General features: G+C 40.9%; 1 protein-coding gene across 1 annotated transcript; it reads right to left on the reverse strand.

The window, feature by feature from the left end:
• Nucleotides 1-29,758: 29,758 nt before the first annotated feature.
• LOC310870660 (uncharacterized protein) lies at nucleotides 29,759-32,257 on the reverse strand (the record flags this gene model as incomplete). Its single annotated transcript, XM_083781929.1, has 5 exons — nucleotides 32,237-32,257; nucleotides 30,838-30,951; nucleotides 30,598-30,704; nucleotides 30,306-30,480; nucleotides 29,759-29,934 (listed from the first exon to the last, which is right to left on the reverse strand). Exons 2-5 carry the CDS (start codon nucleotides 30,938-30,940, stop codon nucleotides 29,759-29,761), a joined length of 561 nt encoding a protein of 186 aa, XP_083638055.1. The 5' UTR covers nucleotides 30,941-30,951; nucleotides 32,237-32,257.
• Between the last annotated feature and the right edge of the window lie 39,832 nt (nucleotides 32,258-72,089).

The following is a 72,089-nucleotide window of genomic DNA, read 5'->3' on the forward strand; positions in this document are numbered from 1 at the left end:
GAAAAAATTTCAAAATTTAAAAAAACATGGGTTATAGCCCATCGTTTTTTGAAATTTTGAAAAAAAAGTTATCCTCGTTTTTCATCGTTTTTGAACATGGGCTATAGCCCCTACCGTACGGCATACTATAGCTCGCCGTTTTTCATCATCTTTGAGGATTTGAAAAAATTTCTAAATTTCAAAAAACATGGGTTATAGCCCATCGTTTTTAGATTTTTTGAAAAAAATGTTATCCTCGTTTTTCATCGTTTTTGAACGTGGGCTATAGCCCCTACCGTACGGCATACTATAGCACGCCGTTTTTCATCATTTTTGAGGATTTGATCAAAATTCAAAATTTCAAAAAACATGGGTTATAGCCCATCGTTTTTTGAATTTTTGAAAAAAATGTTATCCTCGTTTTTCATCGTTTTTGAACATGGCCATAGCCCCTACCGTACGGCATACTATAGCACGCCGTTTTTCATCATTTTTGAGGATTTGAAAAAAAATTCTAAATTTCAAAAAACATGGGTTATAGCCCATCGTTTTTTGAATTTTTGAAAAAAATGTTATCCTCGTTTTTCATCGTTTTTGAACATGGCCATAGCCCCTACCGTACGGCATACTATAGCACGCCGTTTTTCATCATTTTTGAGGATTTGAAAAAAAATTCTAAATTTCAAAAAACATGGGTTATAGCCCATCGTTTTTTGAATTTTTGAAAAAAATGTTATCCTCGTTTTTCATCGTTTTTGAACATGGGCTATAGCCCCTACCGTACGGCATACTATAGCACGCCGTTTTTCATCATTTTTGAGGATTTGAAAAAAAATCAAAATTTAAAAAATCATGGGTTATAGCCCATCGTTTTTTTAAATTTTGAAAAAAATGTTATCCTCGTTTTTCATCATTGAACATGGGCTATAGCCCCTACCGTACGGCATACTATAGCACGCCGTTTTTCATCATTTTTGAGGATTTGAAAAAATTTCAAAATTTCAAAAAACATGGGTTATAGCCCATCGTTTTTTGAATTTTTGAAAAAAATGTTATCCTCGTTTTTCATCGTTTTTGAACGTGGGCTATAGCCCCTACCGTACGGCATACTATAGCACGCTGTTTTTCATCATTTTTGAGGATTTGAAAAAAATTCAAAATTTAAAAAAACATGGGTTATAGCCCATCGTTTTTTGAATTTTTGAAAAAAAAGTTATCCTCGTTTTTCATTGTTTTTGAACGTGGGCTATAGCCCCTACCGTACGGCATACTATATCACGCCGTTTTTCATCATTTTTGAGGATTTGAAAAAAAGTTTCAAAAAACATGGGTTATAGCCCATCGTTTTTTGAATTTTTGAATTTTTTTTTCAAATCCTCAAAAATGATGAAAAACGGCGTGCTATAGTATGCCGTACGGTAGGGGCTATAGCCCATGTTCAAAAACGATGAAAAACGATGATAACATTTTTTTCAAAAATTCAAAAAACGATGGGCTATAACCCATGTTTTTTTGAAATTTTGAATTTTTTTCAAATCGTCAAAAATGATGGAAAACGGCGTGCTATAGTATGCCATACGGTAGGGGCTATAGCCCATGTTCAAAAACAATGAAAAACGAGGATAACTTTTTTTTCAAAAATTCAAAAAACCATGGGCTATAACCCATGTTTTTTGAAATTTTGAATTTTTTTCAAATCCTCAAAAATGATGAAAAACGGCGTGCTATAGTATGCCGTATGGTAGGGGCTATAGCCCATGTTCAAAAATGATGAAAAACGAGGATAACATTTTTTTTCAAAATTTCAAAAAACGATGGGCTATAACCCATGTTTTTTGAAATTTTGAATTTTTTTCAAATCCTCAAAAATGATGAAAAACGGCGTGCTGTAGTATGCCGTACGGTAGAGGCTATAGCCCACGTTCAAAAACGATGAAAAACGAGGATAATTTTTTTTTCAAAAATTCAAAAAACGATGGGCTATAACCCATGTTTTTTGAAATTTTGAATTTTTTTCAAATCCTCAAAAATGATGAAAAACGGCGTGCTATAGTATGCCGTACGGTAGGGGCTATAGCCCATGTTCAAAAACGATGAAAAACGAGGATAACATTCTTTTCAAAATTTCAAAAAACGATGGGCTATAACCCATGTTTTTTGAAATTTAGAATTTTTTTCAAATCCTCAAAAATGATGAAAAACGGCGTGCTATAGTATGCCGTATGGTAGGGGCTATAGCCCATGTTCAAAAATGATGAAAAACGAGGATAACATTTTTTTTCAAAATTTCAAAAAACGATGGGCTATAACCCATGTTTTTTGAAATTTTGAATTTTTTTCAAATCCTCAAAAATGATGAAAAACGGCGTGCTGTAGTATGCCGTACGGTAGGGGCTATAGCCCACGTTCAAAAACGATGAAAAACGAGGATAACATTTTTTTCAAAAATTCAAAAAACGATGGGCTATAACCCATGTTTTTTGAAATTTTGAATTTTTTTCAAATCCTCAAAAACGATGAAAAACGAGGATAACATTTTTTTCAAAAATTCAAAAAACGATGGGCTATAACGCATGTTTTTTGAAATGTTGAAATTTTTTCAAATCCTCAAAAAGGATGAAAAACGGCGTGCTATAGTATGCCGTACGGTAGGGGCTATAGCCCACGTTCAAAAACGATGAAAAACGAGGATAACGTTTTTTTCAAAATTTCAAAAAACGATGGGCTATAACCCATGTTTTTTAAATTTAGATTTTTTTTCAAATCCTCAAAAATGATGAAAAACGGCGTGCTATAGTATGCCGTACGGTAGGGGCTATAGCCCACGTTCAAAAACGATGAAAAACGAGGATAATTTTTTTTTCAAAAATTCTAAAAACGATGGGCTATAACCCATGTTTTTTGAAATTTTGAATTTTTTTCAAATCCTCAAAAATGATGAAAAACGGCGTGCTATAGTATGCCGTACGGTAGGGGCTATAGCCCATGTTCAAAAACGATGAAAAACGAGGATAACATTTTTTTCAAAATTTCAAAAAACGATGGGCTATAACCCATGTTTTTTGAAATTTAGAATTTTTTTCAAATCCTCAAAAATGATGAAAAACGGCGAGCTATAGTATGCCGTACGGTAGGGGCTATAGCCCATGTTCAAAAACGATGAAAAACGAGGATAACATTTTTTTCAAAAATTCAAAAAACGATGGGCTATAACCCATGTTTTTTGAAATTTAGAAAAATTTTCAAATCCTCAAAAATGATGAAAAACGTCGTGCTATAGTATGCCGTACCGTAGGGGCTATAGCACATGTTCAATGATGAAAAACGAGGATATTTTTTTTTTCAAAATTTCAAAAAACGATGGGCTATAACCCATGATTTTTTTAATTTTGATTTTTTTTCAAATCCTCAAAAATGATGAAAAACGGCGTGCTATAGTATGCCGTACGGTAGGGGCTATAGCCCATGTTCAAAAACGATGAAAAACGAGGATAACATTTTTTTCAAAAATTCAAAAACGATGGGCTATAACCCATGTTTTTTGAATTTTTGAATTTTTTTTAAATCCTCAAAAATGATGAAAAACGGCGTGCTATAGTATGCCGTATGGTAGGGGCTATAGCCCATGTTCAAAAGTGATGAAAAACGAGGATAACATTTTTTTTCAAAATTTCAAAAAACGATGGGCTATAACCCATGTTTTTTGAAATTTTGAATTTTTTTCAAATCCTCAAAAATGATGAAAAACGGCGTGCTGTAGTATGCCGTACGGTAGGGGCTATAGCCCACGTTCAAAAACGATGAAAAACGAGGATAACATTTTTTTCAAAAATTCAAAAACGATGGGCTATAACCCATGTTTTTTGAATTTTTGAATTTTTTTTAAATCCTCAAAAATGATGAAAAACGGCGTGCTATAGTATGCCGTATGGTAGGGGCTATAGCCCATGTTCAAAAGTGATGAAAAACGAGGATAACATTTTTTTTCAAAATTTCAAAAAACGATGGGCTATAACCCATGTTTTTTGAAATTTTGAATTTTTTTCAAATCCTCAAAAATGATGAAAAACGGCGTGCTGTAGTATGCCGTACGGTAGGGGCTATAGCCCACGTTCAAAAACGATGAAAAACGAGGATAACATTTTTTTCAAAAATTCAAAAAACGATGGGCTATAACCCATGTTTTTTGAAATTTAGAATTTTTTTCAAATCCTCAAAAACGATGAAAAACGAGGATAACATTTTTTTCAAAAATTCAAAAAACGATGGGCTATAACGCATGTTTTTTGAAATTTTGAATTTTTTTAAAATCCTCAAAAATGATGAAAAACGGCGTGCTATAGTATGCCGTACGGTAGGGGCTATAGCCCACGTTCAAAAACGATGAAAAACGAGGATAACATTTTTTTCAAAATTTCAAAAAACGATGGGCTATAACCCATGTTTTTTGAAATTTAGATTTTTTTTCAAATCCTCAAAAATGATGAAAAACGGCGTGCTATAGTATGCCGTATGGTAGGGGCTATAGCCCATGTTCAAAAGTGATGAAAAACGAGGATAACATTTTTTTTCAAAATTTCAAAAAACGATGGGCTATAACCCATGTTTTTTGAAATTTTGAATTTTTTTCAAATCCTCAAAAATGATGAAAAACGGCGTGCTGTAGTATGCCGTACGGTAGGGGCTATAGCCCACGTTCAAAAACGATGAAAAACGAGGATAACATTTTTTTCAAAAATTCAAAAAACGATGGGCTATAACCCATGTTTTTTGAAATTTTGAATTTTTTTCAAATCCTCAAAAACGATGAAAAACGAGGATAACATTTTTTTCAAAAATTCAAAAAACGATGGGCTATAACGCATGTTTTTTGAAATTTTGAATTTTTTTCAAATCCTCAAAAATGATGAAAAACGGCGTGCTATAGTATGCCGTACGGTAGGGGCTATAGCCCACGTTCAAAAACGATGAAAAACGAGGATAACATTTTTTTCAAAATTTCAAAAAACGATGGGCTATAACCCATGTTTTTTGAAATTTAGATTTTTTTTCAAATCCTCAAAAATGATGAAAAACGGCGTGCTATAGTATGCCGTACGGTAGGGGCTATAGCCCACGTTCAAAAACGATGAAAAACGAGGATAATTTTTTTTTCAAAAATTAAAAAAACGATGGGCTATAACCCATGTTTTTTGAAATTTTGAAATTTTTTCAAATCCTCAAAAATGATGAAAAACGGCGTGCTATAGTATGCCGTACGGTAGGGGCTATAGCCCATGTTCAAAAACGATGAAAAACGAGGATAACATTTTATTCAAAATTTCAAAAAACGATGGGCTATAACCCATGTTTTTTGAAATTTTGAATTTTTTTCAAATCCTCAAAAATGATGAAAAACGGCGAGCTATAGTATGCCGTACGGTAGGGGCTATAGCCCATGTTCAAAAACGATGAAAAACGAGGATAACATTTTTTTCAAAATTTCAAAAAACGATGGGCTATAACCCATGTTTTTTGAAATTTAGAATTTTTTTCAAATCCTCAAAAATGATGAAAAACGGCGAGCTATAGTATGCCGTACGGTAGGGGCTATAGCCCATGTTCAAAAACGATGAAAAACGAGGATAACATTTTTTTCAAAAATTCAAAAAACGATGGGCTATAACCCATGATTTTTTTAAATTAGATTTTTTTTCAAATCCTCAAAAATGATGAAAAACAGCGTGCTATAGTGTGGCGTACGGTAGGGGCTATAGCCCACGTTCAAAAACGATGAAAAACGAGGATAACATTTTTTTCAAAAATTCAAAAAACGCATGTTTTTTTTTATTTTGAATTTTTTTCAAATCCTCAAAAAACGTCTAAAAATAGACGTCTAAAACACGTCTATTTTTAGACGTGTTTTAGACGTCTATTTTTAGACGTTATTATCCCATTTTTAGACGCTCGTCTAATAGCCCATACCGTACGGCATACTATAGCACGCCGTTTTTCATCATTTTTGAGGATTTGAAAAAAATGAAGAAAAAAAAAACGATGGGTTATATATATCGTTTTTTTTCTTCATTTTTTCTAACGTCTAAATAGACGTTTTTTAAACGTCTATTTTTAGACGATGGGCTACATAGCCCATCGTCGGAGCGTTTTTTTACTTCTCATTTTTCATAATTTGTGACCATGAGCTATAGCCCATATCGTACGGCATACTACACAGACCGCATACTGGTCAAGGTCATTCATAATGGTTACGGTCATTTATACTGGTCTGGTCAAGGTCATTTTTACTGGTGAAGGTCATTTATACTGGTCAAGGTCATTTATACTGGTGAAGGTAATTTACTAGTCTTATGAAGGTCATTATACTGGTCAAGGTCATTTATACTGGTGAAGGTCATTTACTAGTCTTATGAAGGTAATTTATACTGGTCAAGGTCATTTACTAGTCTTATGGTCATTGATATTGGTCAAGGTCATTTACTAGTCTTATATAATTTAAATAAACCATGTAAATACAACAAATTGAGCAGAGCACTGCAGGGACTTGAACCCCGTTCTGGTAAACCAGGAGTACCACACCAGTGCCTTAGTTTGTTTTGTTGTAATTTACAGGTCCATTATTTTCATATTGTTCTCAAATCAAAAAGTTAAAATAAATAAAAACACGTCTAAAAATAGACGTGTTTTAGACGTCTATTTTTAGACGTTTTTTATCCCATTTTTGACCATGGGCTATAGCCCATACTGTACGGCATACTATAGCACACCGTTTTTCATCATTTTTGAGGATTTGAAAAAAAACAAAAAACAAAAACAAAACATGGGCTATAATCCATCGTTTTTTTTTTCTTCATTTTTTTCAAATCCTCAAAAATGATGAAAAACGGCTTGCTATAGTATGCCGTACGGTATGGGCTATTAGACGAGCGTCTAAAAATGGGATTAAAACTTCTAAAAATAGACGTCTAAAACACGTCTAAAAATAGACGTGTTTTAGACGTCTATTTTTAGACTTTTTTTATCCCATTTTGACCATGGGCTATAGCCCATACCGTACGGCATACTATAGCACGCCGTTTTTCATCTTTTTTGAGGATTTGAAAAACATTCAAAAATTCAAAAAACGATGGGCTATAACCCATCTTTTTTTTTTCTTCATTTTTTTCAAATCCTCAAAAATGATGAAAAACGGCGTGCTATAGTATGCTGTACGGTATGGGCTATTAGACGAGCGTCTAAAAATGGGATTAAAACGTCTAAAAATAGACGTCTAAAACACGTCTAAAAATAGACCTGTTTTAGACGTCTATTTTTAGACGTTTTTAGACGTTTTTTATCCCATTTTTAGACGCACGTCTAATAGCCGGCTATTGCTCAGTGGGATGGTCAAAAATGATGACAAACGGCGTGCTACAGTATGCCGTACGATATGGGCTATTAGTCTAAAAATAGACGTGTTTTAGACGTCTATTTTTAGGCGTTTTTTAAACATCTATTTTTTGACTATGGGCTACATGCCCATCGTCTCGGAGCATTTTTTTTCTTCTAATTTTTCATCATTTCTACACAGACCGCATACTGGTCAAGGTCATTCATAATGGTTACGGTCATTTATACTGGTCTGGTCAAGGTCATCTTTACTGGTGAGTACCACACCAGTGCCTTAGTTTGTTTTGTTGTAATTTACAGGTCCATTATTTTCATAATCCTGCAAAATCATGAAAAACGTCCTGCAGTCCAAAACCATGGACTATAGTATACCTTTTTTTTTCGTGATTCATCTTTTTTTCAAATCCTCCAAAATCTTGAAAATCACCCCGTGTGAAGTGCTGCACCACGGCATACTATAGAGCGTCGCAGTCCCGCCCCCTCGAGAGACCCAGAAAATAAATCCCTGTTCATTTTCCTCAGACTTTTCAGAAAGTATTTATTTAAAGACGTTTACGCCGCGGACAAAGACAACTCTTGTTGTGACAAATCATGACAACACAATGTTTTGTGCCAAACAAAGAATTAGAACGTAGAAAAAAACGGGAGGTACAACACTTGTTTTTCTTTGTAATTATTTGTTTGGTCCAAAATAGTGTTTGTTGTCATGATTTGTCACGACTCTGCTTCGACACTTAAAAGGTCTTTAAATACTTTTTGAAATGTCTATGGGAAAAATGCATTGGGATTAATTTCCTGTGCCTGGCATAGTCATAAAAGGGGCCTTTTTTTCAAATCCTCATAATTCATGAGCTTGTAGATCAGATTTATTTTGCTAATGTTCCTCAGAATAGTGATTTATGCATTACATTAACGATATGAACGAATTAACTAACATTAAATGAAAAAAAGTTGCAATCAAAGATTTGGAACTCCTCTGTAGTAACGAGGAACCCCTATTCTAGGGGTCCGAGAACCATGTGATCAGAACCATCACTGGCCTCTCTACACTGGCTCCCGGTTAAATACAGAATAGAGTTCAAAATCCTCACCTATAAAGCTCTCAATGGTCAGGCACCACAACATCTCGAAGAACTCATCGATCCCTACAATCTTAACAGAACAGTGTTCATAGTTTACGAAAAGGTTTAGTCCTGAATATCAAAGGTTACAAAAGGAGGCAGGGCGTTTAAGTCCCGGGCACCTTCTCCCGGCATCTGTCCTCGGGGGTGACTCGCTCTGCACAGTCAAGACTAGATTAAAAACCTCTATGACAAAAGGTCACCCGACAGAGTAAAAAGGGTGAGAAGAGAACCCCTCCCCCCAACCCCTCGGCGTGGTCACCCCACCAGGGCCAGTTCATTGCACAACCAAACACTTGTATATTGTGTACACGTAATAGAGGCTAGTATTTTATAGAGAAAGGTTTTTATTATGTGAAGGGATTTGAATTGTTATGTGAAGGGAGTTTAATTGTTTTGCATATACTGTATGAAATGTCTCGTCGTAGTTTACCGTTTTGCCTCATTCTATTGTTCTATAACCCACTTATTTACTTTAATAAAGATTGTTATACATGTAAAAACCTTGTCTGTGGTCCTTCCAGGTCCGGACACGACTACAGTTTGTAGTAAATATAGTAAACCCAGTCTTTTCTCATTTTTTTTAAGACTTAATTTTCATATAGAAAATGTTTAGGCATTTTGAGCAAAGATCCCGGGAGGAGAGAGATACAATTCAGATACAAAAGTCAGAATACGAAAGTGAGGCAAGAGGAGTCACATGGGTAGGGATGGAGCTCGTTATTTTTTATTGATAACGATCAGGCTTATCGAGCTGGGTTCTTATCGAGCAATTATTTTGTGGAAAGACAGGAGACAATTCTGAACAGATCCAGTATCTTTTACTAGGGCCTTCAAATACAGTACTTTTCTAACAGATGGCAAATTACCTTTTTACCAATAAAATATTAAAGAAACTATTAACAGGTTAATATAAGTTCCGCCACTTTAAAAGCGCAATTGTGTTTACCCGGATAGTGCTGGTTGGCATTTATTGATCGCCTCTTGTCTTGATCATTTAAACATGACCGGGCCACTATACCGCTATGCTCAATAACAAGCTGACCGGGCCACTATACCGCTATGCTCAATAACAAGCTGACCGGGCCACTATACCGCTATGCTCAATAACAAGCTGACCGGGCCACTATACCGCTATGCTCAATAACAAGCTGACCGGGCCACTATACCGCTATGCTCAATAACAAGCTGACCGGGCCACTATGCTCAATAACAAAGCTCGATAAGCCCAAAGCTTATCGTATTTTCCCGGGTATCGAGCTCAATCCTTCCACACGGGTATCAACGTTATATTGCTCATGGTCAAGCGGTTCATGAGCTATGCCCGTTTAAAGTTTGAATTTTCAGTTGAGTGCTATAGCGCCACCCATTGGCCAATGGTTGTGGGCTTCACGTCCTCACCATTTGGCATTGCCCTCTAGGTTGTCCCGATCAGATGGGGTGATCCAGGCCAATCGTAAAAAAATATAAGTAGAGGGCTACCATAATTACCAAATTTCACGAAAACCCGACAGCACAGTTCAGCCAGAACTGACATTTTTGGTTGAAGAGAAAAATAAGGGACCAAGAGTCCCTTCGGGCTTAGTCCCTAAATAGACTTGTAACCCAACTGTAGGGAGTACAAACACAGTAAAGAACCTGGGGGTCATCTATGAAAAGGCAACACAATGAGCAGAAAATGAACCATGTAAATACAACAAATTGAGGGCACCGCAGGGAGTTGAACCCCGTTCTGGTAAACCAGGAGTACCACACCAGTGCCTTAGTTTTATAATTTACAGGTCCAAATCAGTCATTAGTTGTTTTTAAACGTACTCTTGCCGGCCTCCAGCGGCAAGAGAATTAAAAAGAAAGATAGCCTACACACTCAATTTGAATCATGACTATGTCTTTATACAATTGAAAACGGGAAGACTCACTCCACAAATACCTTAAGGAAAACTCCTCAGACATAAACTAAGAATATCTTATTTGGTCATGCTCATAAAGTGCTGCAAAGTGCTAAAAGTGAAAAGTGCAGCAGAAAACGTTTGGGTCATCGGCCCATCGTCAATGCCTTGCCTACTGACCGGCATGGATGAAGTTTTAGCTGCAAATGGCAGCATAAATAAATCACATCAATACACACCACATAATGTGATGTTAACTGACGCGATGAAGCTTGCACATTATATAAGACATACATCACATCAACCAACATCACATACCTACCCTACCCTAACCCTATTGTTCATTATGTGATGTGGGATGACATGATGAAGCCTTACTCACAAATGTGAAATGAGACAAGACATAAACACACATCACATACCGGGCCTGTGTTCATATGTGATGTGGGCTTACGTAATGAAGCTTTACTCACAAATTAGATCTGATATAGCACCGACAATGGTCTTATGACCTAGATGTTTGCTGCTGCACTTTTCACTTTAAGCACTTCGAGCGCTTTATGAACATGAACAAAATAGATTTTCTTGGTCTCTGCCCAAGCAGTTGGCCTTAGGTTTTCGTGGCACAAGTATTTTTCTATCTAGTTGTCCCATGTAGGAAACATGGGGCAAGACTGTACAATTTATGCCATTTGTGGACGATTGACATAAATTATACGAGGTAGCAGCATTCTTTGCGCCCCAGTATTTCTCAGCAATACTATGAACATTAGTACACAACATGAACAGCAATAAACACAATTCGTATGGCGCAATGCCAACAGACGTGAATGACGAGCTATCCGCAATTGCTGTGAAATATCACCTTTAAAAAACACATAAATGCACATCACATACCAGGCCTGTGTTCATATCTGATGTGAACTGACGTGTTGACGCTTTACTGGTAAATTACATGAAACAGCTCCAAATGAGAAACTGTACGCCAGACACGACCCAAGTCACATACACTAGTGAAGAACTAGTGTCATAGAAAGGCAAGAAAGAAATAAGAAATTACAATACAATAAAAGCAAAATGCGATTAAAAACTCTGAGACCAAAAACAAATAACTTTATTAAAGCAAAGAAGAAGAGAGAAAAGATGAAGGTTGGGTAGAAACCTTGTACGTCCAAAACTGTTACTTTTATGGACCAAAACAACTGTGATCCAATATTATTTAGTCACAAGCTCTTGCTGATACTTCACTGGTTCGATATAATAGAAAAACAGAATACTACACGTTAAATATTCAATAATGGATTATCTTTGCCTCGTGAGATTGGCCATTTGCTACTTGTGTGTGACACTGTAGCATGACCAAGTAAGGACATTAATTTACAAAAAGAAGGTTGAACTATGGAGATACAAGGTTTCTGCCCAACAGCCAAGGATAACTACGCTCACTTACCTTCAATATCAGCACTAAACAAAACACACACCAACCAAGGAAGCAAATGACACAGCGGCCATCATTTGCTTCCTCCGTTAGACCTACAGCATAGGCTGTAAACACAGTGTTAAGGGGCTACATGCTACCATAATGACACAAGACATAAATGACACACCTCCACATCACATTTGTACACATAAAACACTAGTGAAGAACTAGGGCAATAGATAGGCAAGAAGAAATAAATTACCTAAATAAAATAAAGCAAAATGCAAATAAAAACTATGACAACAAAAAATAAATAACTTTATTAAAACCAAAGAATAGAGAAGAGAAAGGAGACACAAGAGAACATACATATGTGATGTGGATGTGGACAGACTTTACCTGTAAATTATGTTAAACGATAATTAAATCACATGCCTCCACAAACATCACATAACGGTGATGTGGACTGGCATTATACACGCACACACAAATGAAGTGAAACTATACATGGCGCGAAAGACAACCTATGGTATGGTAGCATGTAGCCCACTTAAACAAGCAGCAGGAATCAGACGGTTAACTAACCTTCACTCAACAGCACCCAGCAGTGGCAACAGCATAGAGTTCACCCAGCAGTGGCAACAGCATAGAGTTCACACCTCCAGTCAGCTTCACTTTCTGAAATGGCAGGGGAAAAGAAAATTAGTTGTCGGCCTACAGGATGACATTTTGGAAGTCATAACAGTCACTGACAGGGCTGCGTCACCATTATTACACACATTCTAGGGCTATGATATGCCTTGTGCAACCATTTTTTTAATGAAGCCTAAAAGCTAAAAAGGAAACTTCGTTCAACAGCAAACACAATTGTTAATCGCAATCCTTTGTATGACAATGAATAGTCAACTTAACATGTTGTAATGGTGACACAGCCCTAGTTTCTACTACAGCCACATGTAATCCAGGTACGTACCGTGGGGGGGCTTCCGTCGCTCGGTTGAAGATAGCCGGTATTAATAGAGCCGCGTAGGTTGTATGGCACAATACGTCCCGAGCACCGTACGCCTCGTAATCTCAGGGAGCGTTCGTTGACACCGTTATTCGTTTCAGCCCAGCCGAGTAGACACTCTATTACCAATACCAGCCATCTCCTGATGACTGCAGCCAAGGTCACCGCATGACACCAAGGTCACATGATCAACCTGTAAGACACAAACATACACCAACATTACTCTTTATCCAGATTTTATACATTGTAGAGAAAACATCTTTTAAGAAATTCTTGCATTTCTCTTTTGCAACCAGTATTTATTTTTATGTTTGGGAGACAAAAAACACTTTCCTGGGGGTTTTTATGCATTTAGATATTTTAGTATTTCAAAGAGTCTATGATGTCATGGACACTGGGCTCACTTCCTTCCTGGACTACATGTTGTCTCAGTAAGACAGCCCTTCCCCTATCCAGGAGGAGCAGTGGACCAAAGCATTGTGGGAATTGTAGTTCAGGAAGTGAGCCCGGTGTCCATGACATCATGGAGTCCATGGACACTTTGAAATACTAAGATATCTAAAAACACATAAAAACCCCAGGAAAGTGTTTATCAAAAATCATTAAAATAAGATCTGGTTGCAAAAGGGGTGAAGTGGCCCTTTAAAGTTGAAATCAAGTTGCTCTGTATGGTAGAAATGGGCTTGTAGATCTGCTACTTTTGTATGTATGTACGTTTGTACATTGAGTTTTCCATCCAGCAGAGAGACATTTAGTTTAGGTTGATCTTATGAATGTGTCTGAGCCACATTTACAACTTGTGTTACCATATGTACTAAAGTAAAAGGGTATGGCATCAAAATGCACTTAGAAAATGACCAAATGTAGCTAATTACGCAGAAATGTCCCATTTCAAATGTTTGAAAGTGAAAATAGCAGATCTACAATCTCACAATGCATTGCATCACAATGCATTGTGAGATTGTAGATCAGCTACTTCCAAATGGCCAAAATGTGTTTGTAGCCCAGTGGCAAATTGCAATGTAGCCAAAAGGATATATTTTAAATAATCCAAATCTACAATATAACTAGTAAAGTGTCCAAATAATAGAATATTAAAGTACAATATATTGTCCACAGTACTTCAGTAGATGTAATTATTTACTTTCCACCTGTTGCTGTTTGTTTGTGTCTCAAAAAGTACCAACACATTCCTCATATTGTTGTCCTTTTAGAGTCACAATAAACAACCAACAGTCCTTCTAACAACACTAATGTTTAAACCATAACAGAGTTAATGTTGGCTAACAACCATGCGGTTCTCAAACAAACCTTACCTTATTGCAGCTCCAAACACTCTGCTATGCACCGTGTGCGGCTCCATTTTAAAGTATAAGCCCCGCCTACCTTATCCTAGACCGTCCGTCATTGGTCCGTCAGAGTGAATGGATTACAGCTGTGTGGATTTACAAGCTGCAGTGCACGCATGCGCGCGCACGCACGCACGCACACACACAGGACTGACAGACAGACAGACAGACAGACAGACAGACAGACAGACAGACAGACAGACAGACAGACAGACAGACAGACAGACAGAGAGAGGGAGGGAGGGAGGGAGTTGGCTGAGATCCAGGAAGGTGTTGCTGGCTGCAATGAATAAAGGTTGTGTTTTGGTTACAACTGGTATGCCTATCTATTAGTAAAGTAAATGAGGTGGTTGAATGGAGTGATAATAGTAGGCTAATGTCGGTTTTTTCATGATTTTTCTAATTCCTTTATCGTTGAAAATCATGAAAAACAACATAAGTATGTATAGGCTATATTAAAAAAATGATGAAAATCTGGTTTTCCGGCGACATACGTCGAACCAATCATCGACTTAATACTACTCATGTATAGCTTAATCGAGAAGCACATATAGCACGCCGGATTTGAAAAAAGTGAAAAAATGAAAAAAAAAGGTTGGGTTATAGCCCATCGTTTTTTGGTCTAATATACGTCTAATATTCGTCTAGGAATAGACGTCTAAAAAAACGTTCATTTTTAGACGTTTTTTATCCCATGTTTAGACGCACATCTAATAGCCGGCTATTGCTCAGTGGGTTAGGGTTAGCACGCCGTTTCTCTCTCTCTCTCTCTGGTTCATGTTCACCGAGTATACCCGGAAAAACCCAAGTTTCCAATTAGAGAGAGAATCCAATCAACACTTTCCGATCTCTGAAGCATGACTGTGCCATCTGCAACCACAGGTATAAGCTATAATAATATGGTAGATCTCTGAAGCATGACTGTGCCATCTGCAACCACAGGTATACACGCTATAATAATATGGTAGATCTCTGAAGCATGGCTGTGCCATCTGCAACCACAGGTATAAGCTATAATAATATGGTAGATCTCTGACACATGACTGTGCCATCTGCAACCAGTGTTGTTTTCGTCGACTAAAACTAAGACGAAAAATGTTCGTCGACTACCTTTTTTCACTGACTAAAACTAAATAAAAACGAATCTATGATGACTAAAACTAAGACTAAATATACTGACAATTTCAACAAATAAAAACTAGATGTTAGGAAGGGACTAGTGGACAACAGCTCCAGTATAAGTCATTTTACACTTGGTTGCATGCTGAAAATAGCAGATCTACAAGCTAGATCTGCTATTTTCAGCAAGTGTAAAATAAGTCATTATGACGGCAACAAGGCCCGCAAAAATACATTTTAGTCGACTAAATCGCCTGTAGATTTAGTCGACTAAAATTTTATGACATTTAGTCGACTAAAACTAGACTAACACTAAGACATTCCAGGTGACTAAAATGTGACTAAGACTAAGTGAAAACTATTCAGGAGACTAATGACTAAAACTAAAATAGAAATTTGCTGCCAAAAACAACACTGTCTGCAACCACAGGTATACGCTGTAATAATATGGTAGGCTATCTCTGTTGCCACTGTTGCTGCAAACGAGTGAGAGAACGCCAGAGGAGATACTAATCAATCCAGACTTTTTAGTTTTTAATTATTTAAGTATTCAATTAATCAAATAAAAATACTTCTGTGGTATATTTAATCTTATTTAATCTCATCCTAAGTGGCGAACAACATCTCTTCTCTTCTCTTCTCTTCTCTTCTCTTCTCTTCTCTTCTCTTCTCTTCTCTTCTCTTCTCTTCTCTTCTCTTCTCTTCTCTTCTCTTCTCTTCTCTTCTCTTCTCTTCTCTTCTCTTCTCTGAGATCAGATTCATACGAGGTTTCCACTGGACACACACTGGTCTGATTAACCCATTCTGACCTGAGATCAGATTCATACGAGGTTTCCGCTGGACACACACTGGTCTGATTAAATGTACCCATTCTGCATACTGTGAAAAAACATATATATATACATCAATCAATCAGTGTATACATCAGTGTATACATCATATTTAAGTGTCTGATGAAAACGTACTTTTTACACGTGAATGTAATTTCTATTTGATGTCTTGGAATTCCACCCATTCTGTCAGCTCAGTGTAATTACAGACAACAAATAGCATGCATGCAGCAGTAATGCTCTGTCCTAATTAAAATAAAATAAAAGTGTCACTTATTCCTGGGTTTGTAATCAATCAAGACTCATTGGAGGCAATTAACCCATTTTGGGGCGGGAACCCCTTTTCGTGTTAGCGTCACGTTATGCTTTAGCTATTGAAAAATAGCAGATCTACAAGCTCATATAGCGCCAAAATCGAAGAACGACTGACATAGAAACATAGCTTTTTCAGAAAACTGTCAGGATGTAGAAGACATTTTTAGAATCTGATCTCAGGTCAGAATGGGTTAAGGCTTCCGGGTCTTATGCCAAAGGACACTTCAGCATCTGGACATGGAGGAGCATGGATTCGATCCACCGACCGACTCATGCAGCGATCATTGGACGACCTGCTCTACCTCCTGAGCCACAGTCACCTCTGATTGGACGACCTGCTCTACCTCCTGAGCCACAGTCGCCATGCAGTAGATGCCAGTGGCGTGCACAGACATTTAGAGGGGCAGGAGGTGCTCAAGTGAAAAAGGGCACCTTGTGCAGCGTAGAACCGGCTGGTTGCCTTAACCCATTTTGGGGCGGGAACCCATTTTGGTGTTAGCATCATGTTATGCTTTAGCTATTGAAAAATAGCAGATCTACAAGCTCGTAGCGTGCGACTCTTGTAGGTCTGCTATTTTCTTTTAATCGAAGAACCACTGACATAGAAACATAGCTTTAGATTGTGGGGGGGCCTAAATAATATAGTAGAAGCGTTTTTATCAAGAATTGATCAATGTCACCGCATGGTCCACACACTACAAATTAAGAAAAAAAAAAATATATATATATTTTTTAAGAGCACATTGCCAAAAGGGCTCTAGCACCCCCTAGTGTCTATCTGTGCACGCCACTGCAGTAGATGCAGCTGCAGGACATGAGGGACAGCGATAGAGAGGTGTGTGCTGTGCGCGTGTGTGTGTGTGCGCGTGTGTGTGTGTGTGTGTGTGTGTGTGTGTGTGTGTGCGTGCGTGCGTTTGCACACACACACACAAGCACACAGACAAAATGGCTTGACCCAAAAGAGCCACACTGCCACTCAGGCAGATGGTTGTAATCCCTTTTCTTTTTTTTTACTAACGCTGAAATGAATCACGTCTCTAAATGCCGTGTGCGACAATGGGAGAGGAATTCCAATTACAACATGGAGCCATTTCGAAACCACCATCTGCATGTTGAACTTTAAGCTGCCACGTACAATACAGACAAATCGCTCGTGGTGTGGCTATCTGCTTCCACCCCCCCCCCCCCCCCCTCTCTCTCTCATCAGTGTTTAATTTGTCGAAATTGTAGCCTATAATTAATACAGTAGGCCTACTACACACTAAACCCAAGCGTTTAGGTTATAAACTGTTTTAAACACATATTTGTAACACTTTTTAAACGTGTCACAGTGTTTAGATTATAAACAGAAGAACATGTTTAATCGCCTGTAACACTTTTTAAACACATAAACGTGTTTAGTTTTTACAATCAAAGTCAGTCATATTATAGGTGTTTAGAATTTGAACACTAGCGGCTGTATTTTGCGTGTCTTAAGTACCAGGTCTTATTCCCTAACTTGAGTAAACTAAAGACCTGGAGGCGTGATCAATGCTCTTTGGCCACTCAGAAAAGCCAAATGGCATTGATCACGCCTCCAGGTCTTTAGTTTACTCAAGTTAGGGAATAAGACCTGGTACTTAAGACACGCAAAATACAGCCCTAGGTGTTCTCGTGAGGTGTTTGAGTGAACTCGTGTTCTACTGTATTTTATGACCATTAATAAACATTGGCACATTTTATTATTACACACATGGGGTTTAGGTTTAAACGCGTCACATGTTCCAGGGATTTACAGTGTAGCCTATACTTAATACAGTACTTGAGTAAATGTAGTTTTACCACCACTGGGGTTGAGATAGAGATAGGGCCCCATTTAGACTGCAGTCACATCCAGTCAAATCCCATTCAAATCGGCTTTATTTCTCTCAAGTCACACTGAAATCCGTGATTTAGATGCAGGTTTACTGCATGCGTTCAGACTGGGACGGATCTCCTGGAATCAGATGTGATTGAAACCACCTCTGAATGAGGCTCAAATCGCATTCATAAAAAAATAATCGGATTCCATGTAACTTGCTTTGTGTTGTGTTTGTGTTATTTATCCCATTTTGGGCGGGAACCCCTTTTCCTTTCCTTTTTGTTTTTGTTTTAAAACATTATGTTATACTTTAGCTATAATTGTAGGTCTTACAAACACAGGAACTTATCCTGTGTTTGATAAACTATTAGGCCTACAGAGTGAACATTTTAACTCACATCTTTGCTTCTGGGGAGGTCCCTGGAACAACACATTTTCAGATGGGGGTCGGAGGCCAATTACATAACATTTTTGGGGTCCTTAACATGAATAATATTGAGCACCACTGATACAGAAACATAAGGTTTTTCAGAAAACTGTCAGGATGCTGATGTGGCACAGATCTGCTTCAGGCTGGATTTGGCTGCCATGTGTATAGAGCACCGAAGTCACTTTCAGTAGAGGGCGTCAGTCCCCAGGTTCATGTATTTGTTTAGTTGCATTGAAATCCCCATTGAGGCGATTTGAGATCGCCTCATATAACAACTGTGTTTGAAAAATAAACATGTCACCCCGGCCGCTTCACTCATATGGATATGAAGAATCAACTGACTGAGAGAAAACGCTAATGTTACTGCTACTGAATTAGTTAGATTTTCGCTAGAAGCAGACTGTATCATATATGAGTGACTGACTGTTGCAAACGATACAGAGACACCTCCCTAACAACAACGCCGAGACAGCTTGTTTATTTTTGGACCACAACGCTTATAGTAGACGATATTAAGATCACCCCATGTTATTCTCCATAGAGAAATTACTTCCGCGAACCAGGGGAATCGTCGGGATGAGCGAGTTACGTCAGGACTTCGGTGCTCTATAGGCTACAGTAAATTGCGACTTATAGTCTTGTTTTTCCTGCTAAAAAGAGCACATAATTATGCCAGTCTTAGCAGATGGTTGTTCTATAAACGGCATGGTTTCTGCTCAGTGTGAGCTGCCACTGTGCTCTCTTCTGCTTAGACAATCACCCACAGCTGTTTGTCTACTCATTAGCTTATGGCTAAATGCCCTGCTGGATACCGTACACAAAAACAACGCACGCAGCCACGCACACGCACACGTGCACAAATAGGTCTACATATATTATCAACACGCACAAATAGGCCTACATATTATTATCAAATGATCACGCCTTTGGAGGGCTCGACCCATTTCGACTTATGCAGCGATATCCTGACGCGGAACCTCGTCTCGGAGCTAACAGCGGGGAGGGGGAGGTTCCAAACTCTCATGAGATTATACACACCAGTGTTGTTTTCGTCGACTAAAACTAAGACGAAAAATGTTCGTCGACTACCTTTTTTCACTGACTAAAACTAAATTAAAACTAAATTAAAACGAATATATGATGACTAAAACTATAAGACTAAATATACTGACAATTTCGTCAACAAATAAAAAACTAGACTAAAATGTTAGGAAGGGACTAGTGGACAAGAGATCCAGTTTTATGCTGGGTTGCATGCTGAAAATAGCAGATATACAATCTGCGACGCGTTGTGAGATTGTATATCTGCTACCAAAGTGTAAAATATGTCATTACAACCACATCAAGGCCTGTCAAAACACATTTTTCAACTAAATCAACTGTAGATTTAGTCGACTAAAATCGTATGACATTTAGTCGACTAAAACTAGACTAAACACTAGAACATTCCAGGTGACTAAAATGTGACTAAGACTAAGTGAAAACTATTCAAGAGACTATGACTAAAACTAAAATAGAAATTTGCTGCCAAAAACGACACTGATACACACGCATTTGTGCAGAGGTGTGACAGACTAGCCTGGTTAATAAACCAGACCAGCCTGGTTAATAAACCAGACCCAATCAGCCGTTGGCAAAAAGAAAAGAAAATTGCCTGCCTGCGGATTACGGTCTGGAGAGGCTCAATTGTATACGCCCATTTCCTACACCAGAGAAATGGGGCGGCCAATCGGGACACGTTATGCAATATGGGCGGGGCTTTGGTATACAGTGACTTTCAACGCTTGAGACCTTTGACTGACAGTAGCTCTGACCAATTGCGTCAAAGAGAAATTGTTTGAACAATTTACAATTTACAATTTAGGCATTTAGCAGACGCTCTTAATCCAGAGCGATTTACATTAAGCAAGAACAAAAAGCATGGGAATACATCACAAAAAAGCATTTATCATAAAACATGCGTAAGCTAAGAAAGTAACAGTGGAATATCTATATTATGAGACTATACATATAAACTATATATATATACTACTATGCTATACATACCTGCCCCCCCTGGAAATGAAATCCAAGCTGAGCCTCCCCAGGCTAATATCCCGCGATCCGTGCGATATTAGTCTGGTTTATTAACCAGGCTAGTGACAGACATCTTGATCTGACCAGTAAAAATACATAAAACAATAATCATGCATGTTGCCTCAAATCTGTATGAGATCAGTGTTGTTTTTGGCAGCACATTTCTATTTTAGTTTTAGTCATAGTCTCTTGAATAGTTTTCACTTAGTTTTAGTCACCTGGAATGTTCTAGTGTTTAGTCTAGTTTTAGTCGACTAAATGTCATACGATTTTAGTCAACTAAATCTACAGTTGATTTAGTCGACTAAAATGTGTTTTGACAGGCCTTGATGTCGTTGTAATGACATATTCTACAGTTTGGTTGCATGCTGAAATTAACAGATATACAATCTCACAACGCGTCGCGCTGCGACGCGTTGTGAGATTGTATATCTGCTATTTTCAGCATGCAACCCAGCATAAAACTGGATCTCTTGTCCACTAGTCCCTTCCTAACATTTTAGTCTAGTTTTTATTTGTTGACGAAATTGTCAGTATATTTAGTCTTAGTTTTAGTCATCATAGATTCCTTTTTATTTAGTTTTCGTCAGTGAAAAAAGGTAGTCGACGAACATTTTTCGTCTTAGTTTTAGTCGACGAAAACAACACTGATGCACATGCACTCTTCGTTCATTTGAAACTTCAACAACTTCAACTTCACATTATCGCTAACCACATGACTATATCGATTTTTGGACATAACCTGGAGGAGTAATATCAAAAAATGTGTTTTACAAAAGTCTGCCTCATAAAAGGCAGATGTGAACCTTGCAGGTCAAAGGTTTTTCCTTGGCCTCTAAAGGAGTGTGCATGCAATGTTTCACGCAGATCGGTGCAGTTATATAGGCCTAGGTAAAAACAAATGTCAGGCCATTCTGACATTTTGAAAAGAGGTTCATCGTTGGCAGGGAGTGTGTGTGTGTGTGTGTGTGTGTGTGTGTGTGTGTGTGTGTGTGTGTGTGTGTGTGTGTGTGTGTGTGTGTGTGTGGGAAAGGTTTAGCATCGACCGGGTTAATGGTACCGGAGATTAGCTGGTAGCCTGGTGACAGACAGACAGACAGACAGACAGACAGACAGACAGACAGACAGACAGACAGACAGACAGACAGACAGACAGACAGACAGACAGACAGACAGACAGACAGACAGACAGACAGACAGACAGACAGACAGACAGACAGACAGACAGACAGACAGACACGCACACACACAGACGGAGTGCAAAACGTACTCTCCCCATGCCTTCAGCTGGTGGAGACATAAATACTTGTTTACAACCATTATGGCTGCCAGGTAATTGTAGTGTATTTGCCACTGACTTGATTATAATAGCCCGTTGTTGGGTGTAGGTTTTCACTCTGCAGACATTTAACCCATTCTGAACGGGAACCCGTTTTGGTGTGAGCATCATGTTATGCTTTAGCTATTGAAAAATAGCAGATCTACAAGCTCATAGCGCGCCACCGAGTGGCGCGCTATGAGCTTGCAGGTCTGCTATTTTTGAAAAATCGACTGACATTTTTTTAATCTGATCTCAGGTCAGAATGGGTTAATCAGACCAGTGTGTGTGTCCAGTGGAAACCTCGTATGAATCTGATCTCAGGTCAGGGTTAACAGGGCGGAGATTCATGAGACCTGCTGTATGTTCATCTATATAATACTCCGTTCAATGTGTTCATCTCCTATGATATGGTGGCTCGTAATTGGTAAATCAATGGCTCCACCCTGTGGTTGTGTCCGGTATGTGCATGGGTGAGTGTCTCCGTGTGTGTGTGTGTGTGTGTGTGTGTGTGTGTGTGTGTGTGTGTGTGTGTGTGTGTGTGTGTGTGTGTGTGTGTGTGTGTGTGTGTGTGTGTGTGTGTGTGTGTGTGTGTGTGTGTACTGAACCATCTAAATCATGTACGTACTGTATATTTAACGTCCTGTACATGAAATAATTCATGGTTTATTTTGGACTGGTTTCTGATTAAATTAGGGCTCGAGCTCCACATGATGATTTATTCAAATGAACATATCCTGTGTGATTCGAGTTAATTTTGCATGAAATAACAAATATATATTATGACATCATACAGCAGGGCATGTCCATGATGAGCAGAGGATAGTATTTAAACTATTAAATATGCTTTATGAAAGCACAATATTACGAGGTAAACTACACAGTACATACAACCCTAGAGGAAGGCACTTGCATGGAGGGCCCTGAATGGCATGACCAGTGTATGGAACTCCAATCTCCCCCAACAAATCAAACTCAGCTTCTTCTACGCAACAGTGGAGTCTGTTCTCCTAGACGGCAGTGAACGCTGGACCCTGAAGCCAACCCTGCAGAAGTCCCTTGACGGGTGCTACACCAGAATGCTGCGTGCAGTACTTAACATCAGCATGACTGTACATGTCACTAACAAGACTCTGTATGAGGGATTACCAAGGGTGAGCCAGAAAATAGCAGCCAGGAGAAAGAGACTAGCAGGACACTGCCACAGACACCAGGAGAATGAGACTATAGCAGGACACTGCCACAGACACCAGGAGAATGAGACTATAGCAGGACACTGCCACAGACACCAGGAGAATGAGACTATAGCAGGACACTGCCACAGACACCAGGAGAATGAGACTAGCAGGACACTGCCAAATACACCAGGAGAATGAGACTAGCAGGACACTGCCACAGACACCAGGAGAATGAGACTAGCAGGACACTGCCAAAGACACCAGGAGAATGAGAGTAGCAGGACACTGCCAAAGACACCAGGAGAATGAGACTAGTAGGACACTGCCAAAGACACCAGGAGAATGAGACTAGCAGGACACTGCCAAAGACACCAGGAGAATGAGACTAGCAGGACACTGCCAAAGACACCAGGATAATGAGACTAGCAGGACACTGCCAAAGACATCAAGAACTGCCAGCCAGCAAACTGGTGCTGTGGGAACCAACACACGTGCATCGATCACGAGGACGCCCCACGCTAACATACGTGGATGTACTCGAGAGCGACGCAGGAGTGCAAAGTACCAACGAACTGGCCGGATGTATGGAGAATCGGGATGACTGGAAACGACGATGGAGGGCTCGTCTGAGGACGACCTAGAGAGAGATGGTCTGATCAAATTCCACTAGTTTCCTCTAATCGTTTCAGAATTAACCTGTCTTTAATCAGGTGAACTGCGGTGAACATAGTTGGGCACACTCAAACTACTTAGGCTACAGCCATTCAAGAAAGCTACAGAAGAGATGAGTGGAACCAAGTATCCAACAATACATGGTGGCAATGTCTTCGTCATGGATGAATGGACACTTTATATGTTGTGGCCTCTATACTACCAAAGCCTGATATAAAGGAGAAGTTGCAGGTTTCTCACAATACGTTGCTTGGTCTGGACAGGTGGTTGGAAAACAGCCCTCCCAGCAGTTGGGTTGGCTATAGCTCTCTCTGGCCCAGGTCAGTTCAACTAACTAACAGCTGATCTTGGTACACATTCATCAACAACAGCACTGCTGTGTATACCTTTGCAATTCTGACCTGAGATCAGATTCTAAAAATGTCATTTTGAAAATGACAGTTTTCTGAAAAAGCAGAAGAAGCAGACCTACAAGCTCTTAGCGTGCCACTCGGTGGCGCGCTATGAGCTTGTAGATCTGCTATTTTTCAATAGCTAAAGCATAACACGATGCTAACACCAAAAGGGGTTCCCGCCCAGGATGGGTTAAATAAGTGTAACAAAGTTCCGTCCCTCCTGACCAGAGCCATAGCATTGCAGGCCTGTCTAGTATATGCCAACATTCACCACCGAAATGGGAAAACGCTCATTTTAGATTTGGTGGAGGAGCAGTAAACTTGGAACTGGCTATACCCTCCTCGACGTTAAAGAGCATCGGCCATCAGCCATGTCCTTATTTTTTTAAGAAAAAAGGTCAAAGCATGGCTATTAGATTGCTGCACTGCCTGGCTGTATTTATTGTAATGTATTTGTTTGTCTCAAACCAAGAACCACAATGGAAACAGCCTGCAGTCTCACAGCGTTGTTGTGTTTGTGTATCTTTGATGTTTTTTATTTTATGATGTTTAATACAATATAATCAAATCAAATCAAACGCAGGAAGAGCAGCAGATGGAGGCCTAGCTGTCAGGCCACACGGTGACTGAGAGAGGCCCATGAGGCCAGCGCCACCATTCAGCCAGTGGAAGGATCTCTAGATGGAGCAGGGGGGCAGTCAGTCAGACAGATATTTACCCAGGGGGGCAGTCAGACAGATATTTACCCAGGGGGGCAGTCAGACAGATATTTACCCAGGGGGGCAGTCAGACAGATATTTACCCAGGGGGGCAGTCAGACAGATATTTAACCAGGGGGGGCAGTCAGACAGATATTTACCCAGGGGGGCAGTCAGACAGATATTTACCCAGGGGGGCAGTCAGACAGATATTTAACCAGGGGGGCAGTCAGACAGATATTTACCCAGGGGGGCAGTCAGACAGATATTTACCCAGGGGGGCAGTCAGACAGATATTTACCCAGGGGGGCAGTCAGACAGATATTTACCCAGGGGGGCAGTCAGACAGATATTTACCCAGGGGGGCAGTCAGACAGATATTTACCCAGGGGGGGCAGTCAGACAGATATTTTGTGGAGCCACTGAGGAAATCGGGATTTCCTGAAAGTTCATATAATGGCCTGTTGTGGCACTGTCATTGGGCCCAAAAAAACCCATAGCCCCATAGAAGTCCATGTATTTGGGCCCAACTTCACCTAGACTGTATTACCTTAATAAACATGGTCATGAATACTTTCTTCTTCCAGTCACTAGTTTAAAGTCTCATTTCTAATTCTTTTTGGAAAATTATGGTCCCATTAATTAAAAAAATGACCATAAAGTCGCATATGTTCTGAGGGGCGTGGCTACCGTTACAGTCTATGATCGGGATTCCCCTCCCACTCAAGTCAAAATAAAAACCAACGGAGAAGAAGGGGGGGAAGTCCCGCCTCGTTGTCTGGGCCAGCCAATGGGCCAGCTGGGCCCAAACGGATCTAGAAAGATGGCGACTTACAATACAAGGACTGACAGGCTTCATTTTACGTTCATGTTAGACCCGGAGAACGCTTTGTCCATATTTTTTACAGTCTATGAGATGAGATTTTTGATGAATTGAACAATGTGGACCCTGTTGTAAACAAGTGTAATGCTTAATTGGGTCGTCCACTCACAGTTGACAGTCTTTGTATTGAGTTTGTGCTTAAAATGTACTGTAAATTCTACAAACTGTTAATAAAGATTTCAATCAATCAATCAAAGGCCACTAGGCCCCATGGTGACTGAGAGAGGCCCATGAGTGGAAGGATCCTAGAACAGTGGCTCCCAAACTTTTAAGCCTGTGACCCAAAAGAGATGTTATATTATATACATTCCTCCAAAAAAAGCATATCTATAAGCTCACAAGCGCATCACTTCGTGCCACGTTGTGAGCTTGTAGATCGGCTATGTCCACTACTTCTTTAGATATTTGTTCATATTTATGGAATTTCTTAGATTTTTAGTTTTGTCTGCTTTTTTTGGGAATGTTTTTGTTTGAAATAATATTAAAAACCAAATGTAGGATACAAAAAACTAAGGGGAGTACAATGTGTCAAGAAAGCAATCTCGAGACAGCCAGTGTCATCAACACTTTTACATTTAATTTCAATAATATTGTTGCTGTGGTGGTGATGCGGTAGTATAGTAATAGATTATTGATTTGTTTGTTTGCTGTCATTAATTCTCTCCCTTTTCTGTCACAGCAAGATGAAAGCCAGTTCTGCATTCTGCCACAGAAGGACTACTAGGGTCTTGCTTGTGGTACCTAAAATATGTATGGTCCACTTCAGATTAACCCATTTTGACCCGAGATCAGATTCTAAAAATGACAGTTTTCTGAAAAAGCTGTTTGTCAGTTCTTCGATTTTTCAAAAATAGCAGACCTACAAGCTCATAGAGCTTGTAGATCTGCTATTTTCCAATAGCTAAAGCATAACATGATGCTAACACCAAAAGGGGTTCCCGTCCAATTCAGATTAATGTTTTATATCCTGTTCAATGTGAAGTGAAACTTGGAAATGTAAACAAATGCTTAAGTTCCAGAATATTGCAGTTAGTTAGTTTATTTGCTAGCCTAATTATTTTTCTTCTTGAAAAGATAAAAAGGTACGCTACACGTACAGTATATATTACAATATAAGCCACAACCATGGTTGTGAACATGCCTTAATCTGAAGTGAACATGGTAACAAAAACTTGTTTCCAGATATTGCACACCAAGCACAGGAATACTTTTGCTAGACTATGGTACCACATCAACACAGCATGGAATTGTGGTTGAAAACCAGTTTATAGCAATTAGGATACTTTGCAATAGAGCACCGAAGTCTGACATCACTTTCAGTAGAGGGCGTCTGTCCCCAGGTTCATGTATTTGTTTAGTTGCATTGAAATCCCCATTGAGGCGATTTGAGATCGCCTCATATAACAACTGTGTTTGAAAAATAAACATGTCACCCCGGCCGCTTCACTCATATGGATATGAAGAATCAACTGACTGAGAGAAAACGCTAATGTTACTGCTGCTGAATTAGTTAGATTTTCGCTAGAAGCAGACTGTATCATATATGAGTGACTGACTGTTGCAAACGATACAGAGACACCTTCCCGACAATAACGCCGAGACAGCTTGTTTATTTTTGGACCACAACGCTTATAGTAGACGATATTAAGATCAACCCCATGTTATTCTCCATAGAGAAATCACTTCCGCGAACCAGGGGAATCGTCGGGATGAGCGAGTTACGTCAGGACTTCGGTGCTCTATGCAAAGAAGATAAAGATTTAAAAAAGCTCTTGCCATTAGTTAGGCATAGTTATCCAAATATGTGACCAATTTGCAAAATAAAATGCCTACCAATAGCTTTTGCGTTTGTCAATCAGATTTAGTAGACACCTTTACAAACATCTGTGACAAGCTATTGGGAGGCATTTTGCTTTGCAAACTACCTGGATGATTTTAAATATGCCCTAGTCAAGAGAAGAATCACACCTGCAAACAATTGCCACAAGATGGCACCAAATGATTAGAGCACTCATATTGTTACAGTAGCTCAAGGCAAAGTTTACATCAGTGCAGTTATGAAGATTATAGTTCAAACTATTTCTATTACACACCTCCCCATTTACTGATGCTTCCCTCCCCCCACCCACCCACCCACCCGCACGCACGCCAATATCTGAAACATTTTAGTTAAGCATAAAACAAGTCAAGTAGTCAGGAGAATGTAATTATGTTTAACCCATTCTGAACGGAAACCCATTTTGGTGTTATAGCATCATGTTATGCTTTAGCTATTGAAAAATAGCAGATCTACAAGCTCATAGCGCGCCACCGAGTGGCGCGCTACGAGCTTGTAGGTCTGCTATTTTTGAAAAATCAAAGAACGACTGACATTTTTTAGAATCTGATCTCAGGTCAGAATGGGTTAAACATAACATTTTTACTGGTGGGTTATAATCAGGTATGGTCAAGAAGGATTACACAAACACTGCTCTAAAGAAAATGCGTTTATTTACAAACCGTCACGAACATATTGACACATGCCCTGGGGGCCAAAGGCACTGCCAGGCATTGGGGGGGGCTTGTCGTATTAATTAGAAAACAGTGAAACATTTTAAAGATGCTTATTAAACAAACATAACATCAAAAACAAAATCAAATATGTCAAGGCAAGGAGAGTAACAAAGACTTTTTTTCCCGAGGAGTGCATCTTTTCAAACAGGCCAAGGGATGATCTTGAATTCAGGCAGATCCGTGAGTAGCTGAGGAGACGAAATAAGACACAGGTAAATACATTGAAGTTCAGGAATCCTTACTCAACTACAAGGACTAAATGGATCAGTGAAGATTAGAGATCAAAAATGTTTTAGGATGCCAGCATTACTTTGATTGAGAACTACAAATGGAGACGTTTTTGGAGTAAAGCGTCAACACTAAAATATACTTACATTTTAGCCGTCATATCCATCCCTGTGGGATCCCCCGGGTCTTTTAACTGTAAAAAGACACAAACTGTTAAAACCATGCAGGGGTATGAAAGCAGTGCAAAAGGTGCTAAATTCAATAGATTATTGCTACATTTAAGGCAGTGGTTGACTGGGCCTTGATGGGCATAAAATTAAACCAAATAGACCCTCCTCCTCCTGGGTCCATTTGGTTATATTTTATGCTCAAGAGTTACATTTACAAGTAGTCTACACATTTACAGAGAATGTAGAAGACTTGTACTGTGATCAACATTTGCCGATATCTCTCTCAGATTGTAATTCCCAGCGTGGAAGTGTGGACAAAACCTTGCACAAGTTTTGGGTCTGAGTTCAAGGCCAAATCTCAAATGGTGGCCAGTGTTGTTTTCGTCGACTAAAACCAAGACGAAAAATGTTCGTCGACTACCTTTTTCCACTGAAGAAAACGAAATGAAAACTAAATGAAAACTGTGCTATGATGACTAAAACCAAGACTAAATATACTGACAATTTCGTCAACAAATAAATACTAGAATAAAATGTTAGGAAGGGACTAGTGGACAATAGATCCAGTATAAGTCATTTTACACTTGGTTGCATGTTGAAAATAGCCGATCTACACACTACCAACGCATCGCGCTGCGACGCGTTGTGAGCTTGTAGATCGGCTATTTTCAGCAAGTGTAAAAAACACTCCTTACGACGGCATCAATGCCCACCAAAATACATTTTAGTCGACTAAATCAACTGTAGATTTAGTCGACTAAAACTAGACTTAACACTAACACATTCCAGATGACTAAAACTAAATGAAAACTATTCAAAAGACTATGACTAAAACTAAAATCAAAATTTGCTGCCAAAAACAACACTGATGGTGGTCCATGTTGTGTTGTGGTCCACTTACTAATTATCCCTGCTGCCTCCAGAGTAGCCGCCACCGCCGCTGCCTCCGCTCCTGTATCCTCCTCCGCCACCGCCGCCATAGCTTCGGTCTCCACCTCCATAACCTCCTCCTCCTCCTCCGCTCCTATCGCCGTAGCTCCGGTCACCTCCGCCACCTCCGTATCCTCCGCCACCTCCTACACACACACACACACACACGAGAGAGGGGAGAGAACGCATTCAACGTCGTGCCATCGATCAAGAATAATATCCCATTTTGACCCGAGATCGGATTCTAAAAAATGTTTTCTGAAAAAGCCATGTTTCTACGACGTCAGTCGTTCTTGAGATTTTTCCAAAAATAGCAGACCTACAAGCTCGTAGCGCGCCACTCGGTGGCGCGCTATGAGCGCGCTATGAGCGCGCTATGAGCTTGTAGATCTGCTATTTTTCAACAGCTAAAGCGTGACATAATGCCGACACCAAAAGGGGCTCCCCCGCCCAGAAATGGGATAAATGTGCCAGCTCAATTCAAGAATTCGGGGTAAAAAAAACAAAAAAAAAACACCATCTCTACCTCTTCCACCGCCATAGCTGCCTCCTCCTCCTCCATATCCTCCACCTCCGCCTGAATATCCTCCTCCTCCACCCCTTCTTCCACCTCCTCCTCCTCCTCCACCACCACCACCTCCGGAACGGCCGTTCCCAGCGTCGTCCACGCGGATCGTCCTGCCATCCAGACTCTGAAAAAGACAAACCCATTTATTTATATATAGCCATCGTCAGTCGTGCCACAACAACAACAACAAGGCCAAAATCACTACCACCACCAGAGCAAGCGGTTTCATCTACAAACTCACCTGTCCGTTCATTCCTTCCATCGCAGTCTTTGCGTCGTCTGGCTCGTCGAACTTCACAAAGCCGAAGCCACGAGACCTGCCCGTATCCTTGTCTCTGATGACATCAACTGTAGACCCAAAAAAAAAAAAAAAGTTAAAAAACAAATACATTGAAGATAAATCACACGAATTGCTGCAATATGTGAATGAATGCATGATGTGTGATTGTCCATATGGATTGCAAACACACTACAGTCTTACCTTTGCAGATGCTTCCGTATTTGGTGAAGGCGTTCTCCAGTGACTGTTCGTCCGTGTCGAAGCTCAACCCTCCGATGAACAGCTTGCCCTCGTCGTTAGACATGATGGTTCCGTCTAAAGAGAAACACAAGAGAATTGATTGAAATATTTGCAGAATTACAGTACATTTCAAGCACAAACTCAATACAAAGACTGTTAACTGTGAGTGGACGACCCAATTAAGCATTACACTTGTTTACAACAGGGTCCACAATGTTCAATTAATCAAAACATTTAGAGACGTACAAATAGACATTTCTATGTAGTTAAAGAACAGAACAGGAATTCATCATAAAGGAAGCAAAAAGGGAAAAGATACATAATACAGTGAGGGGAAAGGGGGGGGGGGGGGCGGTGGGGGATTCAGATTTTACAGAGGCCAGTTTCGAATTGCAGTCAAGGGATTCACATGTCTTAATGACTGTTGGTAGGGCGTTCCACATTTTGGTGGCATAGAACGGTCACATTGCTTCAACCATGTATAAATGCGCATTACATTAAAGCTCTAAATCTAATGCTAGAGTTTTGTCAAATACACGAGAGAGAGAGAGAGAGCTACAAGCAGTTGAAATCATAAGAAATCCAGCAACTATATAAGTCTAAATGAAATCAAGCGGCCACCACGTCAAATGTTTGAAAAAGGCAGAGCTACAAGCTCACATGAAAGGCCTGCCAAAGGAAAGGGTCCTTGGTGTAATCAGTGGGACTGGGGCCAGGTGCGCGTTCAGGAGCAGCGTGGTGGTGCCACGATTACACGCACCCGCTTCCACTCTCCCACTGATTACACCGACAAGACACTGGTTTAATTAAACTACATTTTGGAAACTATGAGTCGAAATAAAAACAGGAATTTTAGTAACAAAATGAAAGCCCCAAATAAGCAACCCAATCTTTAGTACTAAGAACTAAGAAAACGCTCGTTAATAGTTCTAAGCAAGCCCAAATAAAATAAGTAAGATACCGCCGCGGTAGGCCTGCTCTACACTTTGGGAAGCCCACGTTATCAAACCTTTTTAAATTATCTTAAGACATGTTGCAGTGTCGTCGAGATAAGCAAGCAAAAAATACATTAAAAATACATTGTTACGAGAGTAAATGCGCCCGACCCTCTCGTAACAATGTATTTTTAATGTATCTTTTTTATCGGATACAAATGTTATATCCGACGTCGCGTTGGTCAATGACCCCCCCCCCCCCCCCCCCAAAAAAAACAAGCGTAGCAAAAGCACTTTAATGTTAATAATACAATACAAGCCTAAAAATAAAAAGTGCAAACCGAACGGCCAAACCAGCAACTTACAAGTATACAACTTACAAGCCTAAATAAAGTCACTTATAATAAGCAGACGTGTGGAATTACCTTCAGTTTGTTGGTTTCCAGAAGAGAGAGAGAGAGAGACCGGTCACACTCACACGGTGATGCTTGATAAGGTCTTGCTGCTGCTCGGTGTGTTCAGACTGAGAGCGAAATGAAGTCAGCGAAATGTCTCTGTCTGCGTCTCTGGGAAGAATCAGGAGGAAATGGTGTGATTTAATCTATTTAAACAGAGTGGGCGGGGCCTGATGGTATGAATGGGAGGGGGCCGGGCCAGGGGTGGGCAACTGGCGGCCCGGGGGCCACATGCGGCCCCCCCACCTTCACTTAATGTGGCCCTCAGGTTAATGTCAGAATACTGATATAATATCGGTTTTTCAGCTGTTTACTATTCCACAACATGCAGCAAACATGACCTGCTTTAATTACTTCAGTCTAAATTAGTAGCTCAATGCTTCAACACACGTATAATGAAAGGCATTTGAAATTACATGAAAATGAACATTTTCAGGATTCCAATTCGAATATAGCAAAAATAGCCGATCTACAAGCTCAAAACGTGTCGCAGCGTGTCGTTTTGAGCTTGTAGATCGGCTATTTTTGCTACGACAGTAATATATGGCCCTAGGGAGTGAGTGTGGAAATATAGTGGCTTCCTCTCCATCGTCAAAGTTTCTTTTTTTTTAATATATATTATTATATAAAATATTGAATAGTAAATTACATTTTATTTCTCAAACGCTGCATGTCAGTGAACATACAATGGAATGTTTTAAAATTAATGCTGGGCCGTTATCGGCGTTAACGTGCTGCGTTAACGCGAGAATATTATCGCGCGTCAAAAAAATTATCGCCATTAATCTATTCTCAAAGTTGGGTCTGGGAGCTGGGTCTGCATTGACTGCATAAAGCGAGCAAACTAGGAATTTCACTTTGATAGTTTTACCTGTCGGAATTACTCTGTGGGAGGGAGAAGTCCTAACCTAACAGGGACAAGGTGAAATAAATTACTCTGAGAGCGGGGCGGTAACAAATCCTAACCTAACCGGACACGGGTGAAATTAATGAACAGTGCGGCGTGCCACATCAAACGTCAGCATGCAGGACCCGGGTTAAATTAAAATACAATTCAAAGTTACAATCACATTTTTTTAATTATAGTGGGATATTGTTCCACAACAAAAAAATAATACTAATCATACTATAATTAACCGAATGTCTGTGTGTCCGTGTGTGTCTGTCTGTCTGTCAGAAACATTGCCGTAACTCCTCACTGCCTGCACCAATCACTCCTTTTCACACAGGCATTGACCATATGAATATGGAGGGCGTAACGAAGCCCTTTTTTCGATTTGACACATTAATGATTATTAATTTATTTATTAGTCAATTACAAACGCACCCAGGCACAGTACCCTTCACGGCCACAAGGGGGGGGGGGGGATATCTTATAACGGGTAAGGACTAGTAGGCCTACTAATAATTTAATTTAAAAATATGTTACAGATGTTTAAAATGTATCGGATGAAGTGGCTGGGGGACAGGTAAAGTGTATAGTTTATAGTTTAGTTTAAACAAAACAAAGAAGGGCTGAAATGCGTTTGTATGGGGGAAAAATTATATATATATATATATGTATATATATATATATTAGGGCTGTCAATCGATTAAAATATTTAATCTGATTAATCGCATGATTGTCCATAGTTAACTGTGATTAATCGCAAATTAATCGCATATTTTTTATCCGTTCTAAATATACCTTAAATCAGTGGTTTTCAAGATTTTTCATATCAAGGTCCATTATTTATTCTGCATTTGAGCCACGGACCACCATTTGATGACATTTAGCCTTCCAGACCCAAACTAAAGAACTGTATTGATGTTGGCCAATGGTACCATTACGAGAGATAACAGGCCATGTTGATCAAAGTAACATGTTTTCTAAGTTTTCTAATTGTGTACACTTAAATTAACTTAAGTAATGCAACTGTTTAACAATTATTCAACTCTTCAGTGTAAAATTGCCATGCATCTCTCAACCATTCTGTCAAACTTCACAGTGCGTTAATCGCGCGTTAAAAAACATAGTGCCGTTAACACTTACAGCACGTAGGACGCCTGAGAACGTCATAGGATACCGAACGTAGAGTTCTAAGGACGTCTGAGGACGTCCTAGCGACATCCCAGCGATGCGGGGCGAGATATTAATATTCAGAATTTTTCCTATTTATTTTTTTGGCATTTCGCTTTTCGCTTGCCGTATGCTAACGCTCAGTGCAACTATTAGCTTATTATTGACTCCCACGTTAGCGAGACGGAAAGAATGACTCGTAGCTCCTAATCCAGGGCGCTCTCCGTGGTGATGAATAGAGCGATATGCTGGCGCTTATTTTCTGCTCCTCATCCGTCTCTCCCGCAAAATATGAACGCTTTTTGGAGCGTAAAACAATATATTAAGATGATCGGGGATGTTGAGGTCACTTTGTAAAGTCAACTTTTTTAGGAAAGTGTTTCCGGTTCATGGCTTTCAAAGAAAAAGCGATCAGACACCTCCGGTATTCTATAGCCTATATTTTGAAGGCAGTCGGCGTACTCAATGTGTTAAAAGGATTGTGAGTTAACTAGTTAATAGTGCGTTAACTTTGACAGCCCTAATATATATATGTAATATGTATATATATATATATATATATATATATATATATAAAGTTAGTTATTGTCGGGTATCATTTTGGCTACTTCTGCATGGAGGCCTATGTGTGAAGCTATTGATTAATTGAATGATTTGATTTCCATGCTGCTATAAGCTTATAGTGCTCTGCTGAGTTCAACACAATATGGAACAATGCCTCTCCCTTTTGGTGCTAGCATTATGTTATGCTTTAGCTATTGAAAAATAGCAGATCTACAAACTTGTAGGTCTGCTATTTTTGAACACACACACACACACACACACACACACACACACACACACACACACACACACACACACACACACACACACACACACAAACACACACACACACAAACACACACACACACACACACACACACACACGTGTTTTCACTGTAGAATATAGGCATGTACTCTATCTATGCGTATACAGGTATGGCAAAGTGATTATAGCAGACACTGCCAGCCTTTTTGTCTCCTTTTTGCGCATCCCAAGTCTGTGGGTATGCCCAAGCCTAGGCTGCCAAATATAACAACAAATAGTCTGCACCTATTAGCCCAGCTCTGAGATAATGAATTGCATTTAAAAAAAAATTATAGCGAGCTTTTCCAAGTGCTCAAAGCGCTTTACAATGGTTCATTCATTCATACATTGGGAGGTGAAGCGGCGAACAGTCGACGCCAGCGTCCTCACTTCCCACATTCACACACCAATGGTGGCGAGCTCACACCGACCCACTCATTCGAGTCAATGTAGGGTTCAGTGTCTTGCCCAAGGACACTTCGACATGTGGACAGGAGGAGGATCCAGGATTCGAACCGCTGACCCAGGGATCATTGGACGACCTTCTCTACCTCCTGAGCCACAGCCGCAGATGGTATGTAGAAGTGATTGGTATTTAATGACCATGGTCATAAAGGCTTGCACTAGGCTAGGGTGGAGGCTAGCCCCAATACGTTCCCTCAGTCCGTGAGCGTAGGGACTGAGGGAACGTATTGGGGCTAGGGTGGAGGCTCTGTCTCTAATACAGACACTTCTCTGGACTCTTCATCAACCACAACACCATCTGGACTGGAGTATTAGCTGTCAAAGGTGTAAAGATGTCTGGGTTATCACAGAGCTTAAACATGGATGAAATGACACAGGAATGTTTCTCACTGAAGATATTTTGATATGTCCTTCGCTATGAGTTCCACTATTCCACTACATCCCTTTCTATGCGTGACACGCACACGCACACACACACTCACACACACACACACACACACACACACACACACACACACACACACACACACACACACACACACACACACACACACACACACCCTACCTGTTGGGATAATAAACATAAACATCTGCCACACCACACATCCCGTGTGATTCGAGTTAATTTGCATGAAATAACAATTCTTAAGCACAACCGAGGATTGAAGATGTTAATTTAAGATTAGTTTAAAATATAGTGAAAATAGCCGATCTACAATTGAAGCTCACAAAGCTTCATTTAGTTCATGAGCCAGATCAAGCCGCAAAAGTGGACCATGATTATCAAATGGGTGGGCAAATATAGGTTTGATTTCTTTCTTTTTTTACTTTGTACATCTGTAGTTCACAGTTTGGCACTTATATTGGCACAGACTAGCTACTAGTAGCTTAGTGGTAGTTGTGTTGGTTTATTGGATAAAGAGATCCAATTAGTATACCCAGTTGATCATATTATTATCATTCTAAATCATTAATGTTAAATAAAGAGCCATTTATTTAAAGGCATAATGTGATTAAATGCAAGTTTTGAATATATTAGGATATTGATTCATCCATGTTTAACCTTTAATCTATATTACAAAAGGATGACAAATACACATAACTGTTTTCCCAAAACAGCATCAAACTCTCCTCTGATATGAGCTGGTTGATAATAAATCTAAAAATGGACACTCAGATGTTAAGCAAGGAAAAGGGAAGTATCAGAGGAGAGGTCAAGAGGCCCCTCTGCATCACAAAGTTCCATCATTATTTTCTATATGACTTCACGAACTGTCACTTGGTGATTGTACTTAATCGGATAGAATTCTGACGCCCCAATAGTATCTGACATCATGTGACATGTTGAATACAAACAAGAGTTTGTTGAATACAAACAAGAGCATGAAACAAGAGCATACAAACAGAGCATGTTGAATACAAACAAGAGTTCATTATGAATTTCAGGCAAAAAAATACCTGCCAATGTATTTTTTTACCCACCCTTGTATTGCATTACTAAAATCTGAAGAAAAAAAAATCTATAAATTGGGTGCTTTTCGGAAAAATGTTCTTCCACTGTACAAATAGGGAAAGCTTTCCGATATGTCTATGTATATCGTGTAATGTATTGTATACTTTTATGAATCTGTGCTCCAAACCATGTGATCATGGTCGTGAGTTAAATAAATGAAGTCTTCGCCACCCACAAACCCCCTCTACCTGCCTTAGGTCCCTCATAACACTGCTACACTACGCAGTACAGCTTTAGTTAATTCCAATGCCATGCAGGACTTCATTGAAATGTATATATCTTTTTTAATGACACAATTTTGTAACCCATGTTTTCACACAGTCAGTGTCAATTATCTAATGTAATCCTGGGCTCTACACTCCCTCTGCCAACCTGGGGAGAGCAACGGACTGACCTCATGCTTCCTTCAATGCATGAGGAATCTTTTCACCTGACAATTAAGGGGGAGTTTCCATGGAAGAAAAAAGTTATTCCAAATACGTTGTTCCAATCAGTTTCTTTCCCCTCCATCAGACGCCTCAGCTGGCCAGAGGGAGGCCGTTTAGAGAAGTAAAATATAGCGACAAATACATGTTTTTTTACATGACATTTATTTCCACAACAACAAAAAGGCATCAAGTCAGTATTCTTTTTTTTTATTACGCTGCCAGTCAAGGGATGATCTTGGATTCAGGTTGATTTTTAGTCATTTGCAGCTGAGGACAAGAAGTGGGTAAAGACAGTCAAAATAATGAACTTTCCTGAATATCAAAAATAAATTATCCTTTTTACAGAAGGCTGTTATTTGAAGTTAGTGATGATCTTTTTTTTTTTTTAATAGTTGGTCACTATATTATGAGACTACACATTGTGTCAGCTCCACACTATTTTAGCCCAATAGTGCAGTCACAACATTTTGACATGCTGTGAACTTCTTGATCTGCTACTATAAAACTTGCCCAAAATATGATGTCAGGGGTGGTTGCAACAATCTGCCTCAAGAACAGACTATAGAGGGTATATGCACACACACACACTTTCTGGCCTTGACAGCCCATACATCCAAACAGAATAAGGTATTTTCTGATTGCATTAAACAACGTTAAACTCACTTTATACATGTGCACACCCTCCATTGACTGGAGTAAGCCTGAGCAGCATGAACACAACTAAAGATATACCAGAGAAGAGATACAACGGCTCCATACAGCATACTTACATAGCCGTCCCTGTGGGATGATCTAGGATCCGCCCGAAGAACTAACAATAAAGACACAATTAAAACCAGCATGAAGCAGGGTACAGTACAACAGGTGCACCGTGCTCAATTCACTAATTATTCCTACATTTAAGACTATAGCCCTTACTTATCTCCTGGATCCGTCGTATCCTCCTCCTCCTCCGTATCCTCCTCTTCCTCTGGATCCTCCCCTGCCTCCTCCACCTCCTACATAAATACGAGGGGAATAAGATAATACATTTAACATGCCATTGATAAAGAATAAAATGTGCCGGAGATGGGAAAGCCTAACTTAAAGAGTTTTGGGTAAAACGCCCACCTCTACCTCTACCTCCACCTCCACCTCCACCTCCACCTCCACCTCCACCTCCACGGCCACCGGAGGTGCTGCCCTCTCTGGCAACATGGATCGTCCTGCCATCCAACTCCTGAAATGGCATCAATACATTATAACAGTTAGCCATTGGCAATACATCATTACAGCTAACCATTGTCAGTTGTGTTGTACAGTATTTGATGCAGTACAAAAGTACAAAATGGCTTCAATCAAGCCATCCGTGACAATAATATCATCAACTAACATGTCCATCCATTCCTGCCATCGCAGCCTTTGCGTCAGCTGCGTTATCGAACATCACAAATCCGCGAGACCGGCCTGTATCGCGGTCTTTTATGATGTAAACTGTAGACACAAATCAATAATGGGGAAAAATGAATTCAATGAAGATAATAAAAATAAAATCATTAATGCAAATGAATGTGGTTGCCAATATGGACCGCATCAGCGCAAGTATAGTTTACCTTCCTCAATGGATCCGTACGCGGAGAACGCCGACCTCAACGAATGCTCGTCAGTGTTATAGCTCAGCCCACCAACATACAGCTTACACACGTCACACTGCATGTTATGTCTAAAGAGCACAAAAACTGTCACAATTGGACTCAACCCCTTCCATTGTGTGAAATGTGCTTTACATAAGCAGATGAAACTCTGCATAAGCATAATGTGGGAACACAACCTGACAGAAATCAGAAAGGGTCACATCAGTCTGCCTATACTTACCCTACAGTCAGCAGAGAGGAGATCAGGAGGAAGAGTGGGAAAGCAGCAGGGACAGATAACATCCTGGCAGGAGGCATGATGGCAGATGTTGATATACCACCGTGAGCCTGTTGCCTCTTCACAATGACCTGGGAAGGAGAAAATATGTCGTTGGACTGGAAAGAGGGCCTCGATCATTAACACCAATGGCTCCCAAAGAAAGGAGACCTGGGCAACTGCAACAACTATGGAGTGATCTCCCTACTGTACTGAACTATGGAGTGATCTCCCTACTGTACTGAACTTGCTGCAGCTTGGCGAGTTGAGAGGGAACTCTGGGAGCAATCAGGAAATGCTCTGCGTTTGACTGCAACCTATTTAAATAGTGTCAGTGGGTGGGCGGGGCCTCAGTGGGCGGGGCCAGTGCCATGCATTTCACTGAGGCTTGATTGTATGAATGGGAGGGGCCAGCATCACTGGATGGTTTTTGAGTGGTGCAACCATTAGACAGTTATGTTTGTCCCTGCAGGTCCCTGGCTGGGTCTGTCTGTCTGTCTGAGCAGTGAGGCACGAAATAGCGTTTGGTTGGTTTTCACAACCAAGTGTAACCGTTGTGGCCAGCCTAAACACACACACACACACACACACACACACACACACACACACACACACACACACACACACACACACACACACACACACACACACACACACACACACACACACACACAGTGCCGGACCAGTGTAGGGTGACCAGATGTCCCCCTTTGAGTGGGACAGTCCCGTCATTGCCAGGACTTTTCAGGCGTCCCACAAATTGAGACCATGTCCCACATTGTGACTGGCAGGCCTCACTGCTGAAATGCCTTAAACCTCTAAGACCTTTTTGTTATTCTCTCCTTTTTTCACCTAAACGTCATCAGTGATGTTCATTGCAATGCCATTTCAATGTCATTGGTCATGATATTTGCATATAAATACTCCCCACAGAGGCTGAAATTCACACAAATTAAAAGTTTCTGGACTAGGTCTATGACTGACCTATGACTTTTGACCTTTAACCCTAATAAAAGTAAGTAAAATAATTGTAATATATGTTTTTTTGTGATCATTAGAATGTCTAGAACATGTTTTATTCATTATTGTGAAAGATATCCCCCAAATGTAAATTATGAATTTATTATATTATTATATAATTATTATACATTTTTCATCAAACTTTATTTTTTTGTAACACATTTCTTGTCTTAGTACAAAGTAGTAGTAAGGTTGAAATAAATTTTTTGCAAGTAGAAATTAATGCGGGTCTAAGAGGGTTAATAGTATTAGTTAGCTCCCTAATAGTTGTCTCTCTTGCCTCTTTCCTGCAAGATGTGTTATTATTATTATTATTATGTCTGTTAAAATAACATGATAAATATCCCCTAGGCTATATGGTACCAAGTCGGCCATACCACCCAGTAACAAGATTTGCATTTAAAACAAAATGTGAGACATCAGTTTGGATCTGATTCTGGTCACTAAAAGGGCATGGAGGGCTTACCTGTTATTGTTCTGTAGCTGCTGTCTATGAGGTCTATAGTGGCTCTGCAGTGAAGGGTGACAAGTTTGAACTGCATGGACAAATGGTGTCTCTTTATAGGCGGAGGTTCAAACAGAACCTGTATTCTCAGTTGAGATTATGGTTGGTTTACATCAGTGGTCAGGCTGCATTCAGGTGTTAAAATACCAACATAAGTCCATGAGCCAGAGCTCCAAATGTGGGCTATGATTACCTAATCTGGGTTCCCAGGAGTTTTCGAGACGAGATTACCAAATGCATAGAAGACATTTTTTTAATTTCGACGTCAAGCCTAAATGGGTTAATATAGATTAAAACGGTTTCAAGTAAAATACCGTATGATGACCCTTCCACAGGAGTTTTTTGATATTTACATGTTATTTTCACCTAGATGAATTGGATGACACATTTTAAGAAATTGTTATCACCATGAAACTGAAATTGTACATTTAAATATGCAAATTAGGCATTATATAGGAAAACATGCCAGATTTTGCATAACTTTCCAGAATCAAAATCGGAAAAATGTGATACAGCCAGAGGCAACCTTCTTATTTAATGTTGTTTACATGTTAGAATCAAAGGTTTTAAGTAGTGATGCACCAAATATTCGGCAGCAGAAACAATTCGGCAGAAAATGGCTAAAAATGGCCTATTCGGTTTCGGGCCTAATGCATTCAAAAAAAAGAGCTGAATAAATGTTTTATGGATCCATAATAGTGATTATTATTTAAGTTAAGTTTTGCCATAACCATAAGATAACATTTGTAGAATCAAACTCAGGTCTTAATGGGTTAAGTGAGGATACTAAAACAGCGATATTCAGTTACACTTCATACCAATGATACTGTGTGGGTGTAGGTATGTTAAGTGATAACCACTTTCAACATGGCATTATAGGCTAAAAGCTTTCTAAATCTTTCACATTTTCCAAACATCTACAAGCTTGTAGGTCAACAATCTTTGCTATTTGTTGTAAAACAAGTATATAGTGCTCAAGTGGCATTCTGGACTAGACCTGTCTGGCTGGAAACATTGTGGTTGCAAGGACTGACCTTCTGACCTTTCAGCTACAGGACTGTGTCACAGTCATTACCCGGTGATTGAGAGATTATTTATTCTGTACTTACTCTGTATAAAGTATAAACATACTATTTTAACTAGTGTTGCACCGAATATGTTCAGAAAATGTTCGGCAGAAAATGGCTAAAAATGCATTTTTTACCTATTCGATTTCGGCCCTAATAGGCAGAAAATATATCATTGAATAGTGTATGCAATTAATGCATTCAAAAGGGCTGAATAAATGTTTTATGGACCCATAATAGTGATTATTATTTAAGTACATTTTTTGCCATAACCATTTATTTTGCCATAAATCAGGTAGCTTTAAGGTACAGCCATGACAGCAATGGTAGGAAAAAAGATGTATAATATTTAGTGATGCACCGAATATTCGGCCGCAGAAACAATTCGGCAGAAAATGGCTAAAAATGCAATTTCGGCCTATTCGGTTTCGGCCCTAATAGGCAGAAAATATATCACTGAATAGTGTATGCAATTAATGCATTCAAAAGGGCTGAATAAATGTTTTATGGACCCATAATAGTGATTATTATTTAAGTACATTTTTTGCCATAACCATTTATTTTGCCATAAATCAGGTAGCTTTAAGGTACAGCCATGACAGCAATGGTAGGAAAAAAGATGTATAATATTTAGTGATGCACCGAATATTCGGCCGCAGAAACAATTCGGCAGAAAATGGCTAAAAATGCAATTTCGGCCTATTCGGTTTCGGCCCTAATAGGCAGAAAATATATCACTGAATAGTGTATGCAATTAATGCATTCAAAAGAGCAGAATAAATGTTTTATGGATCCATAACAGTGATTATTATTTAAGTTAAGTTTTGCCATAACCATAAGATAACATTTGTAGAATCAAACTCAGGTCTTAATGGGTTAAGTGAGGATACTAAAACAGCGATATTCAGTTACACTTCATACCAATGATACTGTGTGGGTGTAGGTATGTTAAGTGATAACCACTTTCAACATGGCATTATAGGCAAAAGCTTTCTAAATCTTTCACATTTTCCAAACATCTACAAGCTTGTAGGTCAACAATCTTTGCTATTTGTTGTAAAACAAGTATTTATAGTGCTCAAGTGGCATTCTGGACTAGACCTGTCTGGCTGGAAACATTGTGGTTGCAAGGACTGACCTTCTGACCTTTCAGCTACAGGACTGTGTCACAGTCATTACCCGGTGATTGAGAGATTATTTATTCTGTACTTACTCTGTATAAAGTATGAACATACTATTTTAACTAGTGATGCACCGAATATGTTCAGAAAATGTTCGGCAGAAAATGGCTAAAAATGCATTTTTTACCTATTCGGTTTCGGCCTGAATAGGCAGAAAATATATCATTGAATAGTGTATGCAATTAATGCATTCAAAAGGGCTGAATAAATGTTTTATGGACCCATAATAGTGATTATTATTTAAGTAAAGTTTTTGCCATAACCATTTATTTTGCCATAAATCAGGTAGCTTTAAGGTACAGCCATGACAGCAATGGTAGGAAAAAAGATATATAATATTAATCATATTCGGTTTCCGGCCAACTGTTTCCTATATTCGGTATTCGGTTTCGGCCAAGAATTTCCCTTTCGGTGCATCCCTAGTTTTAAGTAATAAGTCGCTAACCCCGTCCCGTCCCCCCTGTCCCACACAAATGATACTTCTGCCCCTCAAATGAACACTTTGGATCTAGTCAACCTAGCCCAGTGTCTGCCACTGAACGAGGCATGAGTTACTGTATGCCTGTTCAAAGGTTTCATTTTCAAAAATATTGCTATAGCGCCCCCCTTTGGCCAATTGAGTAAGGCTGGTGTCAGTGTTATTTGGCATGACCCTCTACCATACTGTAAAGTGTCATAAGCATATGACGCTGCATGTATGTATTATGGGCAAAAGAATCATTTTCACAAAACAGCAATTTTTCTTTGGCTCATAAAACCTTCATTTTTCACTTAAAAATAGTAGGGGAGAGCCGCCACGATTGTAACGCTTCACGGTTGTAACATGGACGTTATCTCTTGATTGGTCAACGCCACCATGACGCCATCGTGTCAGTATGTGTACAGCAACGTACTCTACGTGCCCAGGAAGTTTGAAGTGTTTACCTTTATCCTATGGGGAGTTATTGGCGAAAAACTGACTTTTTTCAAAAGGCGTATAATTTTACACCTGGAGTATATGTGTGCTACAATTTTTTTCTTTGATGTTGGTGAATAAAATTCCACATGGATGTCTTCATGCTTATGTTCTTCATTAGTTTGCATCGTGTTTAGACGGAATTCACGTTCATTCTGGTCTGTAAGCAACGGCAAAGAACAACTTGCAAAAGTGGGCCATTTGTAACATGTTACAAATGGTCCGCTTTCCATTAAATACCATTATATGTAATATTTACATATTTGACATATTGGCCAATATTATATGTTCTAAAATTGTAGTGTATTGTGTAGTGTATTCTAAAATTATTGTAGGGTTGTATAACATTGTACAACTCAATCAATCAAACGTTTGTTTAATCAATGTATTTCCCCACTGAACTGACCAAAAAAAAAAAAAAGCCCAAACTGGTACACCCGATACTATTTAATATTTCCCGTATTTTTGATAAATTTTCTTATCACATCCATGGTATGAAAACAATACTAAGGAGTTGCTTTAATGAAATATAATTGCTTTAAGCTGAAAACGATATGTTTAATGGTGTTTTTTAGCGTTACATTTATCATGCATGCCGTTACAATTAATCCGATATGCGCAGCAAATGTAACACTGAAACAGCGTCCACGTTCGGTTTAATAACTCCCGATCTGTTTCATCAAAAAAATAACTTGAAGTGGTTTATGGTAGGAGACATGTGTAGGTCCGTTGCCTGAAAATATTACATGTGTAGATAAACGGATCTCTGAGTAAAAAAATGAAACGTGCAAAATGTTACATCCTTGGCGGCTCTCCCCTATAGATAGTATAGATTCCAAAGTTCACGTGTAGACATTTCCGTGCATTTTGATCAAAGATCCTGGGAGGAGATCATTTTAACTGATTTCCATATCATTCAAAATGGCGGGTGATCTAGAGGTCAGAGGTCAAAAGTAAGATGATTATCAAATGGGTGGGCAAATCTATGTTTTTTTTACTTTGTACATCTGTAGTTCACAGTTTGGCACTTATATTGGCACAGACTAGCTACTAGTAGCTTAGTGGTAGTTGTGTTGGTTTATTGGTTAAAGAGATCCAGTTAATACCCAGTTGATCATATTATTATCATTCTAAATCATTAATGTTAAGTAAAAAGCCATTTATTTAAAGGCATAATGTGATTAAATGCAAGTTTATTATACATTTTGAATATATTAGGATATTGATTCATCCATGTTTAACCTTTAATCTATATGACAAAAGGATGACAAATACACATAACTGTGTTTTCCCAAAACAGCATCAAACGCTCCTCTGATATGAGCTGGTTGATAAGAAATCTAAAAATGGACACTCAGATGTTAAGCAAGGAAAACGGAAGTATCAGAGGAGAGGTCAAGAGGCCCCTCTGCATCACAAAGTTCCATCATTATTTTCGATATGTTGTATGGTTAGTCTTATGCTTTGTCCTGCAGGCTAACTCTCTGACTAAACTGACCATCGCATAACCCTGAGGAAAAGCAGAAGTATCGAGAGGAACAAACAGAAATCGTCATCTGGAATCCACCGATTTGGCTTCATGTTAATGTATAAAATGGGCATTTGACCAGACTTCACAAACTGTCACTTGGTGATTGTACTTAATCGCAAGGGATAGAATTCTGACGCCCATGAGCTCATGTAGTACATTTCATATTCATTCAATTATTCAATCGGGATCTCAATTGGATTAAATACATGTTAGATCCTTAATAACTTTGTCCGTTCTTACACTTCACCAATTAAAGGACGTGCAGAGATAGCGTGTTCCAAGAGGGTTTTTTAAAAGTATCTCACTGCACAATTTGGTTGTAATCAAGAGCCTATCTCCAACAGTTGTCATGTGTTGAATGTGTGGACCACTATTGTCACATGGAAATTGGTACAAATATATGAACAACTTTTGAACCTCATTTCATGTAGAGACTTTAAGTCAGGGGTGTCAAACTGGTGATCCGAGTAGTCTTCTGCGGCCCGCCTGCCTCAAGCAAAAAAAAAGAAAAAAAAGTTTTTGTTTTGTTTTGTTTTTTTTAATAGCTAAAATATAAACTAATAAGTACGGCTGCATGATATATCGAACATGTACCTTCATCAGAGTGGAGAATATAAGTATAAATAAAGTTGAGCAAAGCCACTCTTCTCTGCCCCTCTCTCTAACAGACACAGTTAACGATGGCTTGTTAAGTGCCTGCCAGACAGACAATCAGATGAAATGAAGGCAGGTGTAGAGTAGAGTGTAGACTAGTGAACTGAACATGTTCTCTTTATATCAAGTACTTCATACCAGCCCCTTATGAAACTACTTCTACCCAAATCCAAATGGATTTCATTTTCCATCCTGAATGGCAGTAACTAGCATACAATGAGAACTGAGAAGATCTCCACAAAGGTTTACTCATCAAAACTGATTATAAAACTGTCACCATCAAAGCATGCACTCAACATAATGGTTATGTGACCATGTCGATGTCATGTGCATAATATAAAATCTTATAATTTCATGAGCCTTTGCATATGTCATGAAGTCATTTCTCACCTCTGACATGGGAGAGGGGAGAAGCTCAGAGACTCCTTGGCTACTATAACTTTAGGTGCCCCAGTGAGCTATAATCCAGTGACCCCCACCCACACCTCATACTGCCCTCTACTACCCACCTGCAGGACACCCTATAAGGACCCACCCACACCTCATACTGCCCTCTACTACCCACCTAGCAGGACACCCTATAAGGACCCACCCACACCTCATACTGCCCTCTACTACCCACCTAGCAGGACACCCTATAAGGACCCACCCACACCTCATACTGCCCTCTACTACCCACCTGCAGGACACCCTATAAGGACCCACCCACACCTCATACTGCCCTCTGCTACCCACCTGCAGGACACCCTATAAGGACCCACCCACACCTCATACTGCCCTCTACTACCCACCTGCAGGACACCCTATAAGGACCCACCCACACCTCATACTGCCCTCTACTACCCACCTGCAGGACACCCTATAAGGACCCACCCACACCTCATACTGCCCTCTACTACCCACCTGCAGGACACCCTATAAGGACCCACCCACACCTCATACTGCCCTCTACTACCCACCTAGCAGGACACCCTATAAGGACCCACCCACACCTCATACTGCCCTCTACTGCCCACCTAGCAGGACACCCTATAAGGACCCACCCACACCTCATACTGCCCTCTACTACCCACCTGCAGGACACCCTATAAGGACCCACCCACACCTCATACTGCCCTCTACAACCCACCTAGCAGGACACCCTATAAGGACCCACCCACACCTCATACTGCCCTCTACTACCCACCTAGCAGGACACCCTATAAGGACCCACCCACACCTCATACTGCCCTCTACTGCCCACCTAGCAGGACACCCTATAAGGACCCACCCACACCTCATACTGCCCTCTACTACCCACCTAGCAGGACACCCTATAAGGACCCACCCACACCTCATACTGCCCTCTACTACCCACCTAGCAGGACACCCTATAAGGACCCACCCACACCTCATACTGCCCTCTACTACCCACCTAGCAGGACACCCTATAAGGACCCACCCACACCTCATACTGCCCTCTGCTACCCACCTAGCAGGACACCCTATAAGGACCCACCCACACCTCATACTGCCCTCTACTGCCCACCTAGCAGGACACCCTATAAGCCCGCCACACTCCTGCATCACCTCTGCCACCTCTAGGGACCCAGTTATGACATGCATGTTCTGATAGCACTGCGGTGACCTCCATACCCCCACTGTCTACCACCCCCCACCCACATTCAAAGACTACAATGCACACTGAAAATACTGGATGACTGTGATATGTCTTACATTGGGTTTGGCCCAGAAATGTACGACTGGTTGAAGCGAACTGTCGAACAAAGGTTGAAAGACCAGTTGTGGCAAAGTGAACTCAATAGTATGACATCATGTGACATGAATACAAACAAGAGTTCAAACTAGAAAAATACCTAATGTGAGAAAGTATAGACAGGCTATTTGCAACTTTAGGCTAAACACAATTAATCCCAAAGGTCATCGGTAGATATAAAGGACTGGAAAGAAGTCAGAGGATTTGTAACCCATGTAATGAAGCCAGAATTGGAGATGAGTACCATGTTTTGTTGGAATGTAAGAATACTAGCATTATGAATTTCAGGCAAAAAAATACCTGCCAATTAATTAATTTACCCACCCTTCTATGTTTAAATTAATTGAATTACTAAAATCTGAAAGAAAACTAAAATCTATAAATTGGGTGCTTTTCTGATAAATGTTCTTCCACTGTAAAAATAGGGAAAGCCTTCCGATATGTCTATGTATATCGTGTTATGTACTGTATACTTTTATTAATCTGTGCTCCAAACCATGTGATCATGGTCGTGAGTTAAATAAATGAAGTCTTCGCCACCCACAAACCCCCTCTACCTGCCTTAGGGCCCTCATAATTCATAACACTGCTACACTACGCAGTACAGCTTAAGTTAATTCTAACATCAGCAGTCTTCAAAGGTCTCCCAGAAATACCCGACGATGGCTGAACAACTTCAGATTCTAGTACCCGTTTATGTTCATGTGTAATACCAGAGTTGATCCGAGCAGACCCGTACTCAGCAGCGTCGCAGATGCTGTCCTGCAACTGCAGCCGTAGATGCAAGCTCCCAGAATGCCATGCAGGACTTAATTGAAATGTATATATCTTTTTTAATCGCACAATTTTGTAACCCATGTTTTCACACAGTCAGTGTCAATTATCTAATGTAATCCTGGGCTCTACACTCCCTCTGCCAACCTGGGGAGAGCATCGGACTGACCTCATGCTTCCTTCAATGCATGAGGAATCTTTTCACCTGACAATTAAGGGGGAGTTTCCATGGAAGGAAAAAGTTATTCCAAAGACGTTATTCCAATCAGTTTCTTTCCCCTCCATCAGACGCCTCAGCTGGCCAGAGGGAGGCCGTTTAGAGACCAGTTTCTTTCCCCTCCATCAGGCGCCTCAGCTGGCCAGAGGGAGGCCGTTTAGAGAAGTCAAATATAGCGACAAATACATGTTCTTTTTACATGACATTATTTATTTCCACAACAACAAAAAGGCATCAAGTCAGTATTCTTTTTTTAATTGTACGCTGCCAGTCAAGGGATGATCTTGGATTCAGGTTGATTTTTAGTCATTTGCAGCTGAGGACAAGAAGTGGGTAAAGACAGTCAAAATAATGAACTTTCCTGAATTTAAAAAATATACAAAATTTTTTTTACATCCTTTTTAGAGAAGGCTGTTATTTGAAGTTAGTGATGATCATTATTTATTTTTAATAGTTGGTCACTATAATATGAGACTACAAAGTGTCAGCTCCACACTATTTTAGCCCAATAGTGCAGTCACAACATTTTGGCATGCTGTGAACTTGTTGATCTGCTACTATAAAACTTGCCCAAAATATGATGTCAGGGGTGGTTGCAACAATCTGCCTCAAGAATAGACTATAGAGGGTATATGCGCAACATCAACATACCCGGAAGTTATGTGGGAACACCTACTAAGTGGCAATATATATATATACACACACACACACACACACACACACACACACACACACACACGCACACACTTTCTAGCCTTGACAGCCCATACATCCAAACAGAATAAGGTATTTTCTGATTGCATTAAACATCGTTAAACTCACTTTATACATGTGCACACCCTCCATTGACTGGAGTAAGCCTGAGCAGCATGAACACAACTAAAGATATACCAGAGAAGAGATACAACGGCTCCATACAGCATACTTACATAGCCGTCCCTGTGGGATGATCTAGGATCCGCCCGAAGAACTAACAATAAAGACACAATTAAAACCAGCATGAAGCAGTGTACAGTACAACAGGTGCACCGTGCTCAATTCACTAATTATTCCTACATTTAAGACTATAGCCCTTACTTATTATACCAGTCGCCACCGGAGAGGAAGCTCCTGGTTCTTCCTCCTCCTCTACCTCCTACATAAATACGAGGGGAATAAGATAATACATTTAACATGCCATTGATAAAGAATAAAATGTGCCGGAGATGGGAAAGCCTAACTTAAAGAGTTTTGGGTAAAACGCCCACCTCTACCTCCACCTCCACGGCCACCGGAGGTAACACAGTAACACGGATCTTCCTGCCATCAAACATCTGAAATGACATCAATACATTATAACAGTTAGCCATTGTCAGTTGTGTTGTACAGTATTTGTACAAAAGAACAAAATGGCTTCAATCAGGCCATCCGTGACTTTACATCATAAACTAACCTGTCCATTCATTCCTTCCATCACATCCTTTGCGTCAGCTGCGTTAGCGTACGTCACAAAGGCAAATAGGTGGCCTCTCTTGAAATTTAAGCTTACTGTAGACACAAATCAATAATAAAAAAGGGGAAAAAATGAATTAATTGAATATAATAAAAAGTAAAATCATGAATGCAAATGAATGTGGTTGCCAATATGGAGCGCATCAGCGCAAGTATAGTTTACCTTTATCAATGGATCCGTACTTGGAGAACACCGACATCAACGAAAGATCGTTAGTGTTATCAGTAGTGTCATAGCGCAGCCCACTAACATACAGCTTACATGTTAACCAGTCCGACTCCATCTTATGTCTAAAGAACACAAAAACTGTCACATTTGGACTCAACACCTTCGATTGTGTGAAATGTGCTCTACATAAGCAGATGAAACTCTGCATAAGCATAGTGTGGGAACACAACCTGACAGAAATCAGAAAGGGTCACATCAGTCTGCCTATACTTACCCTACAGTCAGCAGAGAGGAGATCAGGAGGAAGAGTGGGAAAGCAGCAGGGCCAGATAACATCCTGGCTGCAGCTTGGTGAGTTGAGAGGGAACTCTGGGAGCAATCAGGAAATGCTCTGAGTTTGACTGCAACCTATTTAAATAGTGTCAGTGGGTGGGCGGGGCCTCAGTGGGCGGGGCCAGTGCCATGCATTTCACTGAGGCTTGATTGTATGAATGGGAGGGGCCAGCATCACTGGATGATTTTTGAGTGGTGCAACCATTATTAGACAGTTATGTTTGTCCCTGCAGGTCCCTGGCTGGGTCTGTCTGTCTGTCTGTCTGAGCAGTGAGGCACGAAATAGCGTTTGGTTGGTTTTCACAACCAAGTGTCACTGTTGTGGCCAGCCTAAAACACACACACACACACACACACACACACACACACACACACACACACACACACACACACACACACACACACACACACACACACACACACACACACACACACGTGCCTCCCCAGTGTCGGCCCAGTGTCTGCCACTGAACGAGGCATGAGTTATGCCTGTTCAAAGGTTTCATTTAAAAAAAATGAAATGCTATAATTACACCATCGGTGTATGAATGTGTGTGAATGGGTGAATGTAATGTACAATCTATGTAAAGTGCCTTGGATATAAAGGCGCTACATTAATGCATCGTTTACCATTTTTACAAGCACACGACGTCACAGGAAGTGTGTGTGTGTGTCTCACAAAACTGTCCAGCATGTATTCACAATGACCCAGCTGTCTTTGGAGTTGTATTTAATCAATCTGTCAATTTGATGAGTGGCCTATAGTAAGCATATCTTTAGCCCTACACAGTATGATACAAAATACTTTTGTTTGTGTGTGTGTGTGTGTGTGTGTGTGTGTGTGTGTGTGCGCGTGTATGCATACTTTTGTCATGACCTTTCTTCTTTTTTTATAATTGCATGAATACTGTTTTCACTTGAGACTTTTAAAACAGATCAGCTCTAGCATCGGGTACTATACTACTGATAAAGAAATGTTGAACCTTGAGGGCCTAGACTAGAGAACATCCTATATCCATATGGAACGTGCAGAACTGTTTGTGGATGAGGCTTTCGTTTTTTCTGAGCTCAACCTAAAACAATGAAAAGTCTGAGCTTCCATCAACACATGCAATGATTTGTTTCACCTTCATTCATTCGGACATTCGCCTCCACAGCTCCACCCTGTGGAGGAGAGGAGGCATTGTTCCATTGTGTTGAACTCTCCAGTGACAACTCCATGCATGGACATTGGGACACTAGTTTGGGCCCTACTTTCACCAGTGCCAAATACCAATCAACAAGATTACGTTTCAATGTATATCAGGTTCTTTTTTTTATATATATAAAAAAAAAGTTTAGGTGTAAGGCACAGGCAAAAATAGGGGCCTAGTTATGCGTAGTCCTGGCATATAGAACTATCAGCGAGGACAGCAGTTTGCCATGCTGTAGGTGTAGGAAGTGTTCGAGTACATTTTAAACATGTCCATCAGTGGCTTCTTTCTCAAAATGAAGATGGGGTTAGCTCCCAGCAATGTGTGTGTGTGTGTGTGTGTGTGTGTGTGTGTGTGTGTGTGTGTGTGTGTGTGTGTGTGTGTGTGTGTGTGTGTGTGTGTGTGTGTGTGTGTGTGTGTGTGTGTGTGTAGGGAGTTAAAGTTCAGAATCTCTTTACATTTTTGAAGGCACTGTAAATTCTTAACTGTTTTATATAAAACAAAATTAGTACAACACTAGAGCTTGAGAGCGTGAGGCTGGTATGGTGTGTTGCAGTCTTTTGCCTTACGGTTCCGTAAAATTCAAACCTTTTTAGTTCTAATCTTGATTACAGTAAATTTACAAGACATGACAACCACCTGATGATGTATGTCAATAATGTACTCCTAGAGAGCAAATACTCTTCTGGAAACAGAAACCAGCATCTCCATAAAGCTAGTGAAGATACAGAAGCACAAAGTGCTCTAAAATATCCTGATAAATGGCCGTGTTGACTTGATAACAGCCCAACACCAGCAATATGACATGGCACCCCAAAGCAGGACGACAGTGCATCCAATCCCACTGACTTGACTGCACAGAAACAGTATTCATTCACAATGTAATCATGAATTGTGTAGATGGAAGAAATACAAATATAATCAAGTAAAACAAATGTTTATTAGTAAAGAATTTCCCAAAAATGCGATAGGTATACATGTATATAAAAGCCCATGTCAGTTATCTTCACTAATTGCCTCCACTGTAACTCTCATTTCTCTCGCTGTAGCTCGTGTCACCTCCGTATGCAAATACAAGAGAGAGAATACATTAAACAACATGCCATCGATCAATTAAATGTGCCAGAGATAGGAAAGCTTAATTAAAGCATTGAGAGCATCAAGGGCTATATATAATAATATATATAATAATATATATAATAATATATATATATATATATATATATATATATATATATATAATATAGACTTGGTTCATGGGAGCAGGTGAGGTGAGACACATGCAGGACTCAGGGCAATGGATGAGTGGGTGTGGCACCCTCCATCACCTGCTGCTGGCCCTCAGAAACCCCCTTTAAGGAGGAACCCTCCATCACCTGCTGCTGGCCCTCGGAAACCCCCTTTAAGGAGGAACCCTCCATCACCTGCTGCTGGCCCTCAGAAACCCCCTTTAAGGAGGAACCCTCCATCACCTGCTGCTGGCCCTCAGAAACCCCCTTTAAGGAGGAACCCTCCATCACCTGCTGCTGGCCCTCAGAAACCCCCTTTAAGGAGGAACCCTCCATCACCTGCTGCTGGCCCTCAGAGAGATCTGTGACATGACAGGTGATTGACAGGTGATTAGGGATGGAGCTCGAAACCCCATATCTGAAAAAAACTAGAAAACCTATCATATATATCATTACATTTTCCATACGATGTTCAGAAGTGATGTTAAGTGCGTAGGTGAGTTCCTACGGGTATACGTGCGTAGGAGTTCTTACGGCTACGTGCGTAACTGCGTGCGATATCTATACGTTACACTATCGGTGTTTATTTCATTGGCCCATTTCTTCCAGAGGTGAAATGCCCCTTTAAAGGGTTAAGAACTATCTGACCAATCACTGAATTATTACAGACAGACAGACAGACAGACAGACAGACAGACAGACAGACAGACAGACAGACAGACAGACAGACAGACAGACAGACAGACAGACAGACAGACAGACAGACAGACAGACAGACAGACAGACAGACAGACAGACAGTATAAATTAGTATCATTGTTGAAGTCATGTTGTTACCTGAACAGATCAGCTCCAGACTGGTGGAGGAAGTAAAAGATATCGATGTTCCACATTCCCTCAGTAGAGATTCAGATCCAACACAGTTAGATCTAATCCTCCATGTAGGTGGTGTAGAACCAAACCGTGTACGTGTAGAACCAAAACCATCTCTCCGTTCTGTAGAAACAGCAGAGCCGCAGCCCAGCTGTCTACACGCTACAGATGCTGACTGATGGTTCCAGACATCAGGACTCACTGGTCTCCATTGGTCCTGGACTTTGATCTCCACTCTACCAGCACAGTTACTGGCTCCAACAGTCTGGTTCTTATTGTTTGGTTGCAAATTAAAACACTGCATAAGGTCTTATTGTTGTTTGCAAACGAAACTACACTGTTTAAAGGTCTTATTATTGGTTGCAAACGAATGGACTGTTTGGGTCTTATTGTTCATGGTTGCATTTAATACAGTCTTATTGTTGGTTGCAAATGAATGTGTATTTTATTTTGGGGTACAGACAGACAGACAGACAGACAGACAGACAGACAGACAGACAGACAGACAGACAGACAGACAGACAGACAGACAGACAGACAGACAGTATAGATGAGTATCATTGTTGAAGTCATGTTGTTACCTGAACAGATCAGCTCCAGACTGGAGGAGGAAAAATCAGACATCATTGCTCCACATTCCCTCAGTAGAGATTCAGATCCAACACATTTAGATGGAATCAACCATGTAGGTTGATCTGTAGAACCATCTCTCCGTTCTCTAGAAACAGCAGAGCCGCAGCCCAGCTGTCTACACGCTACAGATGATGACTGATGGTTCCAGTAACCAATCACTGGTCTCCATTGGTCCTGGACTTTCATCTCCACTCTACCAGCACAGTGACTGGCTCCTCCCACCAGCCTGACATCACCAGGCTCTGTACACAGACAATACAATAAACATTAAGAACTGTAGTGTTCCAATAGAGGGCATGCGCATGCATAAAGTGAATGGACTTTTCTGTCTGGATGTTTGGGCTATTAAGGCCAGAAAAGTAGTTTTTTGCCACTCAGTAGGCGTTCCCGCATAACTTCCGGGTATGATGATGATGATGACTTTGACTGTAAACTAAAGTGAAGTGTGTTTTACCTGAGCAGGTGAGTCCAACAGTCTTGTCAGGAGAGCAGGTGTTTCTAGTTGAGTTTGAGGTTCTACAGTCCAGGAGAACAGACTCACTGCCTTCACACTGGAACTCTTTGGTCCACATCGGAGCCTTGCCTTCTCCATAGAGCGCCCCCTGGAGGACTGAAGGAGCCCCACAGCCATGCTGCCTACAGACCACCTCTGCATCCTGCTGGTCAAAGTCACCTTCACACACTGAGACCCACGACTGACCAGACTTCACCTCCACTCTGCCTGAACACGAACCATGACCATTCACCAACCTCACTGACCCTGTAGAGAGAGAGAGAGAGAGAGAGAGAGAGAGAGAGAGAGAGAGAGAGAGAGAAAGACAGAGAGAGGGAGAGATAATCAAATATGATTATTTTGGGGGTCCCCAGTTTAAATATGAAACTCACTGCACGGCACTAAGTGACACGCGGTGAGCTTGTAGATCTGCTATTTCTGAATGGCTAAAGAATAAAATATGATTAAAGTTCCAAATGTAAAATGACACAGAGACGCTTTCCTAGACTTAAAGGGTTAAGAACCTGCAGACAGACAGACAGACAGACAGACAGACAGACAGACAGACAGTATAGATGAGTATCATTGTTGAAGTCATGTTGTTACCTGAACAGATCAGCTCCAGACTGGAGGAGGAAGTACCAGACTCCATTGCTCCACATTCCCTCAGTAGAGATTCAGATCCAACACAGTTAGATGTAATCCTCCATGTAGGTTGAGATGTAGAACCATCTCTCTGTTGTGTAGAAACAGCAGAGCCGCAGCCCAGCTGTCTACACACTACAGATGATGACTGATGGTTCCAGTAACCACTCACTGGTCTCCATTGGTCCTGGACTTTGATCTCAAGTCTACCAGCACAGTTACTGGCTCCTCCCACCAGCCTGACATCACCAGGCTCTGTACACAGACAATACAATAAACATTAAGAACTGTAGTTTTCCTATTCTAGGGTTAACTGTCTGCTAAAACACACCATCTGTGAGCTCACACTCTTCACAATACACGCTTGTAGATCTGATATTTTAGAGTGACAACGAGAGTGGGCCGAGTACAGAGCCCTTGGGAATACAGTCGACTAAACATAGGTTTGAAGTGTTTCAAAAGTAATATGACTTTGACTGTAAACTAAAGTGTAGTGTGTTTTACCTGAGCAGGTGAGTCCAACAGTCTTGTCAGGAGAGCAGGTGTTTCTGGTCCAGTCTGAGGTTCTACAGTCCAGGAGAACAGACTCACTGCCTTCACACTGGAACTCTTTGGTCCACATCGGAGCCTTGCCTTCTCCAAAGAGCGCCCCCTGGAGGACTGAAGGAGCCCCACAGCCATGCTGCCTACAGACCACCTCTGCATCCTGCTGGTCAAAGTCACCTTCACACACTGAGACCCACGACTGACCAGACTTCACCTCCACTCTGCCTGAACACGAACCATGACCATTCACCAACCTCACTGACCCTGGAGAGAGAGAGAGAGAGAGACTTCTCAACTTAAAATGACAATTTGTTACAGTGTCAATGATACAATCATTTAGCGTATCAGTTTGGAAAATTCAGGGTTTCAATTCTTATTTATTTGGTTTAAAAAGCAGAAAGAGAGAGAGAGAGAGAGAGAGAGAGGGGGGGGGATGAGAGAGAGAGAGAGAGAGGGGGGATGAGAGAGATAGAGAGAGAGAGAGATAATCAAACATGATCATTTTGGGGGTCCCCAGTTCAAACATGATTAATTTGGGGGTCCCCAGTTCAAATATGATTATTTTGGGGGTACCCAGTTCAAACATGATTCATTTGGGGGTCCCCAGTTCAAACATGATTATTTTGGGGGTACCCAGTTCAAACATGATTAATTTGGGGGTCCCCAGTTCAAATATGAAGCTCACTGCACGGCACTAAGTGACACGAGGTGAGCTTGTAGATCTGCTATTTCTGAATGGCTAAAGAATAAAATATGATTAAAGTTTCAAATGTAAAACGACACAGAGACGCTTTCATGGACTTAAAGGGTTAAGAACTATCTGACCAATCACTGAATTATTACAGACAGACAGACAGACAGACAGACAGACAGACAGACAGTATAGATGAGTATCATTGTTGAAGTCATGTTGTTACCTGAACAGATCAGCTCCAGACTGGAGGAGGAAGTATCAGACATCGTTGTTCCACATTCCCTCAGTAGAGATTCAGATCCAACACAGTTAGATGTAATCCACCATGTAGGTTGAGATGTAGAACCATCTCTCCGTTCTGCAGAAACAGCAGAGCCGCAGCCCAGCTGTCTACACGCTACAGATGAGTCCTGATGGTTCCAGACATAAGTATCCACTGGTCTCCATTGGTCCCGGAGTTTCATCTCCACTCTACCAGCACAGTGACTGGCTCCTCCCACCAGCCTGACATCACCAGGCTCTGTACACAGACAATACAATAAACATTAAGAACTGTAGTGTTCCAATAGAGGGCATGCGCATGCATAAAGTGAATGGACTTTTCTGTCTGGATGTTTGGGCTATTAAGGCCAGAAAAGTAGTTTTTTGACACTCAGTAGGCGTTCCTGCATAACTTCCGGGTATGATGATGATGTCACGCGCATACCCTTGTAGTATTATTTTCTACGGTTAACTTTCTGCTAAAACACACCATCTGTGAGCTCACAACTCCTCACAATACACGCTTGTAGATCTGATATTTTAGATTGACAACGAGAGTGGGCCGAGTACAGAGCCCTTGGGAATACAGTCGACTAAACATAGGTTTGAAGTGGTTCAAAAGTAATATGACTTTGACTGTAAACTAAAGTGTAGTGTGTTTTACCTGAGCAGGTGAGTCCAACAGTCTTGTCAGGAGAGCAGGTGTTTCTAGTTGAGTCTGAGGTTGTACAGTCCAGGAGAACAGACTCACTGCCTTCACACTGGAACTCTTTGGTCCACATCGGAGCCTTGCCTTCTCCATAGAGCGCCCCCTGGAGGACTGAAGGAGCCCCACAGCCATGCTGCCTACAGACCACCTCTGCATCCTGCTGGTCAAAGTCACCTTCACACACTGAGACCCACGACTGACCAGACTTCACCTCCACTCTGCCTGAACACGAACCATGACCATTCACCAACCTCACTGACCCTGGAGAGAGAGAGAGAGAGAGAGAGAGAGAGAGAGAGAGAGAGAGAGAGAGAGAGAGAGAGAGAGAGAGAGAGAGAGAGAGAGAGAGAGAGGGGGGGGGGGGGAGGGGGATGAGAGAGAGAGAGAGAGAGAGAGAGAGAGAGAGAGAGAGAGAGAGAGAGAGAGAGAGAGAGGGGGAGGGATGAGAGAGAGAGAAAGAGAGAGGGATGAGAGAGAGAGAGAGGGGGATGAGAGAGAGAGAGAGAGAGAGAGAGAGAGAGAGAGAGAGAGAGAGAGAGAGAGAGAGAGAGAGAGAGAGAGAGAGAGAGAGGGGGAGGGATGAGAGAGAGAGAAAGAGAGAGGGATGAGAGAGAGAGAGAGGGGGATGAGAGAGAGAGATAGAGAGAGATAGAGAGAGAGAGAGAGAGAGAGAGAGAGAGAGATTTTTTTCATCCTTTATGTTCTATTAAATTACATTACAGCAGTTTTAAAAGCATGACATCAATTAAAAAAATAGCTCAAACCTACAGTATAACAAAACATAATTAAAAACCAACAGCGCCTCATTAAAGCACCACTGAAACACACAAAGAGAGAGAGAGAGAGAGAGAGAGAATCAAACATGATTATTTTGGGGGTCCCCAGTTCAAATATGAAGCTCACTGCACGGCACTAAGTGACACGCGGTGAGCTTGTAGATCTGCTATTTCTGAATGGCTAAAGAATAAAATATGATTAAAGTTTAAAATGTAAAACGACACAGTGACGCTTTCCTGGACTTAAAGGGTTAAGAACTAGACAGACAGAAAGGCAGGCAGACAGACAGACAGACAAACAGACAGACAGACAGACAGACAGACAGACAGACAGACAGACAGACAGACAGACAGACAGACAGACAGACCATATGAAACAGACGGACGGACGGACGGACGACAGACAGACAGACAGACAGACAGACAGACAGACAGACAGACAGTATAGATGAGTATCATTGTTGAAGTCATGTTACCTGAACAGATCAGCTCCAGAATGTAGGAGGAAGTATCAGACCTCATTGCTCCACATTCCCTCAGTAGAGATTCAGATCCAACACAGTTAGATGTCCTCCATGTAGGTCGAGATGTAGAACCAGGTCTCTGTTCTGTAGAAACAGCAGAGCCGCAGCCCAGCTGTCTACACGCTACAGATGATGACTGATGGTTCCAGCCATAAGGATACACTGGTCTCCATTGGTCCTGGACTTTCATCTCAAGTCTACCAGCACAGTTACTGGCTCCTCCCACCAGCCTGACATCACTGGACTCTGCAAATACAATAAACAGCTCACATGAAGTAATAGTTACTCTGATTATAAATACTTCTAGGTTACAATCTGTAATGTGTGTTTGTTTACCTGTTGTTGTTGTTGTGAGAGCTGCAGAGAAACAGGATCCCATTAAAGAGTTAGGCTCCACTCACACAATCACAACAGATTGTTGTATAGCTGCGTGATACTTGTTTACTGATGCAAGCTCACAATTCATTTCCAATGAGAGTCACATGGTTTGACCCAACATTTTTGTTGTAAGTCATGACTGAACCATACCTTAAAATACAACAAGGACACTATATTGACTTACCCTGCAGTACAAGAACATTGTTGTCCCTTTATATTTTTGTCCTGAACATCAATGGACAAGACATGGGGCGGCTGACTTTTACATTGCGATCGGTGAGCTTTCGCCTCGATTTGAATGTCATGTTCATTGGCATGACTCCGGCGACACACTATTTCATGAATGTACTTTTCAAAGGCATATTGTCGTCCCTTTTGCCTTGTTCTCTCTGATATCTCCTTACCACTACTACTCCATATTGTAGTCCCTTTTGCCTTGTTCTCTCCGATATCTCCTTACCACTACTACTCCATATTGTAGTCCCTTTTGCCTTGTTCTCTCCGATATCTCCTTACCACTACTACTCCATATTGTAGTCCCTTTTGCCTTGTTCTCTCCGATATCTCCTTACCACTACTACTCCATATTGTAGTCCCTTTTGCCTTGTTCTCTCCGATATCTCCTTACCACTACTACTCCATATTGTAGTCCCTTTTGCCTTGTTCTCTCCGATATCTCCTTACCACTACTACTCCATATTGTAGTCCCTTTTGCCTTGTTCTCTCCGATATCTCCTTACCACTACTACTCCATATTGTAGTCCCTTTTGCCTTGTTCTCTCCGATATCTCCTTACAACTACTACTCCATATTGTAGTCCCTTTTGCCTTGTTCTCTCCGATATCTCCTTACCACTACTACTCCATATTGTAGTCCCTTTTGCCTTGTTCTCGTAGAGATGGGAACTTTCGTTCTTTTCAGTGAACGGGTCGGTCGTTCGTTCGTTCACTAAAATGATCCGTTCATGTCGTTCATTTCGGTCATTTCGGTCATGTACTATAGGACCCGTACGGACCAACCATACTATATGGCACGGACCCACCAGTCACTCGAACGAGTCGTTCAATCATTGGCCAAGCCAGGCCGATCGTCCTTCCAGGCTATGGGATTTTCTCTGGGAGCCTGGGGTCTAATCTCCTCTTGTGCGGCTGAGAGAGTAGCCATTTTTTCCCCTGCGGTCTAATGGGTCTATGGTAGTAGCACTGTCAATTAGCATCGGACATTTGTGCTCGTTATAGCTAAATACGGTATTAAAAAATTATGAATTATGATCGAAAATCTTTGTTACAATGAAACTGAATGGAGGTGTTTTTATTTAAGGGTAACTGTTCTGTTTTGGCTGAGTCAGACGATCCGCAATGTCAAGTTGTCAACACCAGTCACCCCTCCGAGTCAACCCCAGTTCATGATGGCTTCTACCCGGGGATAATTTCCTCTTACGTCCCCTGGGCCCTGTCAGTGTCTGGCTGTCTGCCTCTGCCAATTGTCACAATTTAAATAAGCATATAGAAACTATTTCACATTAACAATGTTGGTAAAACTAAGATATTTGAGGGGAAATAGTTTAAATTGAAAGTAAATTAGTAAAAAAGACAACGTCCTGATGAAGATGTTATAGTTTTATCAAAACGTATTTGGAACTGGTATACCAGTAATGATAATATCAGTTGTGCTGTGCACATTGCACATAACATCATGTTGTCATTATCACCATCATTATTATTATATACGCAAATCAAATCAGTAGGACTATTTAAATTGAGGGTCTGTCAGTCAAGTCAAACTATAGTTCAATCTCCCCTCTCCCCCGAGGGCCCTCAGTCAGGCCCTCTGAAGAAGAAAAGGCCCTCCATTTCCTCAATATCATTCTAATATATACATTATAGATATAGGCTATAGGCCTATTATATAAATACTAAAATAACTTGCAAGGTTTACTTTTTAATATATTTTATTTTTTTTACAAAACCAATATCAAACAACAACAAATAAAATAAAGGAAATGTGCAATACACAACAAATGAACAGCTTACGGTAAAACGTTGACAGCATCAAAGAAATTAACAATGTATCATAAATGACAAAGAAAATAGTCAACTCCAGTGCAAACAAATTAAGGTAAACAATAAAGACTTGAGCCTAAATAAAAACAAAAACAAATATTAAATGTGCAATAAAAAAGAAAATACACAACTTCAGTGCAAACAAATATGAAATGAAATAAAAACAATATTTACATGAATGCAACTAAACAATATAGCCTATTTAGTAGATTTCAGGTTGAAATTGAGGAATGCCAGCTGAGCCACTTTGTCTGGACTGAGCCGACTCCTCCTAGCCTCTAACAGCTGCCCTGTCTTGCTAAAGACCCGCTCTGATGGCACTGATGTTGCCACAATGCAAAGTCTAGTCTTCATGACTTGACACAGCCTAGGATAGGCGTCCTTTCGCTGTTGCCACCACTTGAGAGGGTCTGAGGTCCTGGGCAGCCGAGCCTCCGACCTATAAGCACGGACCTCCGTAAGTGCATCGGCCGTCGGGTTCCTACTGGTCTGAAGTCCAGTGATGTCCTCATCAAATTCTCTCCAGAGGCTGCTGTCCTGTGTGGAGCTCCCTTGTGCGTGAGCCAGCTGTTGTTCCTCCTCTCCCTGCTGGCCAGGGAATGCCACCACAGCTGCCAGATTCGAGATGTGCGCAAAGGTTCTCTCAGCATCCTGTGGCCGCGTGAAGACCTTCTGCTTGAACCTGGGGTCTAATGCTGATGCCTGATGATACAAATCATTTCTTTCGATTTTGTTGAATCTGGCATCCATCTCCTTGTTCAAGGTGGCCACCAGTTTCTGAACTTGATCTCTTAGCTCCTGATGACGGTATTGTCCAGTCAACTTCTGCAGGGTTCTCATCAAGATGACCACCTTTGACATAGTCACAAATCTAAGAGAAATAAATAAAGATTAGTCCTCTTATTTATTTTTTAAACAAATAACATTATTAATGTTTTTATTAGTAGTAGCAGAAGTTGTACAATATTTAAGCAACTAGGCAGTAGTCAAGTCAGTCAGTCTGCCTGTGTATCTTATTACTATATTATTATTGTTATTACTATTATTATTAGAACATTACAATACAATAATATTAAAAAACACATACCGTTCTGCACTGAGCTCAATGGTGGCTTCTTCAAAGGGCTTCAGGATGTCACAGACAATCTGCATGTCCTCCCACTCGTCTGGTGTTGGGATGGGCAGGCTTGAATGTGACAAAGCCATGCAGGTGACCACAGGTTCCCTGAGTTCCAGAATCCTTTGAAGCATGAGATACATGGAATTCCACCGCGTTGGGCACTCTTGCTTAAGACGCAGGGGGATTTGAATCCCTTTTTCAGTCTGTATATCAAGGAGTCTGGTTGTTGCTGTGCTGCTTTTGTGGAAAAATGTCACAATGTCTTTGACTTTGTCTACTGCATCCTTGATTTCTTTAATGCCATTTTGGACAATGAGGTTCAGGATATGGGCAAAGCAAATTGCATGGGGCCATCCTGTTCCCCCATTAGACTTTCTGTCCATGGCTTTCACGATGTTGGATCCCCCATCTGTGATACAAGCAGCAACTTTGTCCTCGATGTTCCACTCCACAGCACACTGCAGAAGTAGTTTTGCCAGGTAGACACCTGTGTGACTCTCGGTCAGCAAAATGCAGTCCAGGAGGTAGGAGACCACGTCAAAGTTCTCATTGACAAAATGACATGTTACTGCCATGAACGAAGCGGTGGTCCTGGAAGTCCAGCAGTCTGTGGTTAGACAAACTGACTCTGCTCTATCCACACCGTCTTGCACCTTCATAAATGTCATCTGGTACAAATCAAAAACAATTTTTTTTGACAGCGTTTTCCGGCTCGGTAATATGTAGTTTGGGTTGAGTAGCTTTACAAAAGCACGAAATCCTTCGTTATCAACAATGGAATATGGTTGGAAATCAAGTGCAATCATCCTTGCCAACGCATCGTCAAGTAGCTTTTGTCCCAGTGGGCCAAGAGGCCTTGTCACAAAATTGGTCAAGTTTGTTTGGGGGGCTCTCCTTTGCCTGGACCTGGTAACAGCAGCTGCAGTCACAGTGGTTGTTTCAGCAGCTGGTCCTGGACCTGTAGTAGAACTGCTGGCTGGAGCATCAGCAGTGCTACTCTGGCCTGGAGTCCCTGGACCACCACTACTGCTTCTGGCTGATGCTGGAGCAGTGGAACTGGTGTCGTCGCCTTCCTCCTGTCTGACCTCCTCCAACCGCACTGTGACATGCTGTTCTCTAATATGTCGCTTCAGGTTACCTGTGGAGCCACCTTTGAACGAATAAGATTTTTTGCAAACCTTACATTTTGCTTTGTTAGCTGTAACTTCTTCAAAATGATTCCAGACAGCACTTCTCTTCCTAGATCCTTCCATCGTGTCTTAGTAGTTAGATATTTACTGACTGAATGATTCTCATCAATTGGGAGATAGGTGTTATAAAGCCCTTAGGGGGGCCTTAGCCCCTGCCCCCTGCCCCCCTGGGATCAGTGGGATGACCTGAGGACAGTGGGACAATGGGTCATACCAAATAAAAGAGGGGGTTCCCAAACTTTCACTGAGTAGTGCACAGTAGGGACTGACTTGTCATACACCTATACCTAACGAATAATGGTTTAGTCCTCCTTTTTATTCAAGGTAAGGCCTACAGTAAGGAATTTAACGAAATGAAGGTACTACACACACTACAATTTACAATTTACAATTTAGGCATTTAGCAGACGCTCTTAATCCAGAGCGATTTACATTAAGCAAGAACAAAAAAGCATGGGAATACATCACATAAAAACATTTATCATGAAACATGCGTAAGCTAAGAAAGTAACAGTGGAATATCTATAATGAAACTATACATATAAACTACATACACTATATACTACTATGCTATACATATGTACTATGACGTGCTATGACTATAGTATACATACAATGCAATTATAGTGCTGTCTACATAACAATGCAATTATAGTGCTGTCTACATAACATGCTATAACTACACACACGTGTGTGTGACTGTGTCAGAGAATGTCTCAGAAGGGACAGCAGTCACAGCAGTGATTTATTTGAGTTAGGCCTAAATGATTATATGAAAATAATGAGCTATGTTTTGTTAAATGAGTTGTTGCTGTGTAAGTAAGTACAGGTAAGTACATTTTATTTATATAGCACTTCTCACAAAGAAAACTCACAAAATGCTTTACATGCAGAGAATAAAAACAAAGCAAAATACAGAATAATAATATACAATTGATCTAAGAAAAATAACACAGTAAAGTAAACAAACAACAATCCAGCTGACATCCTGGATGGCAACAGTGAAGTCACTCCCTCTGGAATGCTTTGCTCATGCCTATGAATAAAGCTCATTTGAATTGGAATGTACTTAAGTTCCCATCCCATCCCCAAATCTTCAAGAAAGAAACCTCAAGGTGTTATGTAGGTGTGTGTGTAATTCAATTGCAAACAAAGTAGGAAGGAAATGCAGGAAGGAAATGAACTAATCCACATAATATGAAGGTGTGTGTGTAATTCAATTGCAAACAAAGTAGGAAGGAAATGCAGGAAGGAAATGAACTAATCCACATAATATGAAGGTGTGTGTGTAATTCAATTGCAAACAAAGTAGGAAGGAAATGCAGGAAGGAAATGAACTAATCCACATAATATGAAATCATCAATTAGCCCAACAAAAGCTTCACACATATATATATAATAATACATATATATATATATATATTCCCTGTGTGTGTAAATGCATATTTCGGTTATTCATATTTAATATTGCAATGCACAGCAGCGCATATTTTAATGCTATTCATAATTGTCTTGACTTTTTTTCTATTCCAATAACTCATATTTCGTTTTATTGTTTAACCGTTGTTTCTACACTAATCAAGTAATCATGACGTTTTGCACCGTGTGTTGCTTGTAATTGCAACTGCATGTTCCAGACAGTAAAGTTCCTTTCTCGAAATAAAAACGTATGGGTTTCCAATTTCCATTCCAATGCTAGACAGATCCAACTTCCAAGTCGGTCATTCACAGTTAGTTTGCACGTTCAGTCACCAATTCGGTCTTTCGTTCTCGGTCAATGTATCGGTATGACATTGACTACCAGCACTTTGAACGAAAAACGAATCATTTCGGTCTTTCGTTCTCGGTCATTGTATCAGCACTTTGAACGAAACAGTTCGGTCTTTTAGTCGCCACCCACTTCTCCTGTCTGACTGACTTCAGTGAGTGCATGCCAAACGATGCCATGCAACTCTGACTCTACTGCGACTGCGCTTAGTGCGCTCGCTGAGTCGCTGTGTATGTAGTGTGTACTGTATCGAGCACGCCAGCACGGCCCCCGGGCCCCGCCTTCCAAGTTCCAATCCACGGCTTCCAGGCGAATGAGAACTTGAGAAGAGCCGCCGGGCGCCGGGCGAATCCCCGTCATTGCGAACGGACGAAAAGAACGGATCGTTCACGGAAAAGACCGGATCGGTTTCGTTCACCAAAAAGAACTAGTTCTTTTGATTCGTTCGTTCAAGACCGACTCATCTCTATCCGATATCTCCTTACCACTACTACTCCATATTGTAGTCCCTTTTGCCTTGTTCTCTCCGATATCTCCTTACCACTACTACTCCATATTGTAGTCCCTTTTGCCTTGTTCTCTCCGATATCTCCTTACCACTACTACTCCATATTGTAGTCCCTTTTGCCTTGTTCTCTCCGATATCTCCTTACCACTACTACTCCATATTGTAGTCCCTTTTGCCTTGTTCTCTCCGATATCTCCTTACCACTACTACTCCATATTGTAGTCCCTTTTGCCTTGTTCTCTCCGATATCTCCTTACCACTACTACTCCATATTGTAGTCCCTTTTGCCATGTTCTCTCCGATATCTCCTTACCTCTACTACTCCATATTGTCGTCCCTTTTGCCTTGTTCTCTCGGATATCTCCTTATAACTACTACTCATATTGTAGTCCCTTTTGCCTTGTTCTCTCCGATATCTCCTGACCACTACTACTCCATCCTTCAGGATGTCTTTCACTGACATGGAGGAATACAACTCCATGTGAGCACCGGTGAACGCAGGTAAGACAGCTTGACCAGGATCCTACCTTAGTAAACATAGCTAACGTGGTATTGGCCAACAGTGGGCTTGGGTGGGACTTAGCGAAGAGCTAATTGGATCCATTGGAATGTGGTCAGAGACCTCCAGCTCTCCACAGTTGCTTCAGCAGAGAACCACACTTTGATCAATCAATTTGACCCAATATATATATTACTCCAATTTCGGAGAATAAATCTCGCACATCCATAAATGGACACGGCAATAAGTACTCTGTTAGTAGTAAAAGTATTAATAAATAAATATACTCACCAGGAAGAGATGTGGCGAGAAACCACAGGAGGGCCAACGTCATCCTGTGGACACACACACACACACACACACACACACACACACACACACACACACACACACACACACACACACACACACACACACACACACACACACACACACACACACACACACACACACACACACACACACTAAGGCTAAGCATTTAGAGATTGGCCTAAACAATGATCCCTGAACAACAGAATCAATAGAGATAGTTTGGACTGTGGTCACACTACAGCCCTCTGTCTGTCTGTCTGTCTGTCTGTCTGTCTGGTCACCCTACAGCCCTCTGTCTGTCTGTCTGTCTGTCTGGTCACCCTACAGCCCTCTGTCTGTCTGTCTGTCTGTCTGTCTGTCTGTCTGTCTGTCTGTCTGCTCACCCTACAGCCCTCTGTCTGTCTGTCTGTCTGTCTGCTCACCCTACAGCCCTCTGTCTGTCTGTCTGTCTGTCTGTCTGCTCACCCTACAGCCCTCTGTCTGTCTGTCTGTCTGTCTGTCTGCTCACCCTACAGCCCGCTGTCTGTCTGTCTGTCTGTCTGTCTGTCTGTCTGTCTGCTCACCCTACAGCTCTCTGTCTGTCTGTCTGTCTGTCTGTCTGTCTGTCTGTCTGTTTGTCTGTCTGCTCACCCTACAGCCCTCTGTCTGTCTCTCTGTCTGTCTGTCTGTCTGTCTGTCTGTCTGTCTGTCTGTCTGTCTGTCTGTCTGTCTGTCTGTCTGTCTGTCTGTCTGTCTGCTCACCCTACAGCCCTCTGTCTGTCTGTCTGTCTGTCTGTTTTTAAAATGAAAAATCTCTTACCTTTAAGAAAAGACTAGACTCAGTGTGTGTTGGAGACACTCTCTCCCCCCCCCCCCCCCCCCCCCCCCCCAAACCCACACATTACATATTTCACATATGTATGCATGCCCGGGCAGGCATGCATGCACGCACGCACACGTCATTTAGAGATGTCTGTCAGTCTGTCTGCTCACCCTACAGCCCTCTGTCTGTCTGTCTGTCTGTCTGTCTGTCTGTCTGTCTGTCTGTCTGTCTGTCTGTCTGTCTGCTCACCCTACAGCCCTCTGTCTGTCTGTCTGTTTTTAAAATGGAAAATCTCTTACCTTTAAGAAAAGACTAGACTCAGTGTGTGTTGGAGACGACTTCCCTCCGACTTTACTTGATAAAGACTGACTTTGCTAAATTATCTCGCTCTGTGTGTGTGTGTGTGTGTGTGTGTGTGTGTGTGTTCTGAAACCCCTCCTCTTATGAGTGTGGGAAGTCTCTCTCTCTCTCTCTCTCTCTCTCTCTCTCTCTCTCCCTCCCCCCCCAAACCCACCCCTTTCTTTTCTTCCCTTTTTACCTCCTCTATGATGACTTCCTGTTGTTGGCTATATAGAAGTGTATATTTATACGTCTCTAAATGTTATGATGAATTGAACATGGTGGACCCTGTTGTAAACAAGTGTAATGCGTTATGGTGTCGTCCACAGTTAACAGTGTTTGTATTGGGTTGTGTTTGAAATGTACCTATTCTGCAAACTGTTAACAAACACTTCCATCTATCTATCAAAAAATAAACAATGATAATTTTACAATGTAGGCTGCAGAATCCATTTGTAGATCGGCTACTTTCAGCAAGTGTAAAAACTGTCATTACAACGGCATCAGGCCGGCCAAAGTACATTTTAGTCGACTAAATCATTTTAGTCGACTTCACGACGGACAGAGACAGGGACTCTATAGTATCCCACCACCCCGTCCTCCTGCTTTTTTAGTCCAAAAAAGACAAAAAGATGCAGGCGGGGCAAACGCGCAGCCAGGAAAAGAACACCGTCCCTGGTGTACTCCAACAGACGGTAATTAATATATCTTCAAAGGAACTGTCTACTGACCAACTTACAGTATTATCAAAAGGCTTGTCCTTTGTATCTAACACAAGTGGGGTCAACTCGTTTGGCCTTAAGGTAGATCTGTTTAAATGTTTTCGACAGGTCAAATTGAAACACTTTTTTTCTAAAAACCCTATAGCATCTGTTACTAGTCCCTTTAGATCTAAGAGCACTTTTTGCCCCAACGTTTCTAATCCTTCTATTAATACTTTTTGCAGACTCGTAGAGAAGGAGTTTTTAAAAAAACTAATGAACAAACCTTTTAGAGTGTCTAGTAATCTGTCCCATAGGGAGAAACAGCCCTTGTGGAGTTGCTCGATGATAAAGACTTGGTGTTTAAACCTGCGGACAAGGGTGGGGGTTTAGTGGTTCAGGATACTCATAAGTACAAATTAGAAAGTCTGTCCCAGTTGGCAGATGAAAAGTTCTATAACAAATTAAAAAGTGATCCAAGCCTGTCATTTCAGCGTGAGATATTCACTTTTTTGGAGAATGCAAGAACCAAAGGTTTCATCTCCAAACCTGAATTTGACTTCTTATACAGTCAACACCCAATCCGACCTGTGTTTTACACACTTCCAAAGATCCATAAAACTATGACTGATCCACCCGGACGACCTATTGTGGCACAGATTAATTCTCTCTTGTCACCCCTTTCAGAATATGTAGACTTTTTCATTAAATTAGGTCTTTAACCATTAGTCAGTTTTACAGACTGAGAAGAGTTTGTTCCTCTAATGAGGATTTTATTGATAAATCATCTGAGATGAAAGCCAAGTTTGTCGAAAGAGGTCATTCACTTGAATGTATTGACAAAGCGTACACATTAGCTTTAAATAAACCTCGTTCTGAGCTTTTGAAAACAACTCCGAAAAAAGAGAAGAAGTTTTCGGTCACATGTGTAACCACATATTCTCCTTATTCACATAGAATAAAAGCTATTTTTAAACAAAATTGGTATATTTTAACTTCTGACCCTGAATTGGCTACACTATTCAAATACCCACCCCTATTCTCCTTTAATTAAACGGGGTAAGAATCTAAAAGACCAGCTTGTACACTCTGACTTTCAATCTCCCCATGTCTCACTCAGACAGACCCTGTTAAGTCCACTCCCACAAGGAAACTACCCTTGTGGTCATTGTGCGCAGTGTGGTAATACACATACAGTCAGACCTCCTTTTTTAACCATCCTCATACTGGCAACAAGTTCAAGATCAATAACATTATTACTTGTGTGTCAACCAGGGGGGCAGTCAGACAGATATTTTGTGAAGCCACTAAGGAAATGAAAGTTCATATAATGGCCATTGTCATTGGACCCAGAAAAACCCATAGCCCCATAGAAATCCATGTATTTGGGCCCAACTTCACCTAGACTGTATTACCTTAATAAACATGGTCATGAATACTTTCTTCCAGTCACTAGTTTTCTAATGTCATAATATTCTTTTTGGAAACTTATGGTCCCATTTATTAAAAGAATTACCATAAAGTCGCGTATGTTCTGAGGGGCGTGGCTACCGTTACAGTCTATGATCGGGATTCCCCTCCCACTCGAGTCAAAATAAAAACCAACGGAGAAGAAGGGGGGGAAGTCCCGCCTCGTTGTCTGGGCCAGCCAATGGCCAGCTGGGCCCAAACGGATCTAGAAAGATGGCGACTTACAGTGCAAGGAATTACTGGCTTCATTTTACGTCCATGTTAGACCCGGGGAACGCTTTGTCCATATTTTTTACAGTCTGAGTCTGCAGTCTGAGTCTGCAGTTCTGAGTGCAATAGGAAATGCATCACACACACACACACACACGCACACGCACACACACACACACACACACACACACACACACACACACACACACACACACACACACACACACACACACACACACACACACACACACACACACACACACACACACACACACACACACAGAGAGAGTAATGATACAGGATGTGTACAATGTGTAAGTGAAAATGATATCACCTCTCTGTCAGGAGCATATTCCTCTGTGCTGTGCTGTGTGTGTGTGTGTGTGTGTGTGTGGTGTGTGTGTGTGTGTGTGTGTGTGTGTGTGTGTGTGTGTGTGTGTGTGTCTAGTGTTTGCTGAAGTGCCACACATACATCCAGGCTCTGAACTATGTCCTCTGACACGGCTAAGCCCCGCCCATCTGCAGTCTGTCAGAGCCAGGGGGGCAGTCAGTCAGACAGACAGACAGATATTTTGTGAAGCCACTGAGGAAATCGGGACTTCCTGAAAGTTCATATAATGGCCTGTTGTGGCGCTGTCATTGGACCAAGAAAAACCCATAGCCCCATAGAAGTCCATGTATTTGGGCCGAACTTCACCTAGACTGTATTACCTTAATAAACATGGTCATGAATACTTTCTGCTTCCAGTCACTAGTTTAAAGTCTCATTTCTAATGTCATAATATTATTTTTGGAAAATGATGGTCCCATTAATTAAAAAAATGACCATAAAGTCGCATATGTTCTGAGGGGCGTGGCTACCGTTACAGTCTATGATCGGGATTCCCCTCCCACTCAAGTCAAAATAAAAAACCAACGGAGAAGAAGGGGGGAAGTCCCGCCTCGTTGTCTGGGCCAGCCAATGGCCAGCTGGGCCAAAACGGATCTAGAAAGATGGCGACTTACAATACAAGGACTGACAGGCTTCATTTTA

This window comes from Protomyctophum parallelum (genome assembly GCF_964188405.1).
Source record: "Protomyctophum parallelum genome assembly, chromosome: 14".
NCBI classification, from domain to species: Eukaryota; Metazoa; Chordata; class Actinopteri; order Myctophiformes; family Myctophidae; genus Protomyctophum; species Protomyctophum parallelum.